Source organism: Artemia franciscana, chromosome 14 (assembly GCF_032884065.1).
Source record: "Artemia franciscana chromosome 14, ASM3288406v1, whole genome shotgun sequence".
In the NCBI taxonomy this organism is placed as follows: Eukaryota; Metazoa; Arthropoda; class Branchiopoda; order Anostraca; family Artemiidae; genus Artemia; species Artemia franciscana.
The window spans coordinates 15,923,055-15,995,143 of NC_088876.1; the positions used below are offsets into that span (position 1 = coordinate 15,923,055).

Below are 72,089 nucleotides of genomic sequence, written 5' to 3' on the forward strand. Positions count from 1 at the left end.
AAGGAGGCTTTCTGGGGTAGTCAAGAAAACAATTAGAAATTAGTCAAATGAAATTGTGCTAAGGAGAAATTTTCAGGCTGAATTGTATAGAAGTATTTTTATGGGGGGGACTTTCAGTGAGTATAGAACTGTCTAGTGGGGTATTTATGAGGGGGAATTTCCATAGAGGACTGTCTCCTGAGGGGGGGGGGGGATTTTTTTATGGAGGGTGAGTCAGATTCATCAGCTTTATTTGAAAAACAACCAGAAATTACATAGAAAAGTAAGTTTCAAACTGAAAGTAAGGAGCCGCATTAAAACTTACAATGGTCAGAAATTATTTCACATATGAAGGTGTTGTCACACTCCCCAATACCTTGCTCTTTGTGGTAAAGTCTGACTGTTAGTCCCAATTTCTTAAGTACAGCTACTGAAACACAAGGGCCATTTATTTAAAATAGGAAGCTTTTTTAAAAGTACTTAAAACCTTAGAACAAAGAACAAGGTATTGAGGGGGGGATCTCTTGACTTACAGAACAATATTTGTTCGTTTTGAATGTTAATGGTGCTCCTTGTTTCAGTTAAAAAAAAAACTTGTTTTTTTCTAATAATAAATAAAGGTGGCCATACCTAACCTCCCTTTTCAATTAATGCTATATAATATAATCATCATGTGATTACGATGTTAAACCTATGGGCCATTTTATGATCAAATACTGTAATTATTAGATCCAAGAAATGTTCCTAAAGTTGATACCATTTGTTAGCAATTTACACTTAGTTTGGGTTTATGAGATTATTATGGTTCTTTTATGGACTAATTATATCAAAATTGTAACTCACTATTTGAGAAAATGGTAAAAAATTACACATCTATACATCAACCACATACTATTACAGTTTGTGGATGCATATCCTCCTTCCTCTCTTTAAGTAGACAATCATAAAAATTAATATATCTTGGGGAAGTGGAATCAAGCATTTAGTCTGAAATGATTATTTTTTTTGGGTTTGTTCATTAAATATTTTAGTGAACTTGTTGTACCTATCCCGTATTTTAGCTTTGAGTTGGGGAAATTTTGAAGTTATTTTTCACATTTCCTCAATTTCAGCCTTAAAAAGTGGTCAACTTCTAGTATTATAAATTTTTCTTTTTGAAAGCTGTCAAATTAGTTGAGTGAAACTTGAATAAATTGACCTACATCCCAAATTATGGCCAAAGAAACTGTCGAAAGGTCTTACCTTCATCCATGTCCACTTGTAAGGCTTTAAAGATCCTGGAAAATCAAGTCTTAATTTGAAGAAAACAAAGTTTCAAGCTCAGCTAGAATTTCCCAGATGTAATCATTTTCACAGATTCCTTCAAACCCTGCAAATAGTGAAGGATTGGTAGTAGAGATTGGCAACGCCTTTTCAGGTCATTCTCTGGGCTGTAGATCCTTTCCATATTTCTTAGACTGTACTATATTTCGGTTTGAAACTAGGGGAAGGGAGTAAAGTTCTTTTTCAACGCAAATAAATGTTACATTTGGATTCAGGATGAAATCTTGAACTTAAAGGTACGTCTAATTCTTAATTATCTCATTAGTGAGTTAATAAAAAATATTTTTATGTAATATTGTATTATTTTTGGAATTCTGTTACATTCGGGGAAGTTTATATAAGGTGAACGTACTACTAGATGTGTTCATAAAGGACTCTCAAAGATGATACCTTCTCTTCTTGGCTATATAAAAGGGTTAAAAACGGCAATCCCATTATGTGCTAAATAATTATAGTTGATTCGTTTCAACTGTGGCTCCACTGTAATTACCCTCTTATGTGCTAATATATTGCCGGAATGATGTATTTCCCATGTCTTTTGGTTCTCTACCTAGTCAATGTTGGTCCAATTTATGGGTTAACCGGTTTTAACAAGTGATGCTAACAGTGATATCTGAAATACAAGAAAAAATAATCTGAGGGTCCTTGGAAGGCTAAAAATTGAATTTCCCAGTAAAGCCATCATTATATTCAGAAAGAGCATGAAATAGCATCGAAAGGTCAGTTATATAAACCGTCCCAAATATACAGAATTATTACATGCTATACCAAATTTCACGATATTTAAAGATTTATCAGAAATTTGCAGAATACCCAACTTGAAATGTTGAGAAAAGGCTCCTCCGCGGCATCTTTAAAAACTGGTTTAATAATGTGTAGAGATTTCGTTTTATTTCCTCACCTATCATCATCCAAAGCTTCCGCCTTCTCGCGGCCATTTTTAGATTACTTGTTCTCCAGCTTTTGACTGTGAGAGGTTGGTAGAGTGAGATTTCATATTTCTTTAAAAGTGAAATTTGTGATCTAGGCTATTGATAGATAGGTGATTAATAAGCACAACGATTAATGTGTGTCATATGTTAGAATAGTGGAGATAAACCTAGCCTAGATTTAGTTGAAACTTAGTTTACGTGGCATTGCTACCCGTTATTAATTTTTGGTTGTATTTGGCATAGTTCTAGGGATAACATGCCTCATCCTGTTTAATTTTTTATAATATGTGTGAATCTAAGGTGAGACAAGATAGCACTTAGTTAGGATATGTCTTCTTTGGCTGTGGTGAAATTGCCCTTGGGACTATCATTAAAATGGCTTGCAGCACTCATGATAGCTGACTTTTGACCATGTTAATTATAAAGAAACTTTAAAATTCTAGTTAAAAGCTTTTTGCCATTTTTAAAAATAGTCGAGTGGGTGGGGTGAATCTTCAAGGATTGTATTCAGATCCTGAACCATACCCTTGAAATGTGTATTTAAGCTCTCATTCATATGCTCTATATTTTGACATTTAAGAGAATTGCAATGTACATATGTCTGAATGTACCTGCCTAAGCTTCAGAAAAAAAATTAGGCCTATGGGCAGACTATTAGGGCAATGCTTCCACTAGGCCTACCCAGTGTTTGATCTTGGATAAGTATTTGATGTAGTCTTGCAGTCTAAATGCAGGGCTGAAGTACAAATTGCTCTCCTTATATTTCTGTCTCATCAGCCCTGAGTCTAGCTTCTACTTAAATTAATTCTTTCAAATCTTAAATTCAACAGATATTGATACAAATCCAACTAAATAATTTTCACTTAACATGTGGACAATTCTCATTGATGTTTTATTTTCTTTGTGACTATGGGGAACCATAAATGAAATTATGCATCATAAGATATGTAGTAAAAATGTTGGGTAAAGGTCAAGCATAGTAAGTCCAGAAGTTGATCATGCTAATTTTATTGTATACTTGAATCCCAAGTGGTTGAATGCTCTTATTTAAGTGGACAATTTATTTATTATTTTTTTATTTATTAATACCAAATACGGTAAGCTTTCAAGCTTGTCGCAATAAACATAATAAATAGAAGTTATGACAATACTGACAACATAATACACACATACAAATCAATGAAAATAACGAATACAACAAATATACGAAACTAAAAAAACTAAAAAAAAGGTAAAAAACAAAAAAAAAATAAAAACTAAAAAAGAAAAAACTAAAAAAAAGGAAAAAACTGAAAAATAAGAGAAAAAGAAAACTAAAAAAATATTAATAAATATAAAAAATATAAATATAAATATAATATAAATTAGCAATCAACAAAGCACCGAGACACAAATGACGACCGGGACACAGGGAGTATAAATGACGACCAGGACATAAGTAAAAAAAAAAAACTAAAAAAACTAAAAAAATGGTAAAAACTACAAAAAAACTAAAAACTAATAAAAAAACTAAAAAATCTAAAAACCTAAATAAACTAAAAAAGAAAAAAAAGAAAAAAGGAAAAAAATAAAGGAGAAAAACAAAACTAAAAAACGAATGTATATACAGACCGGGACACCGGGATACAAATGACGACCGGGACACAGGGAATATAAATGACGACCGGGACACAGGGACACAACTACAATGGGGACGCCGGGGGGCACAGGGGGATATAAATGACGACCGGGACACCGGAACACAAGGAATATAAATGACGCCCGGGACACTCAAAGAGAAATCACAGACTGGAACACCGGGACACAAATGACGACCGGGACACAGGGAATATAAATGACGACTGGGACACAGGGACATAACTACAAAGGGGACGCCGGGGTGCACAGGGGGATATATAAATGACGATGGCGACTCAGGGAATGGTCGATTAGCAATCACCATCAACAAAGCTCAAGGGCAATCATTAGAATCATGAGGTATAGATCTGAATACGGATTGTTTTCCCATGGATCATTATATGTTGCATGTTCAAGAGTCGGTAAACCTGACAATCTATTTATATGCACAGACAATGGGACAGCAAAGAATGTTGTATATTCGCAAGTTTTACGTAGTTAAAAACATATATATATATATATATATATATATATATATATATATATATATATATATATATATATATATATATATATATATATATCTATATTCACAGGTGGGACATAGGGACACAACTACAATGGCGCGTAACTAATATGGCGCGTAACGACTTACGCGCGCGGGGGGGCTTGGGGGGGCGCGAAGCGCCCCCACCAACTAGGTGTTGGGGTGGCGCGAAGCGCCACCCCAACAGCTAGTAAAAAAATATATAAGCAAAAGAATGGTAAAAAAAAGCCAAACAACAATAAAAACTTGCAAGCAATGCCAAAACAACAATATCAGAATTACGACCATTCCTTAGTCACAAATATTAAACTGCAAAATGTCAACAAGTTAAAAAGGTAAAAACTGATAAAATTAAAAACAGAATAAAATAAAATACATTAAAAAGGTTTAAAAAAGAGTATACGAAAAGGGGGAGAGAACAAAACAAGCAAAGGAACATAAAACTTGGGTATCACCAGTAACAAATAATAAAAAAGTAAAACTAGCGGTTTGTTTTATCAGTAGCCTAATGAAGGGGACAAAAGTTTTTCATATCTGGAGGTAAAGCAACGAATGGGGACAAGATAGGGACGGGTTCAGAAACAGTCCTTGGCACGCAGTGTGTGGATAAGGAATGTCTTTTGGAGAAAATGTTTTAAATACGAGGGTTTGTTATTGCTTTTTCTTAAACGGAGGCACAACGTAGCTCTCCTGTGCTAAAGGGTTTCCAACCTGGCCTTTTTTTTTAGAAGGAGTGGGTAGTGCCAGTGCCAGGATCCCAAACTGGACAAGCGTATTCATGGTGTGGGCGGACAAAAGAAGTACAAATCCATAAAGAATGGTTGGGGGACGCTAAATTTAGTTAAGAGCATAAAAAGGGAAATAGGCGCATTAGCTCTATGAACAATATCTTTGACGTGAAAATCCCACCTTATAATAGAAGAAGTTGTGACCCCAAGTAATTTAGACAAGGATACAGAAATATCTGGAGGTATAGGGCAGAGGATATGGGGTGAGTTCTTAAAGCAAAAATTGATATTATCATAGACTTATTGGGATTTACTCTCATGTATAAGTCCGCAACTTCATGTACAATGTGATTGAGGATGTTTATAGGGCTGCTTTTTAGATTTCTGTAATAGGTTTCAACAACCGTTTGGTCATCAACAAATTTACATTCGTCAGGAAATTCCTTAGCGAGGCTATTAATCATAACTGAAAAAAGGAAGGGACCTAGGAGAGTACCTTGGGGTACTCCATTATGGACAGGGAGGGGACTGAAAGAATGATTCTGATGCTTGATAAGAACGAGGCAGCCAATTTCACAAGGAAAGAATTAATATTGAATTCAGTGACAAGTTTATCAACTAATATATTGTGGTTAACAAGGTCAGATGGTTTTTGAAGGTTTTTGGCCTTTTGATATCCAAAGGCCAAACACTGGTTTTTTCTGAGTTTCACAATTCTTCTTTTGATCTCAGACAGGGAAATAGAAGAAAAAAAGATGAGAGATAATCTGTTGGTAATCGATAAGACAATGCGGGAAGGCTTATGACGATGGAAGCGAAGAAGCTGTTAAGATTATTAGTAGTAAGTTCAGGCGATTCAATAGGTTGAAATTAAGCTGGTCTAGACTCCTACCACACTACTTTTTTTTACCTCGGAATACTAATTTTTTGGTTTATTAGTAAACAATTCTCAGATGTACGTATTTCCCTTTTAATTATTTTTCTCAGTTTATTAGCGGTTTTATGTCTGAAGATTATTGACATCACCAACCAGAAAAGACCAGCATTTGGATACTTAGTGATAGCAAAATTAGCGCTGGTTTACAATTGCTGGATAAATTTACGTTTTGCATTCAATAATCTGGTTTGGCGAGTAATAGAAGACAGCTATTGCAGTAATATTATAGGGATGGCGAAGTACTGTAGGCCTGATACTTATCCAAATGATTTCATCATATTCAAATAAACTAGGGACACGAATAATTTTTGGGTAAAGGTTGCTCTTAGTAAAGAGAGACACCTCCTCCTTTTCCCAAGTGGTTGATCTGAAGGACGGAGTTTGATAAACTCTGAATAATTTGACAAACGAAGAGACCTTTGATCAAATGAAGAGACCCTGGTGGAGGGACTGTACTTCTGTAACAGCTATATATATATATATATATATATATATATATATATATATATATATATATATATATATATATATATATATATATATTTTAGTTCTGATAGCACTTTGAGTTCAGTAAGCTTTTCGAAATTAATACTTTCGGCACTATTGATTAAGAGCTTTGGAAATTCAAAGTAATTTGGGAAATATGATATACCTGACGGGTTTTCGCATTATTTTCTGCCTTCTTTTTTGGTTATCCATTTTACGACATGGTAAAGTCCCGTTTTTCATAAGGTATTTTTTTTGCCTGGTTTTAGTTACAGTAGGTGAAGATTTGTGAAGCTATCAGTTTAGTAGTAATCTTATTTAAATCTTAGTTCCAGTGACTTATGTTAAATCATGGAAATATATTTTTAGGATACCATTGGATTTAACATGGCTGCCTTGGAATTTTTGCAAAGAGAAATTGAAGAAAAAGAGGCTACTCAGTTATTCCTTGATGCCACATTGAAAGCTCGAGATAAAAGGAAAAAGAAAAATAGGAAAGATTTGGCGATCAAAAGAGCAGTTCTAGCTTTGTAAAATTTGAATAAATTTGTTAACTTTCTATTTGTGAGTAATATTGTTGCAACGTGATGGTATTAGTAGCTATGCATTTGGATTTATGAAGTATGTACTTTGATTCATGAGTAATAGCTTGACATAGGCATTTCATCCATTGTCTTAAGAATGTACGTATGCTAATGATAAGCTGTTTGTTTGTTTATTATTTTTTTAAAGAAAAAATAGCGTTTCTTGGCACATATTTATATTTCAGAAGTTATCTTTAAGAACCTAAAACTAGATTGGCTAAGTTCAGAAATCTTCCGGTGAAATTTACCAAAAATTAACGCGGTGTTGAAGGTTCAAACTTAAAAATTAAAATCTCCACAAAAGTGAAATTTACCAAAAATTAACGCGGTGTTGAAGGTTTAAACTTAAAAATTTTAATCTCCACAAAAGTGATTTACCAAAAATGAACGTGGTGTTGAAGGTTCAAACTTAAAAATTAAAATCTCAGCAAAAGAAATACTAAAAATGTCACCTTCTAATCTTCCGCTGAAATTTACCAAAAATTAACGCAGTGTTGAAGGTTCAAACTTAAAAATTAAAATCTCCACAAAAGTGAAATTTACCAAAAATGAATGTGGTGTTGAAGGTTCAAACTTAAAAATTAAAATCTCCACAAAAGTGAAATTTACCAAAAATGAACGTGGTGTTGAAGGTTCAAACTTAAAAATTAAAATCTCAGCAAAAGAAACACTAAAAATGGCATTAACCCAAAAACTTGCATAGCACACGCTCGTATTAATGAATCATATATATTTTGCTTGAAAATGCTAAACATGTCCAGGCCCTAGGACATTCGCCCCTCTTCTTTCTACCATAGTAAGGCGTCACTGAAAGCAAACATCACTAAATATAATGAGTAAATGCTGCTTTCTAAGAAGTGTATATATCAAACTTAAACTAAAAAAGAAAAAACGAGCATAAAATGTGGACAAAACACAAAAAAGCTAACTTTGAATAAAAAAAATTTGAAAATTTTGTCTTAACATCCAAAAGCCTTTATCAGCGGTAAAAAGAAAGAATCAAAGAAACTAGCCTAAACAAAACATGATGAAACAAAGATAACAACATAAACGTGTTTGTTTTACATGTATAGTATTTGCCACTAGGAAGTATACAGACATTTTTTTGTGGGGGGGGGGGGGGTTCCATAGGGTGAACTTTACAGGGACAATTTTACACTGGGGGGTTGACAAAATCCCCATACAATATTCTTTTTATTTGCCTTAATTTCTCTTTGCCAATTCTATTTTGCATCTGGATATGTTCTGGGGGAATTATCTGTATTTTTTTTCATCATGTTCTAATTTCCAGGGGAAATTTTTCACAGAAAGGAGGCTTTCTGGGGTAGTCAAGAAAACAATTAGAAATTAGTCAAATGAAATTGTGCTAAGGAGAAATTTTCAGGCTGAATTGTATAGAAGTATTTTTATGGGGGGGACTTTCAGTGAGTATAGAACTGTCTAGTGGGGTATTTATGAGGGGGAATTTCCATAGAGGACTGTCTCCTGAGGGGGGGGGGGGATTTTTTTATGGAGGGTGAGTCAGATTCATCAGCTTTATTTGAAAAACAACCAGAAATTACATAGAAAAGTAAGTTTCAAACTGAAAGTAAGGAGCCGCATTAAAACTTACAATGGTCAGAAATTATTTCACATATGAAGGTGTTGTCACACTCCCCAATACCTTGCTCTTTGTGGTAAAGTCTGACTGTTAGTCCCAATTTCTTAAGTACAGCTACTGAAACACAAGGGCCATTTATTTAAAATAGGAAGCTTTTTTAAAAGTACTTAAAACCTTAGAACAAAGACCAAGGTATTGAGGGGGGGATCTCTTGACTTACAGAACAATATTTGTTCGTTTTGAATGTTAATGGTGCTCCTTGTTTCAGTTAAAAAAAAAACTTGTTTTTTTCTAATAATAAATAAAGGTGGCCATACCTAACCTCCCTTTTCAATTAATGCTATATAATATAATCATCATGTGATTACGATGTTAAACCTATGGGCCATTTTATGATCAAATACTGTAATTATTAGATCCAAGAAATGTTCCTAAAGTTGATACCATTTGTTAGCAATTTACACTTAGTTTGGGTTTATGAGATTATTATGGTTCTTTTATGGACTAATTATATCAAAATTGTAACTCACTATTTGAGAAAATGGTAAAAAATTACACATCTATACATCAACCACATACTATTACAGTTTGTGGATGCATATCCTCCTTCCTCTCTTTAAGTAGACAATCATAAAAATTAATATATCTTGGGGAAGTGGAATCAAGCATTTAGTCTGAAATGATTATTTTTTTTGGGTTTGTTCATTAAATATTTTAGTGAACTTGTTGTACCTATCCCGTATTTTAGCTTTGAGTTGGGGAAATTTTGAAGTTATTTTTCACATTTCCTCAATTTCAGCCTTAAAAAGTGGTCAACTTCTAGTATTATAAATTTTTCTTTTTGAAAGCTGTCAAATTAGTTGAGTGAAACTTGAATAAATTGACCTACATCCCAAATTATGGCCAAAGAAACTGTCGAAAGGTCTTACCTTCATCCATGTCCACTTGTAAGGCTTTAAAGATCCTGGAAAATCAAGTCTTAATTTGAAGAAAACAAAGTTTCAAGCTCAGCTAGAATTTCCCAGATGTAATCATTTTCACAGATTCCTTCAAACCCTGCAAATAGTGAAGGATTGGTAGTAGAGATTGGCAACGCCTTTTCAGGTCATTCTCTGGGCTGTAGATCCTTTCCATATTTCTTAGACTGTACTATATTTCGGTTTGAAACTAGGGGAAGGGAGTAAAGTTCTTTTTCAACGCAAATAAATGTTACATTTGGATTCAGGATGAAATCTTGAACTTAAAGGTACGTCTAATTCTTAATTATCTCATTAGTGAGTTAATAAAAAATATTTTTATGTAATATTGTATTATTTTTGGAATTCTGTTACATTCGGGGAAGTTTATATAAGGTGAACGTACTACTAGATGTGTTCATAAAGGACTCTCAAAGATGATACCTTCTCTTCTTGGCTATATAAAAGGGTTAAAAACGGCAATCCCATTATGTGCTAAATAATTATAGTTGATTCGTTTCAACTGTGGCTCCACTGTAATTACCCTCTTATGTGCTAATATATTGCCGGAATGATGTATTTCCCATGTCTTTTGGTTCTCTACCTAGTCAATGTTGGTCCAATTTATGGGTTAACCGGTTTTAACAAGTGATGCTAACAGTGATATCTGAAATACAAGAAAAAATAATCTGAGGGTCCTTGGAAGGCTAAAAATTGAATTTCCCAGTAAAGCCATCATTATATTCAGAAAGAGCATGAAATAGCATCGAAAGGTCAGTTATATAAACCGTCCCAAATATACAGAATTATTACATGCTATACCAAATTTCACGATATTTAAAGATTTATCAGAAATTTGCAGAATACCCAACTTGAAATGTTGAGAAAAGGCTCCTCCGCGGCATCTTTAAAAACTGGTTTAATAATGTGTAGAGATTTCGTTTTATTTCCTCACCTATCATCATCCAAAGCTTCCGCCTTCTCGCGGCCATTTTTAGATTACTTGTTCTCCAGCTTTTGACTGTGAGAGGTTGGTAGAGTGAGATTTCATATTTCTTTAAAAGTGAAATTTGTGATCTAGGCTATTGATAGATAGGTGATTAATAAGCACAACGATTAATGTGTGTCATATGTTAGAATAGTGGAGATAAACCTAGCCTAGATTTAGTTGAAACTTAGTTTACGTGGCATTGCTACCCGTTATTAATTTTTGGTTGTATTTGGCATAGTTCTAGGGATAACATGCCTCATCCTGTTTAATTTTTTATAATATGTGTGAATCTAAGGTGAGACAAGATAGCACTTAGTTAGGATATGTCTTCTTTGGCTGTGGTGAAATTGCCCTTGGGACTATCATTAAAATGGCTTGCAGCACTCATGATAGCTGACTTTTGACCATGTTAATTATAAAGAAACTTTAAAATTCTAGTTAAAAGCTTTTTGCCATTTTTAAAAATAGTCGAGTGGGTGGGGTGAATCTTCAAGGATTGTATTCAGATCCTGAACCATACCCTTGAAATGTGTATTTAAGCTCTCATTCATATGCTCTATATTTTGACATTTAAGAGAATTGCAATGTACATATGTCTGAATGTACCTGCCTAAGCTTCAGAAAAAAAATTAGGCCTATGGGCAGACTATTAGGGCAATGCTTCCACTAGGCCTACCCAGTGTTTGATCTTGGATAAGTATTTGATGTAGTCTTGCAGTCTAAATGCAGGGCTGAAGTACAAATTGCTCTCCTTATATTTCTGTCTCATCAGCCCTGAGTCTAGCTTCTACTTAAATTAATTCTTTCAAATCTTAAATTCAACAGATATTGATACAAATCCAACTAAATAATTTTCACTTAACATGTGGACAATTCTCATTGATGTTTTATTTTCTTTGTGACTATGGGGAACCATAAATGAAATTATGCATCATAAGATATGTAGTAAAAATGTTGGGTAAAGGTCAAGCATAGTAAGTCCAGAAGTTGATCATGCTAATTTTATTGTATACTTGAATCCCAAGTGGTTGAATGCTCTTATTTAAGTGGACAATTTATTTATTATTTTTTTATTTATTAATACCAAATACGGTAAGCTTTCAAGCTTGTCGCAATAAACATAATAAATAGAAGTTATGACAATACTGACAACATAATACACACATACAAATCAATGAAAATAACGAATACAACAAACACTGACAAATAATACTATAAATTATTTAAAAATGATTTACTTTGAAAATTTGTTTCTGCTAGTCTTATTTTGAATCTGTTTATGTCATCTGTTAGAAATTTTTTAGGTGGAAGGTCATTCCATGGCTTCCACACCCTGCTGTAAAATGAATGTTGTCCTATTTTCCTTTTTGAGAGTGAGGGGTACAATTTATGTGGGTGATAATGGGTCCTGTTAGTGTCATTAAATGTGAAGAACTGTGATGGACTTATATTATCAATGCCTTTGATTATATGGAATGTGTTAATAATGTCTGCCCTATCCCTTCGGAATTGAAGACTTGACAATCCTAGCCTGTGCAGTCTATTTTCATATGGCGAATGTTTCAAATAAGGTACAAGCTTAGTTGCTCGTTGCTGTATTTTTTCAACCCTTGCTCTGTCATTTTTATTCAATGGATACCATACTGATGAATTGTATTCAAGTATTGGTCGAACTGTTGACTTATAAATGGCAATGAATGAACGGAGATTAAACTTACGGAAATTCCGTCTAAGACATAATAGCTGATAGTTTGCCTTACGAGTTACTTCAGAGACATGCTTGTCAAACCTAAGACTAGAATCAAAATGAACACCAAGGTCACGGACATTTTCAACAGGTAAGATTGAATGTCCAGCAAGATGGTATTGGTAACTTTGTTCTACTTTGCTGAAGTAATGGACAACCCTACACTTATTTTCGTTGACAAACATGGAATTAGCATTACACCAATGTGCACTGCATCCAAGTCTTTTTGAAGCAACAAAGCTTCATCTGAATTTGTCAAGGAGCGGTAGAGCTTTACATCATCTGCGAACATTTTAATTGTGGAATGGTGGACAACAAGAGGCAAGTCATTGATGAAGAGGCAGAAAAGTACTGGACAAAGGCAACTACCTTGTGCAACTAACACCACTTAAAACTATCTCAGCAGAGGACAAAGCATCACCTACAATCACTTTCTGCGTCCTGCCTGTTAGATAATCACCAATCCAATTCAATGTTCTGGCACCAGGGTGATATACCTCACACTTTTGAAGTAAAAGCGGAATGGAAATTTTATCAAATGCCTTAGAAAAATCTATATAGATGCAATCAAACCTGAGACCTTCATCTGCCATCCTATGGAAGTCAGTAATTACTTCCAAAAGCTGTGTATTACATGAACGTTTTTACGGAATCCGTGTTGAGATGGATGCCAAAGAAGATTTGATTTGAAATAATTTTGTATTCTCTTGACAATTAGTTTTTCCATAACTCTGGAAAAAATTGAGGTGTTTGATATTGGTCTATAGTTTTTAAATTGCGTTTTTGTGCCACTTTTATACAGGGGTTTAATTATTGCTTTTTTCCATGCCAAAGGGCAAGTACCAGATGCCAGACACAGATTATACAAATGTGTCAGTGGTTCAGTGAGTACTGTGCTTGCATCTAACATTTTCAGTTTGTTCTTTCTTTTCTGTCTTTCAAACTATTTGCAATGCATGAAATTGTGGTAAAATGAACCAGCCAACAAGTAGGGTACTAAACCAGCAGTCTGATGGCTGGAATCTGACTGGTGAAAAACCACAATAGCTGACCCAGATATGATTTATACATCACCTGAAAGCTCTTGTCATGGCTTGTTTCATACACTTTGAAGTGTGCTAAAAGCAGCATTGCTAATAGATCTCTTTTGGGAAAGACCACCTTTCTTTGGCATTCTAAATAGCAATTGCAGTGTTCGGACTCGCCTATAAATTCCTATATTTTAATGCACTCCTATAAAATGCCTATATTTTGGCTAAAATCCTATTATTCCTATATTTTCGGCTGAAGAGCACTAAGAACATTGCTCATGATTTGCAATTTTCTGTCTTTTGGTGTAGATTGATAATTAATTACAACTGTTGAGCTTTCTTAACTTAACTAATGTTTTGTGCTGGGCCTAGTAAGCTGCCTGTGGGCATAGTTCTGCCTAGGCTATGCTGTTGTGTTGACTTAGTAGCCTATGTTTTGTTTTTTTGTCATGTTGGGCCTGTCCGAAATGGGCGAAGATCAGTATATAGGCTAGCAGTCTCTGCTTAATGAGACTGGAGTTTTTGCGACTTCTGTGTTTCCTGGCTGAACGCTGGCTGGCTGATGTGAATACGGCCCAGTTATTCAAATGGGCTATTCTAAGACAGTTGCTAATCGAGGGAAGTATAATAGACGTGCACTGGGTAGGCTATATGCTACATTCTGTGATCAATCTGTCCTTTATCTATCTGGTCTTTATCCCCTTCTAAAGAGACATGATGTTAATCAGATTCGGACTTTTTATTTCAGATATTGTAAATTTTTACTTTATCTCCCCCCTTGGTATAGCAATGGTAAGATAATTCGTAAGTTTGATGTCCCTGATATAAGTGCAAAGTTGACCCTCCTGTGTGGAAGATTGTCGGAATCAGCTTTTTATCGTTTATCGCCTCATCATCCTTTGGTCCGTCTGTTCGGTTAATCTCACTGTAGCATAGTGTTTTTATGGCACTTGGTATTAACCAAGTGACGTGTAGCAATTGCAAATTCTGTCTGTCTGTCGGTCCTGGTTTTGCTACTTTAGGCACTTCCAGGTAAGCTAAGACGATGAAATTTGGCAGGCATATCAGGAACTCGACCAGATTAAATTAGAAATAGTCGTTTTCCTGACTTGACCATCTGGTGGGAGTGGGGGGCCTGTTAATAAAAAAAAAATAGAAAAATGAAGTATTTTTAAGTTACGAACGGTTGATCAGATTTTAACGAAATTTGATGTTTGGAAGGATATCGTGTCTCAGAGCTGTTATTTTAAATCCCGACCAGATCTGGTGACATTGGGGGGAGTTTGGAGGGGGAAACCTAAAATCTTGGAAAACACTTAGAGTGGAGGGATTGGGCTGAAACTTGGTGGGAAAAATAAGCGCAAGTCTTAGATACATGATTGACATAACCAGAACGGATCCGCTCTCTTTGGGGTAGTTGGGAGGGGGGGTGTTGATTCTGAAAAAAATAGAAAAAATGAGGTATTTTTAACTTATGAACGGGTGATCGGATCTCAATGAAATTTGATATTTAGAAGGATATCGTTTCTCAAAGCTCTTATTTTAAATCCCGACCGGATCTGGTGACATTGGGGGGAGTTTGGAGGGGGAAACCTAAAATCTTGGAAAACACTTAGTGGAGGGATTGGGCTGAAACTTGGTGGGAAAAATAAGCGCAAGTCTTAGATACATGATTGACATAACCAGAACGGATCCGCTCTCTTTGGGGTAGTTGGGAGGGGGGGGTGTTGATTCTGAAAAAAAATAGAAAAAATGAGGTATTTTTAACTTATGAACGGGTGATCGGATCTCAATGAAATTTGATATTTAGAAGGATATCGTGTCTCAAAGCTCTTATTTTAAAGCCCGACCGGATCTGGTGACATTGGGGGGAGTTTGGAGGGGGAAACCTAAAATCTTGGAAAACACTTAGAGTGGAGGGATTGGGCTGAAACTTGGTGGGAAAAATAAGCGCAAGTCTTAGATACATGATTGACATAACCAGAACGGATCTGCTCTCTTTGGGGTAGTTGGGAGGGGGGGGTGTTGATTCTGAAAAAATAGAAAAAATGAGGTATTTTTAACTTATGAACGGGTGATCGGATCTCAATGAAATTTGATATTTAGAAGGATATCGTGTCTCAAAGCTCTTATTTTAAATTCCGACCGGATCTGGTGACATTGGGGGGAGTTTGGAGGGGGAAACCTAAAATCTTGGAAAACACTTAGAGTGGAGGGATTGGGCTGAAACTTGGTGGGAAAAATAAGCACAAGTCCTAGATAAATGATTGACATAACCATAACAGATCCGCTCTCTTTGGGGTAGTTGGGAGGGGGGGGTGTTGATTCTGAAAAATTAGAAAACATGAGGTATTTTTAACTTGTGAACGGTGATCGTATATCAATGAAATTTGACATTTAGAAGGATATCGTGTCTCAAAGCTCTTATTTTAAATCCCAACCGGATCTGGTGACATTGGGGGGAGTTTGGGGTGACCTAAAATCATGGAAAACGCTTAGATTGGAGGGATTGGGCTGAAACTTGGTGGGAAAAATAAGTGAAAATCCTAGATACATGATTGACATAACCAGAACGGATCCGCTCTCTTTGGAGTTGTTTGGGGGGGGGGTTGACTCTGAAAAAATAGAAAAAATGAGGTATGTTTAACTTACGAACGGGTGATTGGATCTCAATGAGATTTGATATTTAGAAGGATATCGTGTCTCAAAGCTCTTGTTATAAATCCTGACCGGATCTGGTGACATTGGGGGGGGGACCTAAAATCATGGAAAACGCTTAGATTGGAGGGATCGGGATGACACTTGGTAATTTATCTGACCAGGCATCCCACGCCATCTACCACAGATCTGATCCTGAGGACTTCCGAATCCTATATTTGGGCCCGGGAAATCCTATAAAAATAGGACAGAGCTTATAATTTGAAACGAACCGACCTGTCCGAACCCTGCAATGGGTTATTGGACTGCTCTTCTTTGACTGGAGGTCATAATAAATTCAATGTGGTGTTGTGTGTTGACTAGTAATTGAAATGAAAAAAAATACATTCAATATTTGTAGTTTATAGAATAAAAGTTAAGATTAATTTCACAATTCAACTTAAACTTCACAACAAATAAATGACTTTATGGTACTTGGTTATTATTCAGAACTCACCGAATCAGTGAAGTTAGGTTCTTTCATGAAACAAACTATGATGCAGGTACATTTTAATTAAATATTTTATATATAGAGGTGGTTAGGTGGGACTTTTTTCAATCATGCCCTATTGTTACACTTCCAAAATATTCCTTCTCATAAGCTATGAAACAAGATTTTCTCATAAAATGTACCTGTGTTGTAGTTTGTTTCACAAAAGAACCTAACTTCACTTTTTGAGTGCGTTCTGAATAATACACAAGTAACAACTTTACAACTAATGAGAAGGTATTTCAGGTTACTTGTTCTTCTATTTAAAGCAAGCTGTCTTGATACTAAATAGGTTACCAATATGATTTGAACAAGTACTATTTATTACCCTAAATTGCGACTTGGAGTCGCAATAAGGGTTTTTCATGATCACAATGGCAAAACCTTCTCACAATAGTTTTGCCATTGCACATCAGTTGGACCATTGGTACTTGCATGATACACACCCTGTATCTCTGAAGTACAGTTAGGTTAATCCTAATACAATATGCCCAAGTATGATCAAAATCTAATACTTTAGAAACAAATTTGGGCTATATATTTGCGCATTAGAGCAGGTGGGTATAAAGTACAGTGGATCTGCATAATGTTTTACCTACAGATATTCTGATGTTGTCAAGTATTATTTTCTGACTTCATATTCTTCTTCTGTTGTTTCAAGGATAGCATTCCAAGGTGCATCGTTGATCCACACAGCCAACACGGTTCTACATCTGGGCAGTAATCGGTCTTCATGTCAAAAGGAATTGGTAATTTTTTCACAATTACATTTTTTGTGTATCCGCATATTTTTCAGCACTTTTATCAACGTTGCAGTCAAATGCGAGTATAACACTAAACGCAGGATCAATTCTAGCCATCACATTTGCATACAGCAAGTCTTTTTTAAAAATTTTGCCGATTTTCACTTTCCTCACTGGAATACTGTGCTGGTTGAACATTTTCAGGAGGGACTTTACGCAGGTTGAGTTTGCAGCATGCACATAGTATCCTGTTTTTTCTAAGATTAATTTGTTTGACATTGTCGTCATTGGTCATGTAGATTCTGGTAAATCCACAACAACCGGACACTTGATCTACAAATGTGGTGGTATTGACAGGAGAACCATTGAAAAGTTTGAAAAGGAAGCCCAAGAAGTAAGTTGCTAATTTTATCTATTGAAATTATTATTTAAAAAGAAGAATATCTTTCTAGAGAGGTTATGAAGGAAGCAAAAAAAAAATTAGTGTTGTTTTTCTGTGTATTTTTTTTCTGACTGTCCAAGAATCTCATATCTTTCTGTGGAATAAAAGGCAGTTTTTGTTTGTACTTGGAGCTTGTGAAACCAAAATTGATTTTGCTGGGCAATTAACCCCCCAAAACAAATGCAGATAATGACAACTAATGTTTATTATTTCAGTCTTTTTAATTTTCTTTAAGCTTTATCTTTGTTGCATAAAGTTTTTTTTGATATTATTGCTTTTGAATGGCTTTTGAAATCAAGTTTATATAAAACAACCTTCATAAATAAATATAATGCTCTTATACATAAAAATTGGACATGAATGTATTAGCCAAATAGAGCCAACAATCAGAACAACGGCAATCAGAACAATTCCCCCTCTTCCCAATTTTCATAAATTGATGCCACTGCTTTTCCTATTATTTCTTCATAATCTCCAGTCTTCTATTGCATTTAAAAAAACCTTTAAATCTGTTTTCGCGTCTTTTAATCTTTTTATTCTCCTATTGTGTAATCTAAACCTTTAATCACAAGTATGAGGGATCATGAGCAGCAGCCAGTCTAGCATCCATGACAAGTTCTGTCTGACAATTAAATGTTTGTCTTTACTTAGGTTTGAACAAAATTCTTGCCAAAATGGTAACTTTTCCTTAAGAATGGTTCTTCAATGAAATTTGTCATTGAAAAAGGTTAGTTAAGAGATTCGAAAATGAAACTTGGTAGTAATATTTATGTGTTTAGGGAGGGTTCGTTTTAAAAAACTGCTCCACGAGATTCCACTTGCCTCTCCACCATTGTACAAGCAAATAAATGACAATACTAGTTGCAAAAGAAAATAAAAAGCCAATGATATTGTACATTCCAGTATGATATCATGGTTAGGTCTATAAAAATAGCCTAGAATGCTCTGCAGTTTTTTACAAGGTTCATGCTTATCTCAAGAAACAATAGCACAACTTCAATGAGGCCTATTAGATCTCTCCTCCCTCCCATTCAAAAATTGAGTAATTTATAATGTTTATAACTTCTTACGGCAAACTTCTTATGTATTGAGTAAACTTGGAATCACTACTAAAAGTTGATTCTGTTTCTAAATAAATAAAAAAGAACCTTTTTAAACTGCAAGTAAGGAGCAACATTAAAACTTCAAACGACCGGAAATTATTTTTTATATGAAAGGGGTTGTCCCCTCCTAAACGCCCCATTCTTTACGCTAAAGTTTGACTCTTTCTCACAAATCTACAAAAAAAAAACTAGTGTAAAGGAGGGGACAACCCCTTTTATATTGGAATAATATCTGTTCATTTTAAGTTTTAACGTTGCCCCTTACACTGTAGTTAAAAAAGACTTGTTTTTATTATGTAATTTCTAACGTTAATTTCTAGCATAATAAAGCCTCTCAGATATCAGATCATTGTTATTTATTTATATTTGCTGTCTTAGTATATAAGATTGTATTTGCCTATTGACTCAACTTGCTTATCATTTACTACCTAATAGTTTTGCTTATCTGCTAAAGCTAGCGATAAAGTTTTTTTCGTTGTCTTGTTTTTTTGTGGTCCTGCTGGACAATGATGTACTCCTGAAGCTTCATGTATGCAAATAGGAGAAACGAAAATGCTACAGACGTTCAAATATTGGAAATACAACAAAATAAAATGGAATTTCAATTGAATCTAAATGTGGTTCATTTTCCAGTGAAATTTAGGGAACAAGGGTATTTTATTTAATCTGAAGTATTTATAAAATTATGATGACCAGCTCAATCTGATAGTTAATAGAAGGTTAGACCTACTACTAATTTCCTCAATTGACTGCTTAAAGACTGCAATGTCTTCAACAATCTTGAACAAGGGCTATTGCCAGTTTGCAATGAAAACCCATTTGGTCCTAAAAAGTAGGTCAGTAGTTCTCTATCCTTTGAGATGTAATTAAAGAAATTTTGCTAATACTCACTTCTTTGTAAAAGAACACTATTTTGAATCCAGTTGCCTTTTCTGATGGATTCTAAGAATTTTTTTAATATATAACTTTCATTTTGTTTCTCTTTTCTTCACTTTTATCCTGTTCAACCCTCCTCAAACGTTTCGAAAGTCAAATTTCATTTCGAAATAGAGTCGATTTTTGACCCTTGCCTATATTGTTGCAGTAAATTTTTTTTTTAGATTCATTCTACCAATAAAATAGTTTTCCTGAAGCTGACTCCATCAAGTCTATACTCGTGGACACATATTTTCAAAGATTTAACGCCTGCAGTAGAAAATTTTAAAGGTCCAGAGAAGTTTTATATTACGTTTTATTGTTGATAATGATGTTGCCTTAAAAGCTACCTAAATGAAATTTTCAGTCAGGGAACCAAGTTATATTGATAAAATATACTTCATATATAAGCATTAACAGTAATGAATAGTAGAACTTAACAGAGGATTAACAGCATTGGTTTTTGTGATGCTTCATTAATTGGAAACTTAATTTTAATTGATTGGAAAATACTAATTTTCCATCAATTTTCAGGCTTATTGTGCTGTCCTGATTGTTGCTGCTGGTGTTGGTGAATTCGAAGCGGGTATCTCTAAGAACGGTCAGACACGTGAACATGCTCTGCTTGCCTACACCTTGGTGTCAAACAACTTATTGTTGGCGTTAACAAGATGGATTCTACTGAACCTCCTTTCAGTGAGGCTCGTTTTGAGGAAATCAAAAAGGAAGTCTCGGCTTACATCAAGAAAATTGGTTACAATCGAGCTGCCGTTGCTTTCGTACCAATTTCTGGATGGCATGGTGACAATATGCTGGAGGCCTCTGACAGGTTCCCATGGTACAAGGGATGGAACATTGAACGTAAAGAGGGTAAAGCTGACGGTAAGACCCTTTTGGATGCTCTTGATGCTATTTTGCCTCCAAGTCGCCCAACTGAGAAGCCCCTACGTCTTCCACTCCAAGACGTTTACAAGATTGGAGGTATTGGAACAGTACCCGTTGGCCGAGTTGAAACTGGTATCATTAAGCCAGGTATGATAGTCGCATTTGCCCCAGCCAATATAACCACTGAAGTCAAATCTGTCGAAATGCACCACGAATCCCTTGAACAGGCATCTCCTGGTGATAACGTTGGTTTCAATGTCAAAAATGTTTCTGTTAAAGAACTCCGTTGTGGCTACGTTGCCTCAGATTCAAAGAACAATCCAGCCAGAGGCTCTCAGGATTTCTTTGCTCAGGTATCTATTTTAACTTCCTAGATTTTTCTTAGAATATATACGTTTTAATGATTGGCAACACATTAAATCATCCTTAGTACAAAAAGAATTAATATTTTTGACGGAGCTGCAGGGAAATACCAGCAGCGCGCGCTAAATAAAGACTTGAGAACATTCTACCCTTCTGGACATTTCATATCTACACTTTTGAAAAATTAACCAGTAAATAACAATCAGATTATTAATGATAACCACTTCGATAAGTGGTTTTCAGTCTATATATTTTTTTTTACCTCAGTTCCTCATAATATTTGTTAATATTACAGTTCCCAAAATTTTATAAAACAATACCAAAACAAATTTTTAGTACTAAAAATTTATTGCGACAAATTCTTACAAAGATGAATATCAATTTTATGTTGTTGTCTCTTAATGGGATGGCTCGTGTTTGCCTTTTAGCGCAAGTTTTATTGATTCTTGGCGTTACACAAAGTTAGCAATCCTTAAAAGCTGGTTCAGACTAAACATTATATTCTTATGTCATGATAGTCAAAGCTGAATAAGATACATTCGGAAAATTTTGATTTCAGGAGTTTTCTTTCTCTTTACTTAATTAAAATTTGTCATTTTCTTCGTGGATAGATGAATCCTGTACCCATACATATTTTGTAAAATCAAGATCATAAAATAATTCTGAAAATGAAGTAGCATTCCAAGTGTTCAGTAAATTCATTTTTGATTGCTTCAATTTTACCTTGGGCAAATAAATTTATAGGTTGAAAATTGTCATAACTTATTTTTTCCAAATTTGTCTTCCATTACCGTTTTTATGGTACAACTGACATGTAGCGATCGCAATTTCTGTCGGTCCCGGTTGTTAGTTAGGGTACTTCAAGATAAGCTAGGACGATGAAATTTGGCCGGCGTATCAGGGACCAGACAAGATTAAATTAGAAATAGTCGTTTTGCTGATTCGACCATGGGGGGGGGGAGTGGGGGGACGGTTAATTCGAATAAATGAATTATTTTTTTACTTCCGAACGAGTGATCGGATCTTCATGAAATATGATATTTAGAAGGACCTCTTGTCTCAGAGCTCTTATTTTAAATCCCGACTGGATCCTGGGACATTTGGGGGAGTTGGAAAGTCTAAACAGGAAATATCGGAAAACACATGGAGTATAGAGATCGGGATGAAATTTGGTAGGAAGAATAAGCTCATGTCCTAGATACGTCATTGACATAACCAGACCGGGTCCGCTCTCTTTGGGGGAGTTGATTAAATTAGAAATAGTCGCTTCCCCGACTAATATCCTAGGGATACGTTATTGACATAACCAGACCGCATCCGCTCTCCTTGGGGGAGGAGATTAAATTAGAAACAGGCGCTTACCCGAGTTGATCATCTGTGGGGGAGTGGAAGGACGGTTAATTCGGAAATATTAGAAAAAACGAGGTATTTTTAACTTTCGAACGGGTTATCGGATCTTAATGAAATTTGATGTTTAGAATGACCTCGTGTCTCAGAGCGATATGATATTTAGAAGGACCTCTTGTCTCAGAGCTCTTATTTTAAATCACGACTGGATCCGGGGACATTTGGGGGAGTTGAAGGGGAAAACAGGAAATCTCGGAAAACGCTTGGAGTGTAGATCGGGGTGAAACTTGGTGGGAAGAATAAGCTCATGTCCTAGATACGTCATTGACATAACCAGACCGGATCCGCTCTCCTTGGGGGAGGAGATTAAATTAGAAACAGACGCTTTCCCGATTTGATCATCTGTGGGGGAGTGGAAGGACGGTTAATTCGGAAGTATTAGAAAAAAATGAGTTATTTATAACTTACGAACGGGATATCGGATATTGATGAAATTAAATGTTTAGAATGACCTCGTGTCCCAGAGCTCTTATTTTAAATCCCGACCGGATCCGGTGACATTGGGGGGAGTTGGAGGGGACCGGAAATCTTGGAAAACGCTTAACGAGTGGAGAAATCGTAATGAAACTTAATGGGAAGAAGCTCTAGGCTCTTCCGACCTCGTCACAAGTGCAATATGAGTTCTTGGCTCTTGTTTATGAATGCTTTCACTATCTTTTTGAAATTTTGAATGGATTTGTCACCCTTGCAGTGATTTATTCAAAAAACTTTTTTTTTTAGTAATATCCACAAAGTATGTAAGTATAATAATTAAATTATAATCCCTAAGTGGATCTGCGTCTTAGTTTGTGATTCTTCTTTGAGTAAAATCGGGATTTCTTCTTTAAGTTCAAGTACCCTCTGAATAACTGTACGAGATAGCCAGGATACTTCACAATAGTACAAAAGGGAGGTGGAAGCAGCTCTCATGTCTTATCACAGCTTTTCAAATAACCTAACTTTTAATTGGTCATTTTTTTCATGTAGTCTTAACTGACGGTGCTAAATAAAAATGAAAATTCAGTTTCTCATTCCTTTTTTACACTTACGAGTTGATCTATGGAGTGTGCATTTGTCCAGAGAACATCAGATGTTTTCGTTTTAATTAATGTCTGAAGTGTAAGCTTGGTGTCGTGACTGCACAAAGCCCAAAGCAAATATTTCACAATATTCCGTTCTCAATGAAAATCTTGATTACATTAAAAATTTCACTGAATGTCTCTGTCAAAGGCAGATTTGCAAAATAATGTTACTTGTTATATTGTTCTCCAACGTATCGAACATTTAGTGTCTGGCTGTATCAGCTGCTTCATATTCTTCATAAGGTGAATTTTGAAGTGCATCCCAGAAACCAATTGATCCCGACATTCTTCTGATATATCGTCTATATATAATAGCTGCTGGCGAAACTAATGGTTCTCTTATGGTATGTTGATTTTTCATAACTTAAAATGGGCTGGTAAGTTTAATAATATTCTGTATGGCTAAATAGTTTTAATTTCATTTATTTTTTTTCTGGCTAATATTCGTGCCTCCCGAGGGATATCTCCAATTTTATCATTCTTTTTTATTTCTCCCCTCACCCTCCAGAAAAATACTGTTTTTCCACTGTTTTAACCAGACCACAAAAATACTGGCCAGTTTTTGTGGTCTGGTTATAGTATTCCTTTTTTATTGCTACACTCCATTTATCTCTGACAGTCTATTCCTTGGCATCACTTGTCATAAAGTGTTGATAAAAAATGCCCACGAATGCCTTCAATAGTATGTGATGTGCGTTTTAATAATAATATTATACTGCAATAACAAGGCTTTTTCCTCTATAAAAATTTACCTGTACTGAATAACTTGTCAATACTGTTCTTGAAAGAGTTGGTAGTCAGCCATAAGCACTTTTTGAGGGTATGGTAGTCAGCCATAAGCACTTTGACTACTAGGTTTAAGGAGGCCTACCCTCCAACTTAATTGAAAATGTTTTGTTTTTTTAGCTTAAAGTTGTGTAAGGTAAAGTTCAGTAAGATACTCATGGAGGAGTCTATAGGAGATAGCTTTCTCAGTCGTTCACAGTAGGAGAGGCCTCCTGGTTTTGGTACAGATTTTGCTGCTTTTCGCTGTATCTTAAGTGCATCAATTTCTTTTTGAAGGTGAGGTATTATTGTCATGTGACCATATTCATGACCGTTTAAGGTGAAATTTCTTCGAACAAGTCCAACTACTATTGAAGCTTTGCCCGCGATGGACTCAAAGTGGATGGTGAATTTTAGTTCACTGTTCATTATTGCTCCGAGGTCTACTTAAAAGATGTTTTTGGTATTAGACTGGTGTTAAAGCTATAGGTTGACTTGAAATTCTGTGGTCCAAGGCAGAGGCGGGAGCTTTTGTTTGTGTTTTAACTCCATTTCCCTCGGCCTCATCCCATCGGCTATCTTCTTCAAGTAGGTCTGCAATTCTGGAATATCATTTAGGCATTTGATAGGTTTATATCGGTTTAAGCTTTGTATCGTCATCATAGTGTGATATTGTCAGACAAGGTCGTTTGCAGAAAGATTAAAGAGCAGGTGCCCAATGACGCTGCCTTGTGGAATATCGTTAGGTACTTTGTCATGTGGCCATCTACTTACACCCTCTTGAGTTCTGCCTGCCGGAAAATTCATTAACCAGCCAAGGGCTTTGCCTGCAATTCCAAGGTTTCTTAACTTATGAAGGAGCTTAGACTAAGAAACTTTATCGATGTGTTTACTAATATCAAGGTTTATTGCGTCGACTTGCATGCCTTTGTCGAGGTTTAGTCTCCAGGTGTTAGTGAATACAAGTAGCTGGGATTCAGCTGACCTATATCTTGGAATCCATATTGACTTTTGTTGATTAACTTTTTGTTTGGAAGATATTCTAGTTATCTCTGCATTGATGGACTCTAGGATTTAACACGTATTTTGCATCATGTCCAACTCTCAAACGTCAGTGAGAACTCGTGGTCTCTGCTGAAACCATTAAATGTAAACACTAAAAGCTTTTTTTTTCTATGTTTGAAGAAAGAGAGAGACAGTATTAAAAGGAAAATACTAAGCAACAAATGGGTTTGTTCAATGCCTATTTTTAGCTTTTTAGGGTAAACAAAGAGGGAAAACCACGATCATTCATAGATCTTCAGTCTTTATCAACAGTTGTAATATTATGGTAATTCCTTTTTCTTATGTGATCTAATGGTTTTCTTTCGTAGGTGGTAAACTGAATTGAAAGTTGTATTTTCCTTTCTTACTTCAATGATCCAAAGTATGTTTTTATTTCAATAGTTTTTGTGCCTCAAATTCGAAGGTCAAATCTTAGTTATTAACTTCATCATATTTCTCTTCTAGGTTATTGTTTTGAACCACCCTGGTCAGATCTCAAACGGTTACATTCCTGTCTTGGACTGCCACACCGCTCACATTGCTTGCAAGTTTGCTGAGATCAAAGAGAAATGTGACAGACGTACTGGCAAAACAACTGAAGCTGAACCAAAATTCATCAAGTCAGGTGAAGCGGCTATGATCACTTTGGTACCTTCCAAGCCGTTGTGTGTTGAAGCCTTTCCCGACTTCCCACCTCTCGGTAAGATATTTCTTTCTGATGTTAGTGTTGTAGTTAATTGGTGATTTTTTGCCAAATTTTTATTAAGTAATATGATAAAAATAGTTCAAGTCTCTGAAGTAAACGGTGACCTTTAGTATTCATAATTTGAAAAAGTAACTACAATTCACTCAGGTCAATTCAGTCAATTCACTGTTGATAGCCTGAACGCAAAATTGTCTTTGATTTAGTTCGATATCCTCCTTGACATTCTCTGAAGTGTCACATTAACCAACATGGCTTTTTTGGATGTATCCAGGACCGAATATTCTCCCTTTCCCAATGATAAACTCTGTATGCAAAAAATGGAAAAATTGCATGAATCCCTGACCCAGTTAGCTGTAGGGGTTTGGCATCCATGGAGGCACAGTTTAGATTTGGACTATTTTGAACAAAATAATCTTTTTTGAAAAATTTTCAGTCATTGTTAGGTAGATGGTATTTAAAAAGGGCAAGTTGGGGGGAGGGAGGTTGGCTTCCCCTGAAGATGTTGCATGTCAAAGCAGCCACAGTCGCAAATAGTTGCAACAAGTTGGCAGAATAATTTGTCATAATAGCAGCTAGAGGTAGTCCCACCTGAAGTGACAGCAGTACTAGTGACCCTGAAAGTTTCAAGTTAATACCCAGACCTGTTCCTAAGATATTGCACAAACATCCTTTTTATAGCACTTGGTATTAACCAAGTGACATATAGCAATCGCCAATTCTGTCGGTCTGTCTGTCGGTCCCGGTTAGGCACTTCCAGGGAAGCTAGGATAAAATGAAGTATTTTTAACTTATGAGCGGGTGATTGGATCTTAATGAAATTTGATGTTTGGAATGATATTGTGTCTCAGAGCTCTTATTTTAAATCCCGACCAGATCTGATGACACTGGGGGGAGTTGGAGGGGGGAAACCTAAAGTCCCGGTTTTGCTACTTTAGGCACTTCCAGGTAAGCTAGGACGATGAAATTTGGCAAGCGTATCAGGGACCGGGCCAGGTTAAATTAGAAATAGTCGTTTTCCCGATTTGACCATCTGGGGGGGGGGGAGTGGGGGCCCGGTTAATTTGGAAAATTAGAAAAAATGAAGTATTTTTGACTCATGAGCGAGTGATTGGACCTTAATGAAATTTGATATTTTGAATGATATTGTGTCTCAGAGCTCTTATTTTAAATCCCGGCCAGATCTGATGACATTGGGGGGAGTTGGGGGAAACCTAAAATCTTGGAAAACACTTCGAGTGGAGGGATCGGGATGAAACTTGATGGGAAAAATAAGCGCAAGTCCCAGATACATGATTGACATAATCAGAACTGATTCGCTCTCTTTGGGGTAGTTGGGGGGGGGGGGAGTAATTCTTAAAAATTAGAAAAAATGAGGTATTTTCAACTTACGAACGGGTGATCGGATCTCAATGAAATTTGATGTTTAGAAGGATATCGTGTCTTAAAGCTTTTATTTTAAATCCCGACCGGATCTGGTGACGGGGGCCGAGGGGGAAACCTAAAACTTGGAAAACACTTAGAGTGGAGGGATCGGGATGAATATTGGTGGAAAAAAACACGAGTCCTAGATACATGATTGACACAACCAGAACGGATCCGCTCTCTTTGGGGTAGTTGGGGGGGGGGGGTTAATTCCGAAAAATTAGAAAAAATGAGGTGTTTTTAACTTACGAACGGGTGATTGGATCTCCATGAAATTTGATATTTAGAAGGATATCGTGTCTCAAAGATCTTATTTTAAATCCTGACCGGATCTGGTGACATTGGGGGAAGTTTGGGGTGGGGAAACCTAAAATGATGGAAAACGCTTAGATTGGAGGGATTGGGATGAAACTTGGTTGGAAAAATAAGCAGAAGTCTTGCATATGTGATTTAGATAATTGGAACGGATCTGCTCAATTGGGAGGGGGGGGGTGATTCTGAAAAATAAGAAAAAATGACGCATTTTTAACTTACGGAGGAGTGATCAGATCTTCATGAAACTTCATATTTAGAAGGACCTCGTAACTCAGATATCTTATTCTAAATCTCAACCGGATCAAGCGTAATTGGGGGGGGGGGCAGTTGGGGGGACCGGAAATCTTAGAAAATACTTAGAAAAAATAAGCGGTGAGATCAAGATGAAACTGGGTGGGAAGAATAGAATCCTGTCTAAGATACTTGACTGACATAACTGGACCGGATCTGCTCTCTTTGGTGGAATCGGGGGGGGGGGGGGGTAATTTTGAAAATTGAGGTATTTGTAACTTACGAAAGGCTGACCAGATCTTAATGAAATTTGATATTTAGAAGGATCTTGTGCTTTAAAGTTCTAATTTCAAATTCCGACCAGATCCTGTGACATTCGGGGGAGTTGGAGGGGGAAACCGGAATTCTTGGAAAACATGAGAATTGGGGTATTTTTATCTACGAATAGATGATCGGATCGTAATAAAATTTGATTTTTATAAGGAATTCATGTCTCAGAGCTCTTATTTCAAATCCCGACCAGATCTTTTGACATTGGAGGGAGTTGGAGGGGGAAAATCTTGGAAAAACACTTGGAGTGGAGGAATCGGGATGAAGCTTGGTGGATAGAATAAGCAAATGTCCTTGATACGTGATTGACAGAATCGTACTGGATTCGCTTTCTTTGGGGGAGTTGGGGGGAGGGGTTCAGCGATTTGGCGAGTTCGGTGCTTCTGGACGTGCTAGGGCGATGAAAATTGGTAGGCGTGTCAGGGAGCTGCACAATTTGACTTGATAAAGTCGTTTTCCCAGATTCGATCATCTGGGGGGCAAAAGGGAGAGGAAAAATTAGAAAAAATTAGGTATTTATAACTTACGAGTGGGTGATCGGATCTTAATGAATTTTGATATTTAGAAGGACTTTGTGACTCAGATCTCTTATTTTAAATCTTGACCGGCATTAAGCCTCTTATTTTCCTTTTTAAATCAATCTATTGATCCATAGAATTTTGTTAGAGCTCATACCATATGATCTCTTGGCTCTTAGCTCTTCTTGTCTCGTCACAAGTGCCATATGAGCTCTTGGCTCTTGTTATCTAGGTCATATGAAAAATTTTGAATAATTGTTTAGTTTTAATATAGATTGTGTATTAGTAACTTAAATACATGAGAGCCGGAATTAAGGTAGGATAAGCTTGTTTTGGTGTTACTTGGTTGTTCTACATTTGCTTATTTTTTCATAGGCATATATTTTGGGGGTGGTACCTAACACGGGGATACCATGGGGAATTTATGGTAGGGATGCCACTTGCCTGGGTAGAGAATTTAAAGTGCCGAAACCCTATAGGCAAGTGTGTATTCTCCTGATGAGCCCTTGTGTTGGGTTGTTGCCTCTGAATTATTTGTCTTTGCTGTTTTTATTGTCTGGTATACGACGATTTATCCTTATTGACAACACGACTGCCTGTCCATGGATTATTCTTTATGGTTGATTGTGTATGGCTATGCTGTTTGACCTATGTGATTGTATGGATGAGTAGGGTTAGGCCTCATTCAAGTGCTGATCTATATTAATCACTAATGTAGGAAAACAGTCTTCCTTTTCTCCTTCTGTCTTCCTTTTTTCTTTTTTTTTTTGTGTTTGTGCTGTTGCATTGGTGATTTCTCTTTTCATTATATATTTGTGTGTGTGTGTGTTTCTGTGCGTATGTATCTGTTTGTATGTGATGAACATTCATTTTCTTTAGCTGATAAATGTGAATAAATGATATCTCCGTTCTGACTAAATGTTCTGCTTTCAGGGGAATTTACTGGAGACTATCAAAAATTGTCAAACAAATTAATCTTAGAAAAAAGAGGATACTATGTGCATGCTGCAAATTCAACCTGCGTAAAGTCCCTCCTGAAAATGTTCAACCAGCACAGTATTCCAGTGAGGAAAGTGAAAATCGGCAAAATTTTTAAAAAAGACTTGCTGTATGTAAATGTGATGGCTAGAATTGATCCTGCGTTTAGTGTTATACTCGCATTTGACTCCAACGTTGATAAAAGTGCCGAAAAATATGCGGATACACAAAAAATGTAATTGTGAAAAAATTACCTATTCCTTTTGACATGAGGACCGATTACTGCCCAGATGTAGAGCCGTGTTGGCTGTGTGGATCAACGATGCACCTTGGAATGCTATCTTTGAAACAACAGAAGAAGAATATGAAAATGTGCCCTTGCTGGTGGTGTAGTCATATACGATGACCAGAGATTGAACGGTATTTTTTTTTTATACTTTTATTACTCTAAACGTTCGACATGGATGCAAAAACTCAGCCTATAAACTTTTATTTTAATGCACAAATAATTATTTTACTGTAAATTGAAACTAGACCTTTTTCATTAAACCGCGGTCTTATGCTTGTCTAGCTAGAATCCCATGTCTGAACATGTGTCTGGCCAGAAAAGTCTGCAACTACCAGTCACTAGTAAAATTCAATGTTTAGCTTAAACTACAACAAGGGACCTTAATACCCAGGCTAGTACAAAGAGGGAAATATGCTATCAGGTTTTGCGAGTTCATTGTGCTAGAATAGGTTTGAAAATTAATATCAACTAGACTAAGTCACTAAGGTTAGGAATAAGTGAAGACAAAAAGGGTGACGTTGGGTAACAAAAAGATTGATCATTTTTGTTAAAAATAAAAGAAGCACAAAAAAAGATGGACCTGTGCAGCGACATTAACCAAGGATAAATAGAACAGAAAAGGAAGTTATAAAAGGAAAGCCGTAATAAGCACTAAATGAAGCACAGTTTGTTGATCGGTTTAGTGGTCACTGCTTGTCGGAAATTTTTCATAAGTTAAATCTTCTGATTTAGTATAAGAAGAAAGTCGAGTGAGATATTTATTTGATTATTATTCAGAAATTAGAAAAAATAAAAAAATCATTTCCGCCCCCTTTTAACCTGAATAAATAGCTGTTTATTGTAAAAAAAATATAACTCCTATCGAACATATACTTCTGATTTTTAGTTAATGGAGCATGTCAGGTTAGTATTTTTAACCCCTTTTTACGACCCTCTTTCTTTGCTTAGTTCTCTCTCCATTTACTTTGCTTTCCATTGGGCCGAAGCTAAAAGAGTCGCTTATGCTAAAGTGGAGCCAATCAATAATATAGTTAAAAAAACTGCATACTATCAGAGAATTTCAAGTTACATCCAAATAAACTTAAACCTTCGAATGAAATGCAAATTAACAAAGAATAAGCTTGTTTTGAACTTCTAATTTTGTTGCGTGGTATTTCTGCATTGTCAACGGTGCTATTAATTTTTCTTTCCTATACAAGTCATTGTTTCACAATGCCAAGCCCGGATCGACTAGATGCGATTGAATTTTTTTGTGGGGCCCTCTTTATATATTATATTTTTCGGTAAAATTCATATTTGGTACATATATATATATATATATATATATATATATATATATATATATATATATATATATATATATATATATATATATATATATATATATATATATATATATATTGCGTCACTGGGGCTGTTGCCCCAGTGAAGCAACAGGTCGATCACTTCTCTCGTAACATCCTCCACTTTTCTCATTTTCATGTAACCTTTAGCATAGTTGTTGATGCCTCATAATATTTCTTCTAAGAGATTCATTGGATTAGCTCCTCCAATCTTTCCATTTTAAAATAAAAGAAAATATAATGAGGGTTTAAGTAAAAATAGTTGAGAAATAGAGTGTTAAAAATAAGATTAGCCTACAGATTGTTGCAATAATTCTGGCAAAAAGTTATGTAATAAAAGTGGAGTCTCCAAGAAGAGCTCGTTGCCCCTCCCCCTCCTTGCTTAGAAAAAGTGTAACCATAGTACTCTTAACAACCATTGTGTCGATAAAAAATAAAGAAAAAAGTTGATTAAAGGTCTAAAATGCCCCAATGCACCTAAGTAGAGAGAGCCTCATAATATTTCTTCTAAGAGATTCATTGGATTACAACAGATCCCATAATTTAAAAAAATACGCAAAGTGTTCTTTAGAAAAAGTGTAACCATAGTACTCTTAACAACCATTGTGTCGATAAAAAATAAAGAAAAAAGTTGATTAAAGGTCTAAAATGCCCCAATGCACCTAAGTAGAGAGATGCCTCATAATATTTCTTCTAAGAGATTCATTGGATTACAACAGATCCCATAATTTAAAAAAATACGCAAAGTGTTCTTTAGCAGCTTCATCGCGGCCTAAAAAGCACATTTGGCCACATGAATATGGTTCAAAATCCCCTTCAGGGGTGTATGATGCATGTGCCACTAAATTGATTTGTGATAAATTCGGCTGGCTACTTTGAAGTTGAGCACATTACGACTATTGATGGTTTGATCATCGATAACGTTGAATGAAGCTAAAGTAAAACATGAGTTTGAAGGTTCGTATTTCTTTGTGGAATTCTTTAGAGAGCAACTGATGTCCTATAACGGGCCAAACCAATTCATTTGGAAATTGTATAGGTAACAATGCAATATGACCAAGCGGGCAACAACCCTCGGATAAATTATCTTTGTTGGCTACTAACTGAACCTCGCACATCTGACCCATTTTGGCACTTAGTTGGCTACTTTTTCTGTGGAAACATGGGAGGACTCCACAGTGAATACATACAATGTTGAAGGGTCCCAATAAATTGTAACTTACACTTGCGGAGTTTACGGCATGTTTGTTGGTTTTTCCTGGGTTTTGCACCACAGTTTGTTGGCGTCGAAGATTGCGACGGTGTTGTTCTTCTGACGTAATATTTCTTTCTTCTTCAGTTTCATTTTGACTCATTCTGACTCTTGCTGTTGCTCGTCTACTGACAGCATAATTCTTTGTTCTTCACTATCATTTTGACACACCTTCTGATGCCCGCTGTTGCTTGTAATTCTTGTTGCCGCTTATCTTCTAACCACAAGTTTCTTTATTCTCCTTTTTCGTTTTTTCGCTTCACGCTTTTTTTCAGTGTCCGCTCGGATTGGTCTTGTCGCTTTTGATAGCCCAGATTTTAACTGAAGTTTGACCATTTTAACTCTCTCTCTTTCTTTCTTTCTTTCTTTCTCTCTTTTTCTCTTTCTCTCTCTCTTTCTTTCTTTCTTTCTCTCTTTCTCTTTCTCTCTCTCGTCTAGTAGTTTTAGACATTATTTATCTAGCCCAGTAGAATGTGATAGTTTATTTTAAATTACATGCTTAATTTCAAAAGCCAAACAGACAAAGTTTGACCATTTTAACTCTCTCTTTCTCTCTCTCGTCTAGTAGTTTTAGACATTATTTATCTAGCCCAGTAGAATGTGATAGTTTATTTTAAATTACATGCTTAATTTCAAAAGCCAAACAGAGTTATACGGAATAGAAGATAAAATCAAGCTCCTCCAATCTTTCCATTTTAAAATAAAAGAAAATATAATGAGGGTTTAAGTAAAAATAGTTGAGAAATAGAGTGTTAAAAATAAGATTAGCCTACAGATTGTTGCAATAATTCTGGCAAAAAGTTATGTAATAAAAGTGGAGTCTCCAAGAAGAGCTCGTTGCCCCTCCCCCTCCTTGCTTAGAAAAAGTGTAACCATAGTACTCTTAACAACCATTGTGTCGATAAAAAATAAAGAAAAAAGTTGATTAAAGGTCTAAAATGCCCCAATGCACCTAAGTAGAGAGAGGGGGCTAGGCTCTAAGGTTTCATCTACCTCTCCGAATTGTCAACCTTCTTACAGTTCTATCTCCATAATATCGTGTATTTTTCATGTAGTATGCCAGTTTGGTGTATTTACCCACCTCACGCTTTAAGTACATTTTAGTGTAGATGCCTGATCGACACGAGTAAGAAATTTTAAATTCCAATCATACTCCTGTCCATGAAATCTTTTCTCTTTTTTTCTTGTTTTTCTTCAGTATTGGTATATCTAGAAATATCTTTAGTCCATTCATTTTACTACTACTTCTGTTATCAACTCACCGCAGCACCAAGCCGCTGAGGCTAACTCAGCTACGTGCCCTTCATCCCAATCCAATCAAAGCCTCCCTCTTTACACTCCTCCAAGAAGTTCTTATTTCTGCTAAACCTTTCCTTACGACATCCTCCCACCCCAACCGAGGACGACCTGCTTTCCGTTTAGCCCAAGAAGATTGGCCGAAAAGGACGATCTTTGGCAATCTGTCATCCTTCATCCGGAGAACGTGCCCTAGCCATCTCAGCCTTTTTCTCATTTTAGTCATAGAAAGCGGGACTGAACCACACTTTTCATACAGCAAACTGTTTGAGAGACGGTTAGTCTGTCGGGTACCTAAAACAATCTGTAGGCAAATTGTATGGAAAACATATAGCAAATCTTCATCTGTTTCCTGGAGTCCCCATGCTTTAAAGTGATGTTTGACCACTGTCATCACTGTAGCTTACAATAGTCTAATCTTGGTTCGCAGACTTATATTCCTATTCCAAACTTTTTTTCAACTATGAAAAAACACATTGGGCCTTGGCTATTCTACTTTTAACATCTTCACTGCACCCACTGTCTTTACTTACTATCTAGGTTAGAGAAGCTGTCCATTTAGTTGATCTTTTCGTTACCCCTCGTCACCTTTTCATCTTCACTAATTCCTAGCCTTAGTGACTTAGCCTTCTTAACATAAATTTTTAAACCTATTCTAGCACCATCAACTCGTTAAACCTCTAAAAGTTCATTCATTCTGCTCATACATTGCATCTAAGATGCTTAAATCATCGGCATAATCTAAGTCTCGGAAAGTTTTTCTTTCCTATTTTATTCCTTGTTCTACTATGCCCTTTCTGTGTTCCTTAAGGCAAAGTCCATCAAAATGATCCATATAAATAGGAATAGAACATGGCCATGTGTAACTTCTGATTTAATACCAAATCAGCTACTAAACTCATTTCCTACCTTAACTGCAGCAGTTTTATTGTCGTACATAGCACTAATCACTTTAATGTATTTGTCTGAAGACTTTCGCTAAAGCTCTTGTATCAGCTGAATCAAATACTTGTTCATAATCTATAAAACGGATGTGTAAAGGTATTTGATGACTCAGGCACTTTTCAATTATTAATATAAAAGTAAAAAATTGGTCAACATATCCTCTTCTCTTCCTAAAACCGCACTCTTCTTCTCTTAAAACTTTGTCTACAGCATCTCTATGTGTAAAAAGTATCATCATAATAAGTAGTTTTCTACCTATAGAATTCAGGCTAATACTTTTATAGTTATAATTCTTACTCTTGTCACCTTTATTGTGCTGGGTTTTTATGAAGATTTTCCTAAAACCGCTAAGTACTTCCTCTTTTTCAAAAATTGTATTCATAATCTTCAGTAGCTTATTTCTAACCTCATAACTGCCATATGCATGAAACTCATTTATCACACTATCAGCACCTGGGCCTTATTATTTTTAATCTTTTCATTGCTGTCACTAATTCTTTCTCAGAAGATAATTTTTCCTTCGAATCTAAGGTGCCGCAAAGTTTTTCATTTTCCTCTATTTCTTTTCCTGTAACTCTGTCCCAGTTTACCACATTCTCAAAATATTGTAGCCCCGTTCCTCCGTTCCTATTTTAACTGCGACAAGTCTTTCTCTCAATTTAATATCATGCCAGTACAATCTTTTACTATAATGCCTTCTAGCTGTATCTTCCAGATCTCTGTTACATTCATCCGTGGCCTCCACTTTCTTTACATTGCTCTTAATTTCATGTAATCTATTCTCAGAAAAGTCTTGTGCAAGCCCCTTCTCCTCTCTATTAAACATAAAGCATTTTAACTAGTGTATTCCTAGCTGCATTCCTAACTTTCTTCCCTAAGACACCATCAGCAACTTCACAAATCATTTTCCTAAAATTATTCCGTCCATCTCGTACGTTATCAAATTTTAAATTCTCTAGTTTAGTATTCAACTGTTCCTGAAAAGTTTCTCCCAAATTTTCATCCTGGAGTCAACCAACTTTACAGCTTCCTGGAAGGTAGTTATCCTTCCGAAATATCAGCTATAAAGTAACCCTGGAAACTACAAGACGGATCTTGCACCCTGCCGGATCTGGATCCTGCACCCTGCTGCGGTTTTCCTTCTACGGAGGATCCTCCCACGATGGTGTTCTACGTCACCGTGCAGTTCATTCCATTTCTGGGAGAAAGTTTGTTACTCACGGGACTTGTCCACACGCCAGTGGGCCCTGCTGAGTGTATATTCGAGTGGCCTTCTTCCTCCTCTACCTCTATTTACGGCCCCCCAGCGAGGGTGCCCCAGTTTCTTTTATGGATCCCTAGAGACTAAATCCCCTTGGTCCGCACCTCCTATGGAGGTACTCTAAATGTCTGTAAGTTGTTCCTCTATCCGCCACCTGGGGACGCGTTGAGTGGCCTGGGGGAGGCCCCTCCAGTATACTCAGTAAAGTTTACTTTACATCCACGAATTTTTCATTATTGTGTCCAGCCCAAAAGTGGTTGTACTTAATTAAGGATCAACGTGTTCAGTCTATGCAATTTCATCTCCTTTTGAGTGTGCTCATTGTAAAAATTATTTTTGTTAATTTAGTGACACTAAGCCTTCCGAAAGAACCTTAAGAAAATCAAAAAAAAAAGAAGAACGTTATTTAAAAGCTCGGCAGCGTTACAAATCCCCTTAGCTGTTTTTTATTATTATTATTATTTTATTTTTGTTTTACGTGGATATGAACTATAGTGTTAGCTATAAATTCTAGTATAGCAGATAACTCAGTTCAAAAGCATTACCATATTACATAATTTAAGAATGGTAATGATTATTTGTTGTTGCTTTCTTAGCAGAAACTGGCATATGATATTGGACAATCAAATCTCTTGTTTTGAAATCTTAGTAATTCATCCTATTTCTTTTCCACGAGGTAATTTTATTTCGTGAATGCATTAGATGGCGGTGCATTTATTTAGATGAAAATGGACCATATTCTAAGTCATTTTCCCCATGTGGTCAAACTCCGAGTAATAAGTGTAGCCATATGGAGTTTTGATAATAGACCTGTCTTAAAGGAAAAATGTTATTTCTTTTATTTTTCCGTAAAATACAGATTTTTTTTTATTATTATTGTACTATTGAAATGGGAGCAGGGTCTGACGGTAACTAACCCACTGTTGGCTTTAATATTGTCTGAAGTAAATTGTTCGAATTTCCCTTTTCTGCAGTTGCTGTATTGGCTATTATTATTTTAGGCTGAAAGACTGATGGAGGCATTGGATGTATATGACGGTGTTGTGAAAGACTGGATTGAATAAAAAATTCATTGCAAATGTGCTTAAAGGAAGAAAAAGCCTCTCCCTGTTCAGCCTCACGTTCACCCACTGATGCTTGTCTGTGGCACTAAGGAACCTAATAGGTTTTTGTTGGAATCTTTACGGAGAATCAAATCAAGGTGAGGATATTGAGCTCAACCGCGTAGTCGGAAATATATTTCTTCAAGAGAGTTATAATTTGTCACGGTACAAGAGAGTTTTAGTTAAGTCTGCAGACTAGGACTAGAAAATTGAAAGTCAAAGCAATGACAGGGGTCAAGCGTGGCTCTAAATCGTAAGCACTTCGAAAGGCCGAGGACGATATGTTGAATATTTTTCAAGGGAATTGTCAAAGGATAGTCTTTGACTCTCGTTCGAAAAACCGTATTTCAAACAGTAAGCTATACGAAAAAAAAATCGATCCGACTTTTTAGGGGTATAATGAAAGAAAGGTTGGGATGGCTAGACCACGTTTTAAGGATGAGGGATGACATATTTCCAAAGATTGTGCTTCATGGTACCGAACGAGAAGCAGATCGTCCCCAATAGACTGGAAAAAGGTTTTGAGGTAAGGTTCAAAGAAAATTACAAGTTCATAGGAGGAAATAAAGAAAGAAGCATAGAATAGACCGGGGTGGCGGAGGAGGATAATTAGCATAACTAGACACCTAATACTTCTGGCGCCCCATCCCCATATTAACCACTATCTTTTTAGTACAAAATTAAGCATTTTGTGGTACCTTGTTTGAGCCAGAATCTTGTAAGAATTTTCAATCTTTATTAATGGGGACATAAAATGGATATTTGGACCCCCCCCCCCAGACCTTGCTATTTTCTTTTAGTTGCACCTTGTTTGAAGTAGAATCACATAAGAATTCGAAGTATATGATTGGAGGAACAAAAAGGGCCAGTGTACCCTACATTACCATCATTAATTTTTTAGCAGAAAGGTTGGCATGTTTTTTGTTGTTTTTTTTTTGTATTTTTTTATTTTTTCACCTATTTGCTGCAACTTCATCGAGCAAGTACGTTAGGTAAATTGGACTTGAGAATGAGGGATTTCAGAGGTATGCCCTCCTCTTTGAATTTTGCATCAAAGTGCTTTGATCAGACAGTGCTTTAATAGACGGGATAAAATTGTTCTTACCTTAAAATAAATCGATAAATAAATAATAGGTATTATGTTTTGAAGAAAAGTGACGTAGCCTTGCCTTGCCTATGCTGCGTTTATTTCAAGTAACAACGAAGAATACGTTAGTTTTTATGTTTTAGGGCAAAGTAATGCAGCATTAGTTTATTAAACATGTACATGTTAATAAGAACAATATTGATTTTGTGTCGAAAACAGAAAATAAAGTTGGTTTTGAGATGAAACAGCGTATTTTGAAACCTTCTTTAATGAATGTCTATATCTTTTTTCCTCTTTTTAAGAAGAGATCCTTCTTAGGAAGTACCATCCTAAGGGGTTGAGGAGTTGACTGCAAACACCTCACGTTTCCTGTGCAGTGTAATTTTTTTTTATATATATATATATTTGGCTTCATGGGTCATTGTATTTTTTTTCTTTTTTCTTTTTTGGTTCCTTTTCTTAATTCACAGGAACCTCGGTTCGTTTTAAGGTCCACATCTAATATAAGCGATTTACTGCTCGTTCGAAGTTTGGTGCTTGCTCTTTACTCTTCATGGAAAAGCTTTGTTTTTTTTTTAATTTAATAACTGTTGTTCGTGTTCAATTGATGTAATTTGTGTACGTATATATTATTAGCAGTAACGCTGGCTTATAATATTCATTAATAGTAGTTAGCGGTAACTTACGGTAGAAACATCGTAGCAATAGTAGTGGTGCGAGTCCGAACATGTTTTTGTACTTTTGTTAGTAGTTGCCGTGGCAGAAATAGTCCTGGTCTGCTGTAAATGCGTGAACTCCATGGCTAAGGGGATCCTAACGTATGAACAAGTTTTTCGCTGGGGGCCCAAAAATATGTTCAATTTTTTTCGGTCAGCTTTAAACTTGTATCTCCCAGTCCATGGGCCTGAGAAAACCTGGAACAAATTAAAAGTTATAATCCAAAAAATTATTCATCCAAAAATGTGCCCGATGAGAGCCTTTTTTTTAAGAACTTAAAACTTGTTTATCTAAGTCTCTAGGTCAAGGGGTTCCCAATGCAAAAAAAAATATTTACATAAAATTTGAGGGGTGGAAGTCAAAAAATTTTTGGTTCATGACCGAAAGGATTTACTGGACTTTTGATAATCCCAGACTAAAAAATTCGCGACGCCCATAAATTAGTCGAAAGCTCAGTGTCTCCAATAGACTCGAAGATAATATCATGTTTTGACTGGATTTCAATACAGAACAAAATTGAAATTAAATTTGGATATTGTTTGATGACACCCAAAAATAGGTACAGGTCTGTTCGGCTCTGAGCGTCTCGAAATGTACAGGAAGACATGTAGACAGGGCATGGAAGACCTCATTTGAGATGTTTTTTTTTTACGTGGTTGGATCGATTGTTGACGCTTGAAAATTGGCCAAAAATACTTTTTTTTTCTGACTAACTTTTAAACATGGAAGGCATATAGACTGGGCAAACAGGAACATCCAAAAAACAATTATCTGCGATCGGCTGGGAACTTACACGGTCTTTACGCAGGGGCAAGAGAATGAAGCCAAAAGTATAATGAGAAAAAAAAATTACTGTATATTGTCGTAACACCCAAACTAGGTGCAAAACTTTATGTCTCTTACAGGGCATGTTGACTAAGCAAAACGGACCTCGTCAAAGACAATTCATTTTGGGAATAAGTTTGGTCGTATCAATTCCTGATAAATTGATATGAGGAAAAAATATTTTGATTTTTTTTTTATTTCTATCGACTCGTGACGAAAATAAATCTGTTTTTTTTCGATCGGTTTGAAACTTTGAGCATGTATATAAATTCAAGGAAACCTTAATGCACATATAAAATTTACAAAGAAAATTCTATTGTATTGATTTGTGATGTCTGAAATTTTTGTGCAAGACAACAAAACAGAACTTGTTTATATATGGTCGGAAATATGCATTTAGTTAAACTTGCATTTAGAATAAGACAGAATCTGAACAGATTCTTTGAATAAAATAATGGTGAAAACACATCTGGTGTCTACAGGATGGAGATCAATGATTGGACTTTTAATTGAATATTAATATTTTCCCTAAGATTTAAATGGTCATCTAAACATTATGTATCTTATATAGAAAAGATGAAAAACTTAATCAATATTCCTACAATGACCACATAATAAAACTATCAATTTACAATTTTTATTTGTCGAAACTTCAATAATAGAAAAAGAAAATCACCCTGCTAATCAAGGATGCATTTTAGAATAAATAACAGTTATGATTTACAAACTTGTTTTACCATCGTAAAAGAACAATTTTGTGCAATAATTTTCCTTTTGGTTACATTCTATTTAAAAGTGTTGAAAAATGATGGTAGCTCAGTTATAGAGCGTTCGCTTTGCCTGTGGAAGGCCCGGGGCTCGTTCCCCCACAGTACCATCTTTTATTATAACTTTTTGTTCTAGTGAATTGGAGGAAGCGTTACTTGTATTGCCAATGGACTACGTCACGCAGCTTTTAATAGCTTTAGAAAAGTTGTTAGAGGATGAAGTAGAAGTAGAGTTAATTTCAAGAATTTTGTTTTTCCTCCTACGGCTTCACCATGGACCTGTCACTGGGTCGCCCCAGCTATCAGAAGTCATTGAAAAATTGAAGTTTAAAGCGGAAGGGAAAATTAATTTACTTAGGGTAAGTATGTTATTATCTATCAAAAAACGAATTCAGGGGTGGGGTGAAAAATGGATTTTTAAACCTGGTATCCAGACACTTCTGTATTCTGACCCTTTTATTTTTGGTTAGTTCTTTTTTTGGCTATTCGTTATTGTCCAGATTAAAAAAAATAGCTATAGATTAATGATATAGGGTTCCGTTGCAACTGGACCCTCGTGTAACTGAACCTCGCACATCTGACCCAATGTGCAATTGAACCCCCATGTAACTTAACCCACGTGCAGCTCAATCCTCGTGTAATTGAACCCTTATGTAACTCAACCACCGTGCAACTGAACTGTCATGCAAGTGAACCCGGTGCGACTGAACTTTCATTTCAAGAGAAAGTTTCTCTTGAAATGAAAGTTCAACTTGTTTAACTTTCAACTGTTCAACTTGTTTAACTTGTTTCAACTCAAGTTTAACTTGCCTATAATGCTGATTCAGGAACGATAGCTATTATTTAAATTTATCTTGACAGTAAAAGTTTTTTGCGGAGTCGAATATATGGAATTTTTTTAGCTGAGCCAGAAACGCTGATAAGTCTCCCTTTATCTGTTTTACTTCTCTAGTACTAATAGGACACTAGAATATCCTAGAGAGCTCTTTAAGGTTATTTGAGAGCTAATATTTACATTTATGTACTTAATAGTTTTGTCACAACAACACCATTATAAAATGCCTTATGGCACGAAATGCGATTTTATTGTTATGTTTGGAGGATAAAGGCTCGAAACCATAAAAGGTCTGCCACAGAAATCTCCGTGATCGAAGCTCATCAACTGGTGCTTAAAATCCCTCTCTTGAAAACTCCTCTTCCCCGTCAGCTTTGAAAGTGGGAAAAAAAACAAAAAAGTTTTGAAAACTTTTCAAAACTTTTGAAAACCAAGTGAGTTTTAAAAACCAAGTGAAAAAATTTTATTCATATGCAAAGCTGATTTGTTAATGATAGTTATTTTCATTTCAATAATAGAATTAATTAAGAAACAAATTCTTGGGAATTACGAAACAACTCTTGATTGCTATAAAAAACCTGCACGTGTCTTCTTTTTCTTTGTTTTTTTTTTTCTCCAGCACTAGTGGGTCACTTGAACATCGTTGGGGCGCTGAAGTGGGTAACCACCCGTGGTTCTCGGAATTGGTGGTTTATTTCCTCCACCCCATAAAAACGGATGTCATTTTCGGGTTGATCTTATGTGGATCGACCCAAACAATAGGCTTTATGTAACTTCAAAAATCAAACTGTAAGAGGTCAGCGAGCCGGGTATAAAATCAGTGATATCACTTGCTCCTCGACGAATCTTTACTTGAGCTCTAATTGAAAAGCTCATAGCTTACAGTAAAACCAAAACCAAAATATTTTATCGGGTCATGAGATAGGAATAAGCCCATTCCTGAAAGTTTCTTTCAATTTGGAAAAGTTCTGTGGCTGCCCAAATTTGTAATAGAAGTTAGAAACTGTGATCGAAGTGAGAGGCAAATTTTCAGCTTCTTATCAGTGCTAATTCAAACTTGTTCTTATGCCTTGGGTTGCGTTGTATCCAACAGGATTTGATTTAAATAGACATTGAGTTACATAAGGGTCGAGTTAAACGGGGAGGGGATGTGAGTTAAATTGGAGAAGACTTAAACGGGGGTTCAGTTGAGCGAGGGTTCAGCTAAATAGATTGAGTTTGTATGGGTCTCAGTTAAATGGGATTGAAATGCTTATGGATCTAGTCGCACGGGGGTCAAGTTGAATGGGGGTTCACTTGTACGAGGGTTCAGCAAAGTGGAGTTCAGTTAGGCGTGGGTTGAGTTGCACGGGGGTCTATTTAAACTGGGGCTCAGTTAAATGGATTGTAAGGGGTTCAGTTGCACGGGCTTCAGTTAAACGAATGTTCAGTTGCATCCGTGGTTCCCAACGTGAAGCGCAGGCCCAGCCGATGGGGCATGGTAATATTTTGCTGGGACATAGACAGGACGTGCACCTTTTTGCGTCTATACTTTGTAGCCTGAATTTTAAAAAACATAGCATTGCTAATGTGAATGAAGTTACATTCACATGTATTTAAAGAGCAAAAAAGATTCGTGATAGTATTGCAATAGCATCATATAGTGTATAAAAGGTCTTGTATTCAAACAGTATTTTTCCTTAGTGTAAATTATGCCTAGAGGACGACCCGTTAAGAGATACTAAATTATTGTTCTTTTAATGTTCCTTCAACTGAATACACGTAAAATTTTGTACAACAAACTTTAAAAATCACGAGGGGGGCATCGATATTTTAGAAATGTCTATGTGAAGCATGATCCAAAATCGGCTGAGAACAACTGAGATACCTGCACACCCTGATAGAGTAGTACTAGTGCCATTTCGAGGAAAGACACATGACCATAGAGTCGTGGCATTCAGCTGTGGTGATTACCCCTTAAAGCTTCCAAAAATTATAAGAAAATCCTGGCCTGATTAGCATATACTGAGGTAAGGGAGGTAATTTGTGCAATTCGCTAAAAAAAATCCTTCTTTTTTTAATTTTCTTAATATTTGTAATAACCCTCCCTTAGCTACATTTCATTTGAACTAATTTTGTGCGGGAGCAATAAAGTGGTTTTGTCCTATTTTTGTATGCCACAGATTTCAATTATGTATAAGAAAGTGGCAAGGATCTAACCTCTGCAGTTTTATGGAAAGTGTAGGTTTCGGTCCGGATTAATGAGTATGACGTCATATCTATGAAAGATGTGTGTAATTCTTGGCTAAAGGCAAAAAGGGTGTTTTGTTTGTCTTTGAGCTTGAGCCTACAATTTGTGAGCTGAAATGGAGTTTTACAGTGTATATCAGAGAGGACGATCTAAAGTTATCTGAAGTTATTGCGCCGAGTCTTTGTTTGTTGAACCATTATTTCTGCTTTTGAGTAGAAAACTCCATCCTTGTGCCTAGCCTCCGTATAACAAGTTCTTCAACGTAACATTTCGGTTACATTTGACTCACTTTATTGTAAGTAAATCATGCGTCAAATTTGGAACGGGATCGTCTTTCCATATTAAGAATTTCAAAAGTTTCATCTTGAAAGAGTGTAATTTCTAATGCAAGGTGGCTTAAATAATAAGTTTTTCTAAAGAAAAACTCTGTTGCTTTTCCCAAAAGTGGGATTAATTCTCTTTTTGAAACTTTTCAGAGAGTAAATTTGCTTATAAACTTTTTAGTTAACCATTTCAATCGCATTTGAAGGCTAGGCTATTCCTATATTGCTCAGCTTCTCTGGGTAAATTAATGAAATTACTGAAGTGTGCTTATTAAAAAAAAAGTCAGAAGATACGAAACTCCACCTCTGATCTTGTTTTCATGTTTTTTTTTACTGATTGTGTTATAAAAAATGGACTTACACCCCTGACGGTTAGGCTGACTTGTTAGCATTGGATTGATATAAGATAAGACATTCATTTCAAAACATTCTATCAAAAGCCCCGAAGGGCCAAATTCCCATTTCTATATAATAATAATAAAAATATATAAGCAAAGGAATGGTAAAAAAAAGCACAACAACAATGAAAACTTGCAAGCAATGCCAAAACAACAATATCAGAATCACGACCATTCCTTAGTCACAAATATTAAACTGCAAAATGTCAGCAAGTTAAAAAGGTAAAAATTGATAAAATTAAAAACAGAATAAAATAAAATATACATTAAAAAGGTTTAAAAGAGTATACGAAAAGGGGGAGAGAACAAAACAAGCAAAGGAACATAAAACTTGGGTATCACCAGTAACAAATAATAAAAAAGTAAAACTAGCGGTTTGTTTTATCAGTAGCCTAATGAAGGGGACAAAGGTTTTTCATATCTGGAGGTAAAGCAACGAATGGGGACAAGATAGGGACGGGTTCAGAAACAGTCCTTGGCACGCAGTGTATGGATAAGGAATGGATAAGATATATATATGATAAGTCTTGGAGAAAATGTTTTAAATGCGAGGGTTTATTATTGCTTTTTCTTAAACGGTGGCACAACGTAGCTCTCCTGTGCTCAAGTGTTTTCAACCTGGCCTTTTTTTTTTAGAAGGAGTGGGTATGGTACCTATGCTTCTTTGAAAATTATCCCCAGAGCTCTTTTTTTTATTGATTTTTTTTCTGATTCTTCACGGGAGATGCCAGGATGCCAAACTGGACAAGCGTATTCATGATGTGGGCGGGCAAAAGAAGTATAAATCCATAAAGAATGGTTGGGGGGCGCTAAATTTAGTTAAGAGCATAAAAAGGGAAATAGGCACATTAGCTCTATGGACAATATCTTTAACGTGAATATCCCACCTTATAATAGAAGAAATTGTGACCCCAAGTAATTTAAACAAGGATACAGAAATATCTGGAGGTATAGAGCAGAGGATATGGGGTGAGTTCTTAAATAAAAAAATTGATATTATCATAGACTTATTGGGATTTACTCTCATGTATAGGGCTGCTTTTTAGATTTCTGTAATAGGTTTCAACAACCGTTTGGTTATCAACAAATTTACATTTGTCAGGAAATTCCTTAGCGAGGCTATTAATCATAACTGAAAAAAGGAAGGGGCCTAGGAAAGTACCTTGGGGTATTCCATTATGGACAGGGAGGGGACTGAAAGAATGATTTTGATGCTTGATAAGAAAGAGGCAGCCAATTTCACAAGGAAAGAATTAATATTGAATTCAGTGACAAGTTTATCGACTAATATATTGTGGTTAACAAGGTCAGATGGTTTTTGAAGGTTTTTGGCCTTTTGATATCCAAAGGCCAAACACTGGTTTTTTCCGAGTTTTACAATTCTTCTTTTGATCTCAGACAGGGAAATAGAAGAAAAAAAAGATGAGAGATAATCTGTTGGTAATCGATAAGACAATGCGGGAAGGCTTATGACGATGGAAGCGAAGAAGCTGTTAAGATTATTAGCAGTAAGTTCAGGCGATTCAATAGGTTGAAATTAAGCTTGTCTAGACTCCTACCACACTACTTTTTTTTTTTTACCTCGGAATACTAATTTTTTGGTTTATTAGTAAACAATTCTTTGACCTAATTTTTGTACTAGGATCGAGCAGATGTACATATTTCCCTTTTAATTATTTTTCTCAGTTTATTAGCGCTTTTATGTCTGAAGATTATTGACGTAACCAACCAGAAAAGACCAGCAGTTGGATACTTAGCGACAACAAAATTAGCGCTGGTTTACAATTGCTGGATAAATTTACGTTTTGTATTCAATAATCTTGTTTGGCGAGTAATAGAAGACAGCTATTGCAGTAATATTATAGGGATGGCGAAGTACTGTAGGCCTGATACTTATCCAAAGGATTTCATCATATTCAAATAAACTAGGGACACGAATAATTTTTGGGTAAAGGTTGCTCTTAGTAAAGAGAGACACCTCCTCCTTTTCCCAAGTGGTTGATCTGAAGGACGGAGTTTGATAAATTCTGAATAATTTGACAAACGAAGAGACCTTTGATCGAATGAAGAGACCCTGGTGGAGGGACTGTACTTCTGTAACAGCTATATATATATATATATATATATATATATATATATATATATATATATATATATATATATTTTAATTCTGATAGCACTTTGAGTTCAGTAAGCTTGTCAAAATTAATACTTTCGACACTACTGATTAAGAGCTTTGGAAAATCAAAGTAATTTGGGAAATATGATATACCTGACGGGTTTTCGCATTATTTTCTGCCTTCTTCTTTTGGTTATCCATTTTACGACATGGTAAAGTCCCGTTTTTCATAAGGTATTTTTTTTGCCTGGTTTTAGTTACAATAGGTGAAGATTTGTGAAGCTATTAGTTTAGTAGTAATCTTATTTAAATCTTAGTTCCAGTGACTTATGTTAAATCATGGAAATATATTTTTAGGATACCATTGGATTTAACATGGCTGCCTTGGAATTTTTGCAAAGAGAAATTGAAGAAAAAGAGGCTACTCAGTTATTCCTTGATGCCACATTGAAAGCTCGAGATAAAAGGAAAAAGAAAAATAGGAAAGATTTGGCGATCAAAAGAGCAGTTCTATCTTTGTAAAATTTGAATAAATTTGTTAACTTTCTATTTATGAGTAATATTATTGCAACGTGATGGTATTAGTAGCTATGCATTTGGATTTATGAAGTATGTACTTTGATTCATGAGTAATAGCTTGACATAGTCATTTCATCCATTGTCTTAAGAATGTACGTGTGCTAATGATAAGCTGGTTGTTTGTTTATTATTTTTTTAAAGAAAAAATAGCGTTTTCTTGGCACATATTTATATTTCAGAAGTTATCTTTAAGAACGTAAAATTAGATTGGCTAAGTTCAGAAATCTTCCGCTGAAATTTACCAAAAATTAACGCGGTGTTGAAGGTTCAAACTTAAAAATTAAAATCTCCACAAAAGTGAAATTTACCAAGAATTAACGCGGTGTTGAAGGTTCAAACTTAAAAATTAAAATATCCACAAAAGTGAAATTTACCAAAAATTAACGCGGTGTTGAAGGTTCAAACTTAAAAATTAAAATCTCAGTAAAAGAAACACTAAAAATGGCATTAATCCGAAAACTTCCAGTTCGAAAACTTGCATAGCACACGCTCATATTAATGAAGCATGTATATTTTTTGCTTCAAAATGCTAAACATGTCCAGGCCCTAGGACATTCGCCCCTCTTCTTTCTACCATAGTAAGGCGTCACTGAAAGCAAACGTCACTAAATATAATGAGTAAATGCTGCTTTCTAAGAACTGTATATATCAAACTTAAACTAAAAAAGAAAAAACGAGCATAAAATGTGGACAAAACACAAAAAAAAGCAAACTTTGAATAAAAAAAAAAATTCGAAAATTTTGTCTTAACATCCAAAAGCCTTTATCAATGGTAAAAAGAAAGAATCAAAGAAACTAGCCTAAACAAAACATGATAAAACAAAGATAACAAAATAAACGTTTTAAGAAAAACATCTTGGTGTTGTGCTTTGGGACGTGTTTTTTTGGGATTATTATTTAAATGGGAGATCTCTTTTCGTCTTTTCCTTCTATCATTTCTGGTGTTTATTTGTTGTTTTTTAGGCTGGTTTCTTTTATTTCACAATTTTTTAGCGCTGATAAAGCCTTCTGGATGTGTAGTCAAAATATTGGATTTTTATTATTTATTGTTTGCTTTTTATGTTTTTGTCCGCTTTGTCGTTTAAAATATTGCACCCGTTTCTTTCTGTTTAAGTTTGAAAATAGAAAGGCAGTGTGGTTTGAGAAATTATTCAGTGTAAATACGAAATAAACATTTCAATTTTTGAAAAGTCCTCGGCTGATCCCTCACCCTTTCTCTCGCCTCTTGGCTTGGGTGTAGTCTACTTTGCTGCAGTTTTCGCTTAATTTTTTACAAATTTTCTCGCAAAAAAAAAGAAGAATAAATGTCTTCGAATTATTGGCCTATACTTGTACCATTGTCATACGCTGATAAATTGTTTTCAATGAGAACCTCTTTTGCTGTCTGATTTCGCATTAAAAAAATATATCTACTCATTTTAGGACAGGAATCTGGCTCTGAAAAGCAGCAATCCATGATACTTCATTTAAAGAAAAGCAGGAGAAATTCTCATAATTGCGCATTTTTCAGTACAGAACTTACCGCCTATTCACCTGTAAATCTACAGGTACCGCCTATAAATCTACATAGTTTAGAAGGGGAACAATTCAATAATATGATCCTTTTTTTTATTTATCCATTGTTTTTTTTCTTTTTCTTTTTTTTGTCCCGTTCCTTTAGCCTGCAAATTTTAAATTATAATTGTCAATTATTGTATTTTCAATGCATGGGGCTGTAGCTCAGTGGTAGAGCGTTCGCTTTGCATGTGAAAGGCCCGGGGTTCGATCCCCCGCAGCTCCACTTTTTGAATTTTTATTCCTAATGAATTGAAGGAAAAGTTACATACATTGCCAATGGAATATGTCGCACAGCTTTTAATAGCTTTAGAAAAGTTGTTATAGGATAAAGTAGAAGTAGAGGGAATTTTAAGAGTTCTGTTTTTCCTCCTACGGCTTCATCATGCAACTGCTACTGGGTCTCCCCAGCTGTCAGAAGTCATTGACAAATTGCAGTTTAAAACCGAAGAAAAAATTAATTTACTAAGGGTAAGTACATTATAATTTATAAAAAAAAAATTCAGGGGTGGAGTAGAAGATGGATTTTTGATTTTCTAGATTCTTCTGCGTGTCAACTTTAAGTTCTTTACGTCAGGGGATATTTTGTGATGAATTCACAATATCGCTGTAGGTGTTTGATAGAGTAATACTAGTGCCATTTCGATGAAAGCGACATGACCATAGACTATGGGGGTACGGTAGCAAAGATTCAAAATTGTTTTATAGCATCCTATGCTCTCTTCTAAGAAAATCCTGACGTGATAGGTACATACTCTTTTCCAAAATTTCAGTATTTTATCAGTGGAGCACAATACTTTTTTTGTGTAATTTGCGCTTTTTCTTCCATTTTTGTTTTCTCAACATTTTTAATAAGCCTCTGTTAGCCATATTTCATCTGAATTAATCTTGTGTGGGAGCAATTTTTGGGTTTTGTCCTTTTTTATGCTACAGATTTCAATTACGTATGAGAAAGTGGTAAGGATCTAACCTCTGTTAAAGTTTCGGCCCGATTTAAACAAGCTTGAAATCATATTTATGAAAGCTGTGCATAATTCTTGGCTGGCGGCAAAAAAAGTGTTTTTGTTTGTCTTTGAGCTAGAGCCTACAATGTGTGAGCTGAGATGGAGTTTCGCAGTTTATCAATCAAATCACAGAGATGGGGTAGAATTTACAAAACAAATTATAAATAAACCAATAATACGCTAAATCGCCGTTCAAAATTCCTAGTTTGAAATACAGCATAACACGCGTTCGTATTGATGAAATGGGGATAATTTTTGCTTGAAAAACGCTAGACATGTCCAGGCCCTCGGGGCCATTTGCCTCTCGTCTTTCTACCATGGTAAGGTGCCACCGAACGCACAACGTCACTATATATAATGAATAAATACTGCTTTCCAAGAAGTGTGTATATCGAATTGTATTTTAATCTTTGAAGCCCTCGGCTTATCTCCCCTCATCTCGTGTCTTGGCCTGGGTACAGTTTGCTTTTGTGCAATTTTCGCTTAAATTTATGCAAATTGTCTTTGAAAATAAAGCATTCTTGAAATGTTTTGCTTGTACGTAAAGCAGTATCACATGCTGAGAAATTATTTTCAGTTAGAACCTCTTGGGGTTTCAGAGCTTACAAGTAAAAAAACAATGTCGTTGCTCATCTTGCGACAGGAATTTGGTTTTGGCAAGCTATAGTCCATGATATTTCATTTAAAGAAAAACAGGAGAAGTTCTTACAGATGCTCATTTTTTAGTACAGAAACTATCACTTATTTTCCTTTGTATCAGTCCGTACAAGTAATGTTGTTATATTCAAACTACTCTCTCTAATAGATTTACTAGACAGTAAACTCGTCTCCGTTGTTTCTTGTGGTAAAAAAAAGATGCTGGAATTTACTTTGTCCTACAAAAACAAAAGTGTGTCTAGTATTGCCTGAGTATTCCTGAACTCGCTTTTTGCGGGTCTAGTTCCTATTTTCACTTTTTTTTTTCTCACCACATAAAGAATAACTACTTTTTCCTGAGTAGAATACTTTGTCTTGCTGAAGGGAACTTAGAAATGAGACCGTTTTCTACCAAGGCTCACTGATTTTGCTTCATAGAGTTTACAAGGTTACGCAAATATTCGTCATTAAAACGACTACAGCAGTCTTGTTCCTGTGTCTCAGATAAGTAGACCTCCACCGAGACGCTTCGTCATATTGAACTGTTCAGCGAGCTGACGAGTATGAGCAAGCTGATCAACCGTGAACGAGAATATCTTAAGAATCAGACCGTAATATAAGGTTGAACAAATAACGCAACAAGTTTTTGTAGATTTGGAAGAGAGCCAGGCCGAAAATTAAAAGCCTAGGAATAGGCTCGTTGAAGGGTAGGAAAATTTTGAAGGGCATTCCAAATATTGTTGATAATTTTTCTACATTGATGTCTAGAAGCAAATTTGACAGCTATATATTTTCAAGAAAATGTCCAAATATCAGGATTTTAAATACTGAATACAGAAGGTCTGAGCATTGTTTTACCTATGTTTGTGCTGTTAAAACACTGCCTCTTTGTAGTTTAGAAGGACAAGGTCGATTGGGTATTCATCAATGAGGATGCCAGGTTTTTACTATTTAGTAACCTATTCAAGAGGACCGACTGAAAATATCTGCAAAGTCTGTTTTAAAATTTGCTATTTAAGTAACTTGGAACTTATGCCCCTGGGGCAACACCACACATCAAGTCGCTGTCGGAGGTTAGTATTTCAAGCTTTTAAACTGCTGCATTTAAAATAGCGCCTTTCGCAATTCGATACTCGATGAGACGACAAAGCAAACTGCCTCACTTGGGTGGCTGTTTAGCAACCGTTCCATCGCATATAAATAGTATTCGTTCTTATGATTTGTGAACAAACGAGGCTTCTCTTAATTGTTACAATCATGCATCCCGCTGGAGAAACCTGAAAAAGGGAGACCCAATTTTTTTTTTTCCATTGCCACAAATTTTCAAAATACTCTAAATAATCTATGATTACCGCTACTACTGCTTATAGCACGAAGCGACCACAGGCCAACACAGCTGTACTTGCTCCTGCTCCACCCTAATTTATTCAAACCTTCACTATTTATCTCCTCTCAAGTAGTTTCTCTTAATGCCATTCTTGTAACCTCTTCCTACCCCACTATGGAACGATCTGCTTACTGTTAACCTTCCTTTCATTGGGGATGAAACCATACTTTTGTTTAACTTACTGTTCGATATACGGTCAGTCAAACAACTACCTAAGGCCATCATTATACAATTCTTTTGGAAAGCATTTCACAAATATTTTTAATCCTTTCAAAGTTTTCACCTTTCAAACCTGTATTTGATCACTCTCATGACCGTGGCTTACAATGTGACCGTGGTTAAATATATACAAATATCATCTGAGTCGTCTCTTTCAGTCGATTTTTGACGTAAATGAATGTTAAATTTGGGTCCAGAATGCAATTTTGACTATAGACGTAAGTTTGAAATTACTCCCCCCCCCCCTCATACGCAAATATATAAGCTGAATTGGTATGTTTAGTGGTAGGAGTAAAGCTAATTTCAGACGTAAATGAATTTTAAATTTGGATTAAATATGCAAATATGACTATAGAGGTAAGATTATGGCTTATATCCTAGCTACCTGAATAGTCCATTAATATAAACATTATCAGTAATATCAGTAATACCTACATTTTTATTTTTTTTTTTTCATCCCTACTTGTACAAGATATAGAAGTTTCTGTATTATTTAATTATTAGCCTTATTCCCGCCCTGTGCACTGTTTGTGGATAAATAAAGTCTATATCACCTTATGTTATGTTTTCTAACCATGGGAGATGATTTTCCGAAATTCCTTACAAAACTAATTCAAAACGCCGGCATCTCTGAACCAAAATGTCAATTCTATAGTTGTTTTTCAACGTTGTGACCTTCCAAGGTACAATTTTTATAAATAAATGAAATTGTAACGGCTTCAAGAAAACCAATGGGGCCCACAAGTGGAGGTCAGGGACTAATGCATCTTTTCAGGTGTACACAGAGCGCATAAGCTAGCATGCAGCTGAACAGAAAGTAACATCAGTTTAATGAAAGTTATGTGCAAACCTGGCCCCATTTTGGTTAGTATTAGGTTTTTTGCACTTGCTAATGTGCTCCTTCCGACGGAGTCGAGGTACTACACAAGTAATTTCAAACCTATTACCTCCAATCCATTATATATTCATGGCCGAAAATAATATACTACAAAGGGGAGGTAGCCCATGATCAATAATATAGCTAGAAAGGAGTTATCCTATCTGAACAGCCCACCAAACAAATAAAATCAGAAGGATTATCCACAGTTCAAAATATGGTGTAATGCCGGGTCGTTCACTAGGCTGTAATTTCCTCGAGGTACGTCACGTCACACGTCAAGGTCACCACCCTTGCACCTCGGTTCTGGGTCTGCTTTCTCGGTTCTGATTGGGAAAACACTTGAAAGGTCTACCTGAATGCACTATGAGGCCAAACAAGCAAAATAGGAACAAAGGAAAGAGCTTATATAAGAACAAAATCCTTCCATTATATCGAAACGGCTTTATCATTTTGTACCCAACTTATTCTCATCAGATGGTTTATTAGGGCCAGCTAACATCAGGGAGTAGTCTATGACTGATCAAGTGAAATTATCACAAAAATGCGAGGAAATTTTGTAAGTTCTTTTAAAAACTCACGTAAACCAATGTGACTGGGGTTCTTAACAGCTAGTCAGGCTTTTTTTTTTAGTGGTTTGTATTTAATAAGTAGGGTTATCATAACTGTTTATATGGAATCTGTGACTGATTATTAATTGACGAAATTTTTTCGAGGAAACTATCAAAATCAATTTTTTACGTTAATTGGCTCGTAATTTACTGCTGCGGAATAGCAAGGTGAAACAACTGTTCCAATATTTGTCTTTGACTCTGTCATCATTATTCTGTGGTCGTTAATAATAATCATTATTTTAGATTTATTAAAATAAGTATAAATATTAAAAATGATTCCAAAAATCTTTAATTGGTGGTTTTTTCAAAAATAAAATTATTATTTTTTTAATTTTGTTTCATAAATAATTCTTAAGTTTGTTTTCTCTCTTTCATCACTTTTGCAGCAGCGTCAGCGGATAAAACTTCTGAAAGAATCAAGGTAATGATTTTGTATATATCAATCCTAATCGTGGTTATAGTCTTTGTTTTCGTCTCCTATTAAAGTCTTAATAAATTAAACTCGATTTATCTTTCGAAATATTTTCTCGTCATTCATCATCACACTTAGTTAAATGTCGAGTTTGAACTTCTCCAAAATTTCAACTAGTTTAGAAGCATACTAGATGCTTAAGCCTAGGCTTTTCACCATTGTATTTGGAGTTGACAAATATCTTCAGGGTTGGTCTAACGCTAAAAGAGAATGTGGCAGGCTTAATAATAAAAGAGAATGTGGCAGGCTTTCAGGAATGAAACTAGGGCATATAATTCCCGTTAACTTGAGGGTGTTAACAAGTTCTATGCTTGTGTATCTTCTGTCCTCGTTTCTAGGGCTTAGAAGATGTTCTTAACGACAGGTGTCTTAACTTGGGCCTACTTATATTGGATAAAATTTTATTTAGGGGCTTTTTGATTTTAGGGGGAAGTAGCCTAGTTGAGTTTGGGGTAAAATTCTAGTTAATTGACCTCTTGCTATCTAAGAAAGCGTTTAGTTTAGGAAAATGAAACTTCCAGGGATGGGTCTACAGACTTAAGTATGTCCTGGGAAGGTGCATAGCCAAAAGTCAATGGATTAGAATTCTACCAATTAATTTCCTAAATTTTGAAAAAAAAAACATTGATATGGCTCAAAATTCTACTCAAGTAACAGGAATTGCATTTTCAGAACTAAAGGCAGAGAAAAAGCAACTAGTAACTGCAAATTAAGGTAAAATGTTGTTTTGTCAAAATTTCAATAAGTATAGATCTGTCATGTAGGCAAATTTCAGGGCCCTCTAGAGGGAGAATGAGTAGTTAGAAACTTTAAAATACCTTCTGGGACATACTTTAGCCTGTAGACCCATCCCTGAAAGTTTCATTTTCCTAACCTAAACCCTTTCCAAGATTGTAAGAAGTCAATTAATTAGAATTTTACTGAGTTTGGTAATTAAAATTTTCAGGACTGATTCCAAGGTCTAAACACAACCTTGTAAGATGATACCAAGCTATTATGTCTGCCCTTCTCTTACTCCTAGGTTGTAGTCAAGGTAATTGATTACATAACAGGTCTGTGTCTATTCAGGCTGCATTCTGATGAAAGATCACAAGCTATCTTAATTATGAGTTTTGATCTTGACAATTTGCTCTAGGTTTTGAAAATTAAATTTTTCTTTATTCTAAGAATTCCAAGCCAGATCAAGGTCTTTATCCCAGTTAAACTAATAAATATGCTGCTCTATAAACCTTACAGGTCTAAATTTGGGTTCAGTAAAGATATGAGGCTCAAAGCACTTTAGGTAAAACTAGTCAAGCTAGCCTACTTTTCACTATCTTGGCAAGGGGTTAGGGTTGGAAGATGAAACTTACAGCAATGATTCAAGGGTAAATAATATACTCCAGGATTGTGTTGCCAAGCTACTAGCCTACTAACCCTCTTTTGATTTCTAAGTCTTAGAATCTTACCCATTGGACCAGTCACCTATCATAGAATTTTGACAAGACTTCTGTTATACCTTTGTTCAGTTTTCAGTTTCTTTTTCTTGGGACACCATGCTTTGACAAATGGAAAAATAACAGTAAAATTCTAGTTAATTGTTTTCTTGCTATCTCAGAAAGGGTGGGTTTGTAAAATGAAACTTTCAGGGATGAATCTACAGACTAAAGTATGTCCTTGGGAGGTATTTTGAAGCAACTACCTCCACTCCTCTCTCCAGAGGGCCCTGACCTATGATGACCTTTAAAATATGTGTGTTATTACAGTGAAACCTTGCAAAATAGATCTGCTTAATTGAAGTACAACAAAATTGTTTTCTGCTTCATAACTTTGCTCAATTCCATTTTATAAGGTTTTAAAGATGTGCAAATACATTTCCTAAATTTTGAAAAAAAAACATAGATATGACTCAAAATTCTACTCAAATGCCAGGAACTGCATTTTCAGAACAAAAGGCAGAGAAAAAGCAACTAGTAACTGGAAATTAAGGGAAAATGTTTGTCAAAATTTTCAACAGGTATAAACCTGTCATGTAGGCAAATTTCAGGGCCCTCTAGAGGGAGAAGGAGTGGAGGTGGGTACTTAAAATACCTTCTTGGGAAATACTTTAGTCTGTAGATTCATCCCTGAAAGTTTTCAGTTTTCCATATTATAGCACTCAGTAATGCTAATTCTAGCAGTGCAGCCATTTCTGGTTGATCCTCCTCCTCCATGGGGCAAACTAAAAATGCTTTAAGTAGGCAGGGTTTTGAAGCTGAGGAAAAAGTTTAGGTTGCACAATATGAATGAAATTATATTTTAAATACTAATTACAGTTTTCACTGGTAATTTCTGTATAGTAGGAAGTTGAATGATAATTAAAAAACTTATGTATCCATTAATGCTAATATCCACTTTCACTTTTGAGCTTAAACTAGCCACTGAATCAGAGGGATTAGTTTAATATTATGTTCTTTTGAGTTGAAGAAATGTTTTCCATTGGAATGGAGATTATTTCAGTTTTTCAGTTAAAGATTGAATTTGTTTTAAAAGGTTCTTTGGCTGTGTAAAGGCCTTGGTGTAACAAATTTGGTTGAATAGTGATGCTTGTGAGTGAACATTACCTATAGAGCAAAGCAAATTAGTCCATGATCCCTGCAGGCAATGGGGTGAGGTCTGTATTCTTATTGGTTGAATTGTTGGTTCATATATATGATCTACTTTTTGTTTGCTCTTTCAGGCTTCAAGCCAAATAATTATTCAATAAATATAGATCCTGCTGCCTGTAGGGCTCATGGACTAGTTTGCTTTGCTCTATAGGTAATGTTCACTTGTGAGAATCACTATTCAACAAAATTTTTCAACCAATTTTCAGTCCATAAGCTATTCTTGCTATCTTTTCTTTAGTTCAGGAAGACTTGCAATTTTGTTGGTCTCCTTTAAACATTTGCAGTCAACATTTGGGAAAAAGGATTAACCTACCTGGTAGACATGAATACTTGCAAGTTTTTGCTGCTTTTAAGTTTGAAATATAAAGATTTGAAAGAAAGGCTATCCTTAGCCACTTCCATTGGAAGTTCCTTTGGTCAGACATTTCTGGATTTGTGTATTAAATTTTGCGTGACTTTATTTGCATGGTATAAAACACTTTATTTATATAAATACAAACCAAAAACGGATCATCACAGGATCACTGCCATTTCATAGGCTTCTTCTGAGACACTTCATGCAAATGCTGCAACTTGGAGAAATTCTTCTTAGGGTTTTCTAGTCCAAACTTATCAAGTGCAGTGACTGGTTATACTGTTGACAGTTTGAGTCTGGAACATAACTGTCTTCAGTGGATACCAATTTTCCAGCTAGTTAAAAAAGGAAATTCTTTCTGGAAATTCTTACTTGTCAACTAGTTAGAAAAGGAGTAGTTTTCTGGGGCACTTTTTTTTTGTCAACTAGTTGACAGATTTGATTATTTATGCAGGGATAGACCAAATTATTCAACTAGATGGTAAAAACATTATTTGTAAGGAGATTGGATAGAGGAGATTTTATATAAGCTTACATGCTATTTTTTTTCCATTTGTCAATGGGTGGATATTTCTTTATCTCTGGTTTTAATTTTGAAAGTACAATTCCTGCTATTTGTGAAGAATTTCAAGCTGTATCAGTTTTTTTTCAAAAATATTTTTGTATATCTTTGAAACCTCATAAATTTGTATTGAGCAAAGTTGTGAAGCTGTAAATACTTGTCTTGTACTTTATTTAAGCAGGATATTAATTTTGCATGGTTTAACTTTCAAAATACAAAGATCTTTGAAGGTCATAAAAGGTCAGTTTCCTCTAGAGAGAGAATTAGTGGATGTAGCTTATTCAAAATACTTTCCTGGGACATGGTTTAGTTTGTAGATTCATCCCTCAAAGTTAGTTGGTAAAATTCTAGTTTAGCTACTTTTTGCTGTCTTGGAAAGGGGTTAGGCTAGGAGAACAAAATTTTCAGAAATGAATCCACATAGGCCTAATAGCTTGGGAAATAGGTTTCCAATAAAATACAAGTTAATCATAAAGTTATGCTTCCTTCTGGTGTCATGATTCATGAAGTGACATCGTTGACTTAAAAAAAGAGAAAAAAAAACAATCAAATTTATATACAGTGCCTTTAATGGATAAACAATATTATATCAAGCTTGTGTCAACTTCTGAAAATTTTATTGTCATAAATAATGTACATTTTCCCTGAGCTCATGAATAGTGTTCTGTAGAGGGAAGGTTTGATATTATTTTTAGGAAACACCTCCCTGGGCCCTAGTTCATGCTGTATATCCATTTTTCAAGTATTATTAACTTAGCCTTAATTGTCTGAGAAATTAAAAAACTGTTGTGCTGGAACTTTACCTGCTACTACTAACAACTCACTGCAGCACCGGGTGACCTGAGGTCAACAGCTATGCATGCTCCTCCATCCTGATCTATTAATAGGTTCTTGCTTTATGTGCTACCAAGAAGTTCCAATTTTTCTTAAATTCTTCCTTTTTACCTTACCTTACCTTAAATCGCATTTGCCAGCAAGATAAGGTGGTAGATCTTCCTGTAGTTCTTGCTGGTGGTGAGTGATGTAATTATGTTGGCTTAGCTTCCCAGTCCAGCCTCCACTCAGCCCTCTCCCAGTCCCTGTTGACTCCAGCCTTGCAGGAGGGGGAGTCTCAGCTTGGATGGTAGACTTGGATAGGCTGTTCCAGAGGGGGACCACCTGAATGGAAAAGAAGCCACATTGTTCCCTTCTCTAACATCCAGGCAGGTGAAGCTTCGGACTGTGACCTCTTGAATTGTTAGCCAGGGAGGGGGTGAAGATCTGCATCAGGTGACCAGTTTTAAAAATTTTGCATGCCACAATCAAATCTCCTCTATATCTTCAATATGTGAGGGTTGGAAGTCTCAGAGTCCTTAGGCGATTCTGGTAAGGGGCATTATTTAAGCCAAGGACCAGTTTGGTTGCTCTCCTTTGGACACTTTTAAGGGCTGTTGTGTCCATTTTATTTTTGGGAAAGGCCAAACTCAAGGTGGGGACAGACAAGGGATTTATAAAGTTTTGTAACCACACATGACTTTTCTGGTTACAAAAGAGCACTTAATGAATCCAAGAGCTTGATTAGCTTTTGCAACCTGAGCCCGAGTGCAGCTGTGGAATTTTAAATCCTTGTCCACAATTACGCCTAAGTCTCTCCTTGGCAACTGCTTCCAACTGATCACACCCTATATGGTAGGGATGGTAAGGGTTGTTGTGCCCTAAGTGCAGTACTTGCATTTAGTTGCATTGAATTGTAGGGCCCAAGTTGATGACCAGGAGGATAGCCTGTCGAGGTCCAGCTGAATGCAGGCTCTTTCTTCTTCAGTTTCAGCAAACCCAATGAGCTTACAGTTGTCAGCATATAATGTTAAAAGGTTGCATAGATAGGTTGTATAGTCGTACAACCATTATCAGTGTAGATCATGACACGTTGAGATCTTCCAGTTAGGAATGCTCCAATCCAATCAATCACATCCTCATGCACCTGGTAAGCTTTAAGCTTCAGCATCAGGTATGAGTATTCAACTTTGTCAAAGGCTTTGGCTTGGTCGAGTAAGATATGACCTCCCTCTCAATTTTGGGACAACTTGCATTTCATTTTGGCCTTGGTGGTAGGTAAAAAAGGATCATCTTTTATCTGTTGTTGAATATGTCCTAGCCATGTTGGACTTTCTTCTGATTTCAGTCCTAGAAAGTAATATTGAACAATTTTTTTTTTCTGTTCACTGTTTGGAGTAAAATTAGTCAGACAGGTTTTCAAAACAATGAATAGACAATTTCTTTCGAAAATATCTAATCAATCCTGTCCTATGGAGTGCCCATGTGTCAGAACCATAATTTACCACTCGAGCTTTCAATTTTACTAATATTGGTTTGCAGACTTTTCTTTCTACCTTTCATTTTTTTTCTACTGTGAAAAAATAACCTGGGTCTTTGCTGTTCTACTTTTAACATCTCTACTGCATCTACTATCTCTACTAATAACACTACAAAATGGAATTTTGCTTTTTTGCCAGAAGAAAGATATAAGATACATGCTTTTTTATTTACTTTTTCCTCGGGGGTGATTATATTGAAATAATAGTCACTATAAGATTGAAAGAGGGTGTATGCAAACAAAAATTAAAAGTTTTAGTGCTCTTTGTAAGTGACCAAAAATATTGGAGGGCAACTAGCCCTACTCCCATGCTCCTTTTTTATGTCAAATTGTCCAAATTTTGCGATCTTCATTTTGTTAGCAAAGTTGAAAGATCCAATAACTCTGTCTTTTGGGGTAATATCACCCCAGTCTGTGGAGAGAGGCCTGTAAGTTATGGAATTTGTTTGTTCATGTATAGTATTTGTTATTGGGAAGTATACAGACATTTTTTTAGGTGGAGGGTGGGTTTCCATAGGGTGAACTTTATAGGGAAAATTTTACACTGGGAGGGGGGTTGACAGAATTCCCATACAATATTCTTTTTATTTGCCTTAGTTTCTCTTTGCCAACTCTATTTTGCATCTGGAGATGTTCTGGGGGAGTTATGTTTTTTTTTCATCATGTTTTGATAAGTACTAAAAACCTTAAAAGCACTTATAAGTACTTAAAAGCACAAAGACCAAGGTATTAAGGGGGGGGGACTCTCTTGACTTAAAGAACAATATTTGTTCGTTTTGAGTTTCAATGGTGTGCTCCTTGTTTCAGTTTAAAAAACTTGCTTTTTCTTTAATAATAAATATGGGTGGCCATCTCACCATGTGATTACCATGTTAACCTATGAGTCATTTTATGATCAAATACTGTAATTATTAGATTAGCAATTTTCACTTAGTTTGAGTGAAACTTGAATAAATTGACCCACATCCCAAATTATGGCCAAAGATACTGTCGAAAGCTCTTACCTTCATCCATGTCCACTTGTAAGGCTTTAAAAATAATGGAAAATCAGGTCCTAATTTGAAGAAAAGTAAGTTTCAAGCTCAGCTAGAATTTCCCAGACATAATCATTTTCACAGATTCATTCAAACTCTGTAAATAGTGAAGGAGTGGTAGTAGAGATTGGCAACCCCCTTTTCAGGTCATTCTCTGGGCTGTAGGTCCTTTCCATATTTCTTAGACTGCACTGTATTTTGGTTTGAAACTAGGGGAATGGGGTAAAGTTAACTTGCAATGCAAATAAATGTTACATACATTTGGATTCAGGATAACATCTTGAACTTAAAGGTATGTCCACTTCTTAGTTATCTCATTAGTGAGTTAATAAAAAATATAGTGGTCTATGATTGGGAGTTTTTATGTAATATTGTATTATTTTTGGAATTCTGTTACATTTGGGGAAGTTTATATTACTGACGCGCGGATAAGATGAACGTTCTATAGATGTGTTCATTAAGTACCCTTAAGATGTTTGAACTTGTGGCCCGTCCCATGGGGACCGTGGGAGAGTAAGTCGTCCCCAAAGACATAGTTATAAGGTTTTTTGACTTCGATGAATAAAATGGCTATCTCAGAATTTTGATCCGGTGGCTGCGAAAATAATCAGCGTGGGAGGGGGCCTAGGTGCCCTTCATTTTTTTTCTAGATTCTAGGACCACTGGGTCGATACGATCACCCCTGAGGATAAAACCAAAAAAAAACAAATAAACACGCATCCGTGATCTGCCTTCTGGCAAAAAATACAAAATTCCACTTTTTTGTAGATAGGAGCTTGAAACTTATTCAATAGGGTTATCTGATACGCTGAATCTGATGGTGTGATTTTCGTTAAGATTCTATGACTTTTAGGGGTCGTTTCTCCCTATTTTCTAAAATAAGGCAAATTTTCTCAGGCTTGTAATTTTTGATGAGTAAGATTAAACTTGATGGAACTTGTATATTTAAAATCGGCATTAAAATGCGATTCTTTTGATGCATCTATTGGTATCAAAATTCCACTTTTTTATTTTTGTTTACTATTGAGCTGGGTCGGCCCTTACTACAGTTCGTTACCACGAACTGTTTGATACCAAATTTCACGATATTTAAAGTTTTATCAGAAATTTGCAGAATACCCAACTTGGAATGTTGAGAAAAAGCTCCTCCGCGACATCTTTAAAAACTGGTTTCGTGATGCATAGAGGTACCGTTGTTTTCATCACATCATCATTAAAAGCTTCCGCCTTTTCGCGGCCATTTTTAGATTACTTGTTCTCTAGCTTTTGACAGCGAAAGGTTGGTACAGTGAGAGATTTTATATTTCATGAAAGTGAAATTTGTGATATAGGTTATTGATGGATGGGTGATCAATAAGCACAACGATTAATGTGTGTTTGGCGTTAGAACAGTGGAGATAAACCTAGCCTGGAACTTCGTTTACATGGCACTGCCACCCATTATTACTTAATTTTTGGTTTTATTTGGCATAGTTGTGGGGATAACAGGCCTCATCCTGTTTAGTTTTTTATAATATGTGTGAATATAAGGTGAGACAAGATAGCACTTAAGATTCTTTTTTTCTTAGGCTGTGGCGAAATTGCCCTTGGGACTATCTTTAAAATGGCTAGCAGCACTCATGACAGCAAATATTTGACCTTGTTTCTTACAAACAAACTTCAAAAGTGAAGTAAAAAGCTTTTCTAGGGAAAAGCTTTTTACCATTTCGTAAAATAGTTGTGTGGGCATGGTGAATCTTCAAGGATTGTATTCAGATCCTGTTTTATGCCCTTGAAATGTGTATTTAAGCTCTCACTTATATGCTCTATATTTTGACATTTAAGAGAATTGCATAGTGCACAAGTCTGTATGTCTACCTGCCTAAGCTTCAGAAAAAAATCTGGCCTATGGATAGACTATTAGGGCAATTTTTCCAGTAGGCCTACCCAGTGTTTGATTTTACATAAGTATTTGATATAGTCTCTTGCAGTCTAAATGCGGGGCTGAATTAAGGATTGCTCTTCTTATTTTCTGTCTCATTAACCCTGAGTCTAGCTTCTACTTAAATTTGTAAAATTCTAGTTAATTGACTTCTTGCTATCTCAGAAAGGGTTTAGGTTTGGAAAATGAAACTTTCAGGGATGGGTCTACAGGCTAAAGTACTTACTGGGAAGGTATTTTATAGTACCCACCTCCACTCCTCCCTCTAGAGGGCCCTGAAATTTGCCTACATGACAGGTCTAACCTATTGAAATTTTGACAAAACATTTTTATCTTTTTTTTCAATTACTAGTTGCTTTGTTTTACCTTAATTTAATTAATTACCTTAATTTGCACTTAGGAACAAATTAAGATCTGTAGATCTGTTGAATGCTCCTGAGTTGAATTGGTGATGTCTTATAGCAGGTATGAGCAGGATGGAATGTCCCACTCATACTTCCAGTCTTTTGTGGCCCACTCTTTATCCAGTGCCTTCTTGAATGCTTTGGGGGTGGGGGCTGAGACTGTTGCTTTGCACAGTTCATTCCAGGGGTTGACGACTCTGTTGGTGAAGAAACTTTTTCTGGCCCAGGTTCTGACTGACTGCTTGAACAGCTTCTTTGAGTGTCCTCTGGCGCACTGTTGGGGGCCTGGGTGGATGGGCAGGATCTTGGCATATGATGAATTCAGCAATTTGCGGGTCATCATCATGTCGCTATGGTTGCGTCTGTACATGAGGGTAGGGAGGTTGAGAGGCTTGTCTCTTAAGGTTTGTGATGGCCTTGGTTTCTCTCCTCTGGACTCCTGCAATTAGCCTGACATCTCCTTTGTATGTTGGGAAGGCAGTGCACATGCCAAAATCCAAAACGGGTCTGACTAGTGCCTTGTAAAGTTTCAGGAAAACTAGTGGGGATCTGCTGGTAACTGTTCTTTTGATCAGACCTAAGTTTGTGTTGGCCTGGGATGTGCTCTTGATGGTGTTGGCATGGAACTTGAGAAGGCTGTTAACAATGACCCCAAGGTCGCGTTCCTCTGTGCTGGTCTTGATGGGTGAATCTGAGTTGGAGGCATGTTCATGCATATGGTATTGGGCGCATGGGTTTGAGGATCTGAAGTGTAGTGTGCTGCACTTGCTTATATTGAACGATAAGAGCCATTTGGCCTCTAATTCTGAAAATGTAATTCCTGTTATTTGAGTAGAATTTTGAACCACATCAATGTTTTTTTTTTCTAAATTTAGGAATTGTATTTGCATATCTTGTAAAACCTCATAAAATGGAATTGAGCAAAGTTATGAAGCTGAAAACAATTTTTTGTATTTCAATTTTTTAACACGCATATTTATTAAGGTCAGGGCCCTCTAGAGGGAGAATAAGTGGAGGTAATTGCTTCAAAATACCTTCCTGGGATATACTTTAGTCTGTAGATCCATCCCTGAAAGTTTCATTTTCCTAACCATTGTTTCCAAGATAGTAAGAAGTCAATTAACTAGAATTTTCCCCTTAAATTAATTCTTTCCAGTCTTTTCAACAGACATTGATACAAATCAAACTCAAGAATTTTAACATTTTAAAATTCTTGAGTTAAAATTCATTTTAACTTTTTGCATTGATACTTGGTTTTCTTTATGACTGAAGGGTAACCATAGATGGAATTATGCAATATAAGGTATGTAGTAAGAATGTTGGGCAAAGGTCTAGCATAACAAGTCCAGAAAGTGATCATACCAATTTTATTGTATACTTAAATCCAAAGTGGTTGATTGCTCTTATTTAAGTGGACAACTTATGCTTGCATCTAACAACGTTTGTTGAGAACATCTAGGGACTCATTTTCTGTCTTATTTGCAATGCATGGAATTATGGTAAAGTGCACCAGCCAACAAGTAGGGTACTAAACCAGCAGTCTGATGGATAATGTGTTGGAATAATATTTGGTTCCTTCATCAGCATTAAAAACCACAAAAGCTGACCCAGAAATGATCCGTACATCACCTGAAAGCTCTTGTCATTGCTTGTTCCATGTGCTTTGAAGTGTGCTAAAAGCAGCATTGCTGATCGGTTAAAAGATCTCTTTTTGGGGAAGACCACCTTTCTTAGGCATTCTGAATAGCAAAGGGTTATTAGACTGCTCCTCTTTGACTAGAGTATGACAAAAGTAACTGTAGACCCAATCTCCTTTCACAAGAGCCAGCCTGATAGGAGTAATTGGTCATAATAAATTCAACATGTGGTCTCTGTTTTGACTAACAATTGAAATGAAAAAAAAATATACATTCAATATTTGTGGTTTGAGTATAGTGTGGTGTGAGTATACAGTCTAGTTGTCTGTTGACACAGTGTTTTGTTGTTGGAAACAACCCCATTATCCTAATATAATTGCCTCTTTTTCAGTCTTAGGTAAGTTCCAAATCTTTTATTTCAAAATCCATGTTCAGACACTATCTTCTATCACTATGCATAGCAAACTAAATTGAGTTTTGTCTTTGTGGCCATGAAATGAGATTTTCTCATAAAATGTACCTGAGTTGTAGTTTGTTTCACAAAAGAACCTAACTTCACTTTTTGAGTGTGTTCTGAATAATACACAAGTAACAACTTTACAACTAATGAGAAGGAATTTCTGGTTACTTATTTGGTAAAATTCTAGTAAATTGACTTCTTGCAATCTCAAAGGGTTTAGGTTAGGAAAATGAAACTTTCAGGGATGAATCTACAGATTAAAGTATGTCTCAGGAAGGTATTTTGAAGCAACTACCTCCACTCCTTCTCCCTCTAGAGGGCCCTAACCTTTGATGACCTTTAAAAATATGTGTTATAAAAGTGAAATCTTGCAAAATGGATCTTCTGCTTTATTGAAGTACAACAAAATTATTTTCAGCTTCATAACTTTACTCAATTCCATTTTATAGGGTTTTAAACATATGCAAATACATTTCCTAAATTTTGAAAAAAAAACATTGATATGGCTCAATTCTACTTAAATAAGAGGAATTGAGTTTTCAGTTTCAGAACTAAAGGCAGAGAAAAAGCAACTAGTCACTGAAAATTAAGGTAAAATGTTGTTTTGTCAAAATTTCAATAGGTATAGATCTGTCATGCAGGCAAATTTCAGGGCCCTCTAGAGGGAGAAGTGGAGGTAGGCACTTTAAAATACCTTTGCGGGATGTACTTTAGCCTGTAGGCCCATCCCTGAAAGTTTCATTTTCCTAACCTAAACCCATTCCAAGATAGCAGGAAGTCAATTAACTAGAATTTTACCACTTATTCTTTTACTCAAAGCAAGCTGTTGATACTAAATAGGTTACCAATATGCTTTGAACAGGTACTATTTATTACCTTAAATTGCAGCTTGGAGTGATATAAGGATTTTTCATAATCACAATGGTAAAACATGCAATTGCAAAACCTTATCACATTAGTTTTGCCATTGCACATCAGTTGGACTACTGGTACTTCTATGGTATATACCACCCTGTATCTCAAGAAGTGCAGTTAGGTTAATCGTAATACAATATGCTACAGATATTCTGATGTCATCAAGTATTATTCTCTGACTTCATGTCCTTTACCTCCACCCCCCTAATGTGCAAATATGTGTGTTCTGAATAATACACAAGTAACAACTTTACAACTAATGAGAAGGAATTTCTGGTTACTTATTTGGTAAAATTCTAGTAAATTGACTTCTTGCTATCTCAAAGGGTTTAGGTTAGGAAAATGAAACTTTCAGGGATGAATCTACAGACTAAAGTATGCCTCAGGAAGGTATTTTGAAGCAACTACCTCCACTCCTCCCTCTAGAGGGCCCTAACCTTTGATGACCTTTAAAAATATGCTTTGAACAGGTACTATTTATTACCTTAAATTGCAGCTTGGAGTGATATAAGGATTTTTCATTATCACAATGGTAAAACATATGCAATTGCAAAACCTTATCACATTAGTTTTGCCATTGCACATCAGTTGGACTATTGGTACTTTTATGGTATATACCCTGTATCTCAAGAAGTGCAGTTAGGTTAATCTTAATACAATATGCTACAGATATTACCCCAAATATATCTCCTATCTATTCTGTCAATTTTCTTTTTGTTTTGTTTTTTATACATAAGTTGTAAGGAAATGGTAAAAGAAACTGGTTTACAGTGTGTAAATCAGTTCATGCTCCTCAAATTTTTGATGTTGTTAGATATTCATGTAAATAGGTCCCTATGGTGTAGGTATGAATTTCATGAGTTTTTAAGGGGAAAAGAGACCAAAAGACCAAAAACGGATTGGTTATGAGCTTTAACAACCTGTTTTAGAAAATGATGTTAACTCACTTCGAAATTTGGGGACCTCCTAGTTTTGTATGATTCTGATAGTATTCAATTGGGTAGATGAATAAAATTCCAGCTATTGAATGATAGTGCAATTGGATCAGATTGAAACATTAAAACCACACTGAAAAATAACATCAAGGCATGAACAGTAAAATGAAAATGTGAAAACTAAGAAACAGAATTATAAAATACACACCTTAATAAATAAAATAAAAAAGATTTTAAAAGAAAAGATTAATACATTCCTTAGTTTCTTTATTCTTCGTGTCTAATTCCTGACTTGTCTTTTTTAGTTCCTTTATCCATTCCAATAGTCAATATTTACAATCATGGGAAAAGAAAAGATTCACATCAACATTGTCGTCATTGGTCACGTAGATTCTGGTAAATCCACAACAACTGGACATTTGATCTACAAATGTGGTGGTATCGACAAGAGAACCATTGAAAAGTTCGAAAAGGAAGCCCAAGAAGTAAGTTGCCAATTTTACCATTGAAATTATTATTCTAAAAAAGAAGAACATCTTACTAGAGAGGTTATGAAGGAAGCGTAAAAAATACTAGTGTATTTGTTCTGACTGTCCAAGAATCTTAATCTTTCTGTGGAATATAAGGCAGTTTTTGGAGCTTTTGAAACCAAAGTTGATTTTGCTGGGCAATTAGCCCCCCAAAACAAATTCAGATATTATTTCAGTCTTTAATTTTCTCTAAGCTTTATCTTTGTTGCATAAAGTTTTTTTGATATTATTGCTTTTTGAATGGCTTTTGAAATCAACAAGTTTAAATAAAACAACATTCATAAATAAATATAATGCTCTTATACATAAAAATTGGACATGAAAAATTAGCGACAAGCTTGAAAACTTACCGTACTTGGTATTAATAAATAAATGAATGTATTTTTTGTAAGCCTAATTGTAGTAAGAAGAACTAATAAGTAAACGAGAAATGATTCTTTCAAGGTGTTCTTAAATAAGAAATAAGTCTTAAAGAGGTTTTTTCATTATGCATATTCAAATAGAGCCAACAATAAGTATTTTATCTACTCACTGCCTTCTAAAACCTCAAATTCAATCATCAAACCCCCACCCTCAATTTTGATGAATACAATTTTTGTATTGAATGGTGTTGATAAATTGGAAGAAAATCAAAAACAATCAGAATAGTTCCCCCTCCTCCCAATTTCCATAAGTTGATGCCACTACGTTTCCTACTATTTCTCTTTTTGTTTCTTCAGAATCTCCATTCTTCTATTGCATTAAAAAAACCTTAAATCTGTTTTCGTGTCTATTAATCTTTTATTCTCCTATTGTGTAATTTAAACTTTAATTCACAAGTATGATGGATCATGAGCAGCAGCCAGTCTAGCATCCATGATAATTTCTGTCTGACAAGTAAATGTTTGTCTTTACCTAGGTCTGAACAAAATTCTTACCAAAAAGGTAACTTTTGCCTAAGAATGCTTCTTCAATGAAATTTGTCACTAAAAAAGTTTTTCAGGTTAGTTAAGAGATTTAAAAATGAATCTTTGTAGTAATATTTATGCGCTTTAGCGAGGGCTTGTTTTAAAAAACTGCTCCATGAGATTTCACTTGCCTTTCCACTCTTGTAGAAGCAAATAAATGACAATGGTAGTTGCAAAAGAAAATAAATGCCAATGATATTGTACATTCCAGTACGATATCATCATAATTAGGTCTATAAAAATAGCCTAGAATGCTCTGCAGTTTTCTACAAGGTTCATGCTTATCTTAAGAAATGATGGCACAATCTTCAATGAGGCCTTGTAGGTGTCCCCTCCCTCCCATTCTAAAATTGACCTATTTATAATGTGAAAGTTCCTCCCACGTAACCTCAGACTCCCCCCTCCCAACGCAAACAAGTCCCCCTGAAAATGTCTATACATGTCCCTATAATCATTACTTCATGTAAACAAGGGTCAAAGTTTGTTACTTGCAGCCCATCCCCTGGGACTGTGGGGGTTAAGTCGTCCCAAAAGACATAATTATTATGTTTTTCAACTATGTTGGAACACAGTGTCTATCTTAAAATTTGATTGGATGCCAGGGAAAAATGAGCGTGGGAGGGGTCATAGGTGTCTTCCAGTTTTCTTAGTCACTTAAAAAGGACACTAGAACTTAACTTCCGTTAGAATGAGCCCTCTCGCAACATTCTGGGACCTCTGGGTTGGTACAATCATCCCTAAAGAAAACAAATAAAGATGCATCCGTGATTTATCTTCTGGCAAACCTAAAATCTCCACATTTTGTAGGTAGGAGCCTGAAACTTCTATAGTAGGGTTCTCTGATATGCTGAATGGTGTGATTTTTGTTAAGATTCTATGACTCTCAGGGGCTTTTTCTCCCATTTTCTGAATTAAGGCAAATTTTCTCAGACTTAAACTTCTGATAGGTAAGACTAGACTCGAAGAAACTTGATTTAATATCAGCATAAATGTGCAATTCTTTTGATGTGACTATTGGTATCAAAATTCCATTTTTTAGAGTTTTGGTTACTGTGTATATTTGTGGTAATGAATTGTTAGATTTTTTCCTTTTTAGTTTTGATCACTATTAGCACGAGTTGCTTTATATTTATGAAACCATGATTTTTTTTATATAATAAGTAATGTTGGTTAACTTTGATAGCTGATTCATTCCTATTTTTTAAGATGGGCAAAGGCTCCTTCAAATATGCCTGGGTATTGGACAAACTTAAGGCTGAGCGTGAGCGTGGTATCACAATTGACATTGCCCTTTGGAAATTCGAAACTGCTAAGTACTATGTTACAATTATAGATGCTCCAGGCCATCGTGATTTTATCAAGAACATGATCACTGGCACATCCCAGGTTGGTACCATTGTTTTTTCATAATCTATTCTGTTGTTTAGTGTATCAGTTAGTGACCAGGAATAAGTATTTAAAAAATAATGTTACAGAGCATGATAAAGCCTCAGATATCAGATCATTGTTATTTATTTATATTTGCTGTCTTAGTACATAAGATTGTATTTGTCCATTGACTCAACATGCATAACATTTACTACCTAATAGCTTTGCTTATCTGCTAAAGCTAATGATAAAGTTTTTTTTGTTATCTTGTTTTTCTTGTGGTCCTGCTGGATAATGATGTACTCCTGAAGCTTCATGTATGCAAATAGGAGAAACGAAAAAGCTATAGACGTTCAAATATTGTAAATACAACAAAATGAAATGGAATTTCAACTGAATCCAAATGTGGTTCATTTTTCAGCGGAATTTAGGGAACAAGGGTATTTTATTTAGTCTGAAGTATTTATGAAATTATGATTACCAGCTCTATCTGATAATTAATACAAGGTTAGACCTACTAATTTCTTTAATTGACTGCTTAAAGATTGCAATGTTTTCCACAATCTAGAACCAAGGGCTATTGCTAATTTGCTATGAAAACCCATTTGGTCTTAAAAAGTAGGTTAGTAGTTCTATCTTTTGAGATAAAATTAAAGGAATCTTGCAAATACTCACTTTTTTGTAAAATAACACTTTTGAATCCAGTTTCTTTTTCTGATATGTTGAAGTATGTAACTTTATTTATGTATTTTCTTTTTTATCTTTGTAACATTTAAATATGTAAATTTCATTCTGTTTCTCTTTTCTTCACTTTTATCATGTTCAGCCCTCTTCAATCGTTTTGAAAGACAAGTGTCATTTCGAAATAGACTTCGATTTTTGACCCTTGCCTATACTGTTGCATTAAAAAAAAAAAATTAGATTCATTCTACCAATAAAATAGTTTTCATGAAGCTGACACTATCAAGTCCATACTCGTGGACACATATTTTCAGATTTAAAATCTGCAGCAGAAAATTTTAAAGGTCCGGAGAAGTTTTATATTACGTTTTATTGTTGATAATAATGTTGACTTAAAAGCTGCCTAAATGAAATTTTCAATCAGGTAACCAAGTTACATTGATAAAATTTACTTCATATATAAGTATCAACAGTAATGAATAGTAGGACTGAATAGAGGATTAACAGCATTTAGTTTTTGCGATGCTTCATTAATTGGAAACTATTAATTTTGATTGACTGGAAAATACTAATTTTCCATCAATTTTCAGGCCGATTGTGCTGTCCTGATTGTTGCTGCTGGTGTCGGTGAATTCGAAGCCGGTATCTCTAAGAACGGTCAGACACGTGAACATGCTCTGCTTGCCTACACCCTTGGTGTCAAACAACTTATTGTTGGCGTTAACAAGATGGATTCTACTGAACCCCCTTTCAGTGAGGCTCGTTTTGAGGAAATCAAAAAGGAAGTCTCGGCTTACATTAAGAAAATTGGTTACAATCCAGCTGCCGTTGCTTTCGTACCAATTTCTGGATGGCATGGTGACAACATGCTGGAGGCCTCTGACCGGCTCCCATGGTACAAGGGATGGAACATTGAACGTAAAGAGGGCAAAGCTGACGGTAAGACCCTTTTGGATGCTCTTGATGCTATTCTGCCTCCATCTCGCCCAACTGAGAAGCCCCTGCGTCTTCCACTTCAGGATGTTTACAAGATTGGAGGTATTGGAACAGTACCTGTGGGTCGGGTTGAAACTGGTATCATTAAGCCAGGTATGATAGTCACATTTGCCCCAGCCAACATAACCACTGAAGTCAAATCCGTCGAAATGCACCACGAATCCCTTGAACAGGCATCTCCAGGTGATAACGTTGGTTTCAATGTCAAAAACGTTTCAGTCAAAGAACTTCGTCGTGGCTACGTCGCCTCAGATTCAAAGAACAATCCAGCCAGAGGCTCTCAAGATTTCTTTGCTCAGGTATCTGTTTTGCTTCTTTTCCTCTACTTAAACTATCTCTATTTTTCGTAAAACATATAT

The 72,089-nt window shown here is 35.6% G+C and overlaps 3 protein-coding genes, 1 long non-coding RNA gene and 1 other non-coding gene across 9 annotated transcripts in view; all 5 read left to right on the forward strand.

Moving 5' to 3' along the window:
• Positions 1–2,206: 2,206 nt before the first annotated feature.
• LOC136035382 (uncharacterized) lies at positions 2,207–7,108 on the forward strand. Its single transcript, XR_010619402.1, has 2 exons — positions 2,207–2,278; positions 6,919–7,108. It is a non-coding gene; the product is annotated as an uncharacterized LOC136035382 (long non-coding RNA).
• A 10,262-nt stretch (positions 7,109–17,370) lies between these two features.
• On the forward strand, positions 17,371–41,107 carry LOC136035384 (elongation factor 1-alpha-like). 3 transcript variants are annotated; one of them, XM_065717156.1, is made up of 6 exons: positions 17,371–17,394; positions 20,383–21,086; positions 25,839–26,073; positions 29,829–30,293; positions 37,261–37,460; positions 40,895–41,107. In XM_065717156.1, the coding sequence occupies exons 2-4, from the start codon at positions 20,520–20,522 to the stop codon at positions 30,110–30,112; spliced, it is 1,086 nt and encodes a 361-aa protein (XP_065573228.1). In that variant the 5' UTR covers positions 17,371–17,394; positions 20,383–20,519; the 3' UTR covers positions 30,113–30,293; positions 37,261–37,460; positions 40,895–41,107. The 3 variants fall into 3 exon arrangements, with proteins under 3 accessions (XP_065573228.1, XP_065573227.1, XP_065573229.1); XM_065717155.1 differs by lacking the exon at positions 17,371–17,394 and adding an exon at positions 17,410–17,782; XM_065717157.1 differs by lacking the exons at positions 17,371–17,394; positions 29,829–30,293; positions 37,261–37,460; positions 40,895–41,107 and adding exons at positions 17,411–17,782; positions 29,775–29,806.
• On the forward strand, positions 37,587–47,185 carry LOC136035743 (WD repeat-containing protein 3-like). Its single transcript, XM_065717713.1, has 3 exons — positions 37,587–37,615; positions 40,895–41,117; positions 47,021–47,185. The coding sequence occupies exons 1-3, from the start codon at positions 37,587–37,589 to the stop codon at positions 47,183–47,185; spliced, it is 417 nt and encodes a 138-aa protein (XP_065573785.1).
• Positions 47,186–48,950: 1,765 nt separating this feature from the next.
• Positions 48,951–49,022, forward strand: Trnaa-ugc (transfer RNA alanine (anticodon UGC)). The gene has a single exon. It is a non-coding gene; the product is annotated as a tRNA-Ala (tRNA).
• Positions 49,023–53,802: 4,780 nt separating this feature from the next.
• The window catches only part of LOC136035383 (elongation factor 1-alpha), a 22,764-nt gene continuing 4,477 nt past the window's right edge, over positions 53,803–72,089 (forward strand). The window contains exons 1-4 of one of the 3 annotated variants that reach the window (XM_065717152.1): positions 53,803–53,954; positions 67,514–67,693; positions 69,892–70,071; positions 71,325–72,029. In XM_065717152.1, coding sequence (XP_065573224.1) covers positions 67,550–67,693; positions 69,892–70,071; positions 71,325–72,029 — 1,029 coding nt within the window. In that variant the 5' untranslated portion in view covers positions 53,803–53,954; positions 67,514–67,549. Of the gene's footprint in view, positions 53,955–62,117; positions 62,467–67,513; positions 67,694–69,891; positions 70,072–71,324; positions 72,030–72,089 lie in introns of those variants that run through there. The other 2 variants (XM_065717153.1, XM_065717154.1) reach the window with 2 other exon arrangements.

Coding starts and splice junctions, on each gene's coding strand:
- LOC136035743 (XM_065717713.1), top strand. CDS start 37,587: ATGACAGGGGTCAAGCGTGGCTCTAAATC. Junction 37,616..40,894: donor GTCAAGCGTGGCTCTAAATC/GTAAGCACTTCG, acceptor TTTTTGTTCTAG/TGAATTGGAGGAAGCGTTAC. Junction 41,118..47,020: donor GGAAAATTAATTTACTTAGG/GTAAGTATGTTA, acceptor ATATATTTTTAG/GATACCATTGGATTTAACAT.
- LOC136035384 (XM_065717156.1), top strand. CDS start 20,520: ATGGATTCTACTGAACCTCCTTTCAGTGAGGCTCGTTTTGAGGAAATC. Junction 21,087..25,838: donor CTCAGGATTTCTTTGCTCAG/GTATCTATTTTA, acceptor TTTCTCTTCTAG/GTTATTGTTTTGAACCACCC. Junction 26,074..29,828: donor TCCCGACTTCCCACCTCTCG/GTAAGATATTTC, acceptor TTCTGCTTTCAG/GGGAATTTACTGGAGACTAT.